The sequence below is a fragment of the Ananas comosus genome, linkage group 23, assembly GCF_001540865.1.
Source record: "Ananas comosus cultivar F153 linkage group 23, ASM154086v1, whole genome shotgun sequence".
Taxonomy (NCBI): Eukaryota; Viridiplantae; Streptophyta; class Magnoliopsida; order Poales; family Bromeliaceae; genus Ananas; species Ananas comosus.
Window position 1 is genome coordinate 5687200 of NC_033643.1, and position 72089 is coordinate 5759288.

The 72089-nt window shown below is 40.3% G+C and overlaps 2 protein-coding genes and 1 long non-coding RNA gene across 5 annotated transcripts; 1 reads left to right on the forward strand and 2 right to left on the reverse strand.

The window, feature by feature from the left end:
- Positions 5491-20414, reverse strand: LOC109727979. Of its 3 annotated transcripts, none has more exons than XM_020258225.1 (10): positions 20191-20411; positions 17350-17465; positions 14825-14997; positions 11452-11545; positions 8214-8324; positions 7691-7780; positions 7079-7164; positions 6889-6953; positions 6014-6128; positions 5491-5737 (listed from the first exon to the last, which is right to left on the reverse strand). In XM_020258225.1, exons 1-9 carry the CDS (start codon positions 20375-20377, stop codon positions 6019-6021), a joined length of 1032 nt encoding a protein of 343 aa, XP_020113814.1. In that variant the 5' UTR covers positions 20378-20411; the 3' UTR covers positions 5491-5737; positions 6014-6018. The 3 variants fall into 3 exon arrangements, with proteins under 3 accessions (XP_020113814.1, XP_020113812.1, XP_020113815.1); XM_020258223.1 differs by having other exon boundaries at positions 17350-17471; positions 20191-20410; XM_020258226.1 differs by lacking the exons at positions 5491-5737; positions 6014-6128 and having other exon boundaries at positions 6889-6969; positions 17350-17471; positions 20191-20414.
- LOC109728442 lies at positions 23169-23551 on the reverse strand. Its single transcript, XR_002220977.1, has 3 exons — positions 23510-23551; positions 23319-23400; positions 23169-23214 (listed from the first exon to the last, which is right to left on the reverse strand). It is a non-coding gene; the product is annotated as an uncharacterized LOC109728442 (long non-coding RNA).
- LOC109728274 (beta-glucuronosyltransferase GlcAT14B-like) lies at positions 50000-53265 on the forward strand (the record flags this gene model as incomplete). The annotated part of the gene is given in 4 exon segments (XM_020258643.1): positions 50000-50375; positions 51174-51249; positions 51344-51459; positions 52401-53265. Coding segments are annotated over 4 exon segments (1122 nt in total), but the record flags the coding sequence as incomplete, so codon positions are not given.

A 72089-nucleotide genomic window follows, 5' to 3' on the forward strand; every position in this document is an offset into this window, starting at 1 on the left:
CATTTGGATGTGGAGAAGAAGATCCGATTCCATCGGATTCTATGGATACACCTACATACAATCTTAACATGGAAGCTGAGAATTTTTATAACTTGCTTAAAGATGCAGATCAAGAGTTGTGGCCAGGGTGTGAAATTGTGAATTGACAAAACTTTCATTTCTTGTTCTTCTATTTTGTACGAAATATACAAACAAATGGAGCAACAAATCCTGTACCGGCTTGCTTGAGATTTTACAACTTTCAATACCTAATGGTAAAAGTTTAATGGGATTTTTTAGTTTTCTGAAAGACTACTAATGCCCAAACTTGCATGGGCTAGATTTTTTTCAACAGCACTCTAGAACAAAGAGAGGTCACTAAAGCATCACTCGTTTTTTTTTTCAAAATAAATTAATTACAAGATGTCTTATCTATAATACTAGCTCATAAGCAATTTTTTATAATTATTTAAAAAAATTAATAAATAGAAGAGAAATGATGAAATAATTTTTTACTAGGAACTATATTTTGTGTAGCATCTATTGCGGTGATTTGCAAACTTATATAATATAATCAATCTGTATGTGATAGTATGATCATTTGATTAGTAACTCACGGGCTCGGTTAAGTAGGATCGTGGGGTGTTGCCGTGTTGGCAGCGAAACACTTTGTTTTAAGTGTTTAAATAATAACAACGAGGTGTCAGGCGGCCTCCTGCGCCTGGGAACCGCATCTCCTTTTCTTTGTGATCGCCTATGCGGCACTAACATTAACATAACATATCGTCCCACTTTATTATTATTATTATATATATATATTATTATTGTTATTTGAAGATTGAAGATGCGAGCAACTAGCAACTTGACTTCCTTATTAACAATATAATTCATTCATGATTACAAGAGGAGCTCTTTACATAAATATACAATTAAAAATTATCATCTATAATTTTTTATTGGTCTGATCCCCTGGTAAAGCTTCCAATGGCCATTGTACTCAAGCCGTTGCATTTAGACCACATCAAATGCAAACCAGAATTCAGAACTACCTTCAGCCAGCAATGGGTGTAGTGTTAGTCTATTAGTTTCAATTTACTAAATCATACCCTTTAATTTTTTTAAAAAAATAATTATAATATAACAATAAAAATTATTTATTTATTTATTAAATAGTTTGTAACTATATAATAATAATTTAATTAAAATGTAAGGCTCTAACGGATTTAATAAATATTCTGTTGTTTTGTGATTCCACAGCGGCTCCTTTGGCAGGACAACTGAAAATAGCAAAAACAGTGAAGCCTTCTCTCCGTCATCTTCCTCCATCCACAGTTTTAAAGCTTGCTACAGCCACCGTCACCAATAAACCAGCGTTCAAGCCTCCCAGCTCCACCTCTCCCTCTCCCTCTACGTCTACCTCTGCTGAACAAGTATTTTATGTGAAAGATGAACAAAATTTCGGATGGTACATTGTAATAAAGTTCTTCATCTACCAGAGTTCAAGTCCTTCACGTCTCGCGCCACGAGCTCCTTATTCGCCCATGGCTGAAGGCCATCTAGGAAGAAGAATAGCCGATCCTCATCGGCCATGTTGGTGATCGCTAACATCAGCTTGGAGTATTCTTGGACATACTCCTTCAAAGTCCTCGAATGTTTGAGTCGTCGAAGTTGCCTCCGCGCAAGATATTTGACGTGCTCGGGGTAGAATTGCTCCTTGAGCTCGCGCACAAAGTCCTTCCATGTCTTCAGTTGGCATTGACCCTTCTCGGCCTCTGCAGAACGTCAACGCCACCACAACATCGCGTCGTCAGCAAGGTACATGGACGCAACCTGGACTTTCTCCTCCTTGTCGTCCAGCCGCAACGCCTTGATGTAGCGCTCCATGTGCCACAGAAAATTGTCTATTTCCTTCTCACCGTAGGTACCCCTAAAATTTTGAGGCTCAGGGATACGTACCTTCAAAGCGGACTCTCTTTGGGGTTCATGTCCACGCGCCACCGCTTCTTCAAGGATCATCACTCTCGTCTTGAGGTCCTCGACCTCGTCGACTCGAGCAACGAGCTCCTCGATCAGGTTCTTTCGCTCCTCGTCACAACGAGTCATGTTTCCCCGAAGCTTCTCGAGTTCGCTTCGAAAGGTTTCCATGGCAATAGCGACGCTTTCCTCCATACTGCGGACCTCGCCGTTAAAAGAGTTAAAGGTATCAGCCATTTTGGTGTACCTTTCACCCATTTTCGATATTACGTCCTCCAACAGCGCAAGGCGGTCCTCCAACGACGCAAAATCCCTCGTGATTCGTGTGTCTCGGCTCTTGCTCTGATTGGAGGGCTGCTTCAGAGGGTCACCCCCAACGTTGACAACTCCCGCATCGGATGACGACATGGTTCCTCCTCGAACCAGCTCTGATACCAACTGTCACGGCCTTAGTGTTTCTATTCACAAAGCCCGTGCGGCGCCCGTCTTCCTGCTCAAAGATGGGCAAGCCTTTGTCCCTGTTGCTAGCCTAGACCTTCGCATCCTACGACTAAATATGCAAAGGGAATGACAGAGAGAGAAAGACAGAGGTTTACTCAAAAAACTAAGTACTCCACTACTTAGAAAAAAAGAATTACAACCTACAAACACAATCTGTCATGTGTTTTGGCCTTAGCCAAACCCCACCATTTATAGGCTCCTAGATACATTGAATCTAGTCTATACTAACTCACCCATTAATGCATACAATAACTCACCCTCATAATGAGCCATAAGCCCAAGAGTCACCCTATTAACTCTTGGAAGTTTTGTGACCTTTGAGCTTCCATCATTGATGGGAGAAGTTACAAAACCCTTTATCTCCCCATAGTCGGCTGGGTTCGGGTCTCTTTAACGACCACTCCGCTAGTGAAGTTGGGCCAAGAACTTAGATTGCATAGCAATTTCGCTAAGTCCCTGACACGTGGCTCCCGTAGTCATGCACGTTTTGTATTGCTATGATGACACCTAAATAGGGCGTTTTACGGCAGTAGACGAGAGATATGGGGATGTATGGCATGGTTCCGGACACTTCGTGGGTTGAAACGGTATCTGGAATACCTATTCGAGTCTTTATGGCTAAACCATTGGGTTGGGAGTGCTCGACCATATTTGCTGCTGGCTGGAGCTCCTTTGTAGGTACATTCCGAGTGGAACTGATCCTTGGGAGAGATCTTGTAGTTGTTGTGCTGTCTCGATGCCGAAAACTGCAATTTCGAGATTTATCGGGACGAAATTCAGCCATTTCGGTGCACTGATTATGCATTTGGACTCCGAAACTCGTGAGGGATGTTCTGGAGGATCCTCACTGGTTATAAACAGCAATAGAAAGGTGAGATTTGTATAGCTGGTTCCATCACCGAAATCGTTGACTTTCGGAGCCGTCGTGGTGTAGTTACGCAACTGTTGTACGTTTTGTCAAGCACTTGGCGTGTGGCTGTTGGACACCTAATATTGTGTGTCTCAGGATAGTGAAAGGATTATTGTGACTCCCCATTGAGTCGGCTAGCCTTTGGGCTGATTGTGGCAGTTGACTATTTTGTCCAGATTCGGGTGACACCTAAAGGCATCGATTGAGTTGAGGACTCAGATACTTGGTTAATAAGGTGGGTGCTTTAATCCGAAGTTGATAAAGTTGTATCTCAGTCGATTTTCCACTATGATTCTATTGTTCCATCGTACATGTTGAGTAATACAACTTATCATGACACCGTACTATTACTTGCTCAGTTATTTTATATGTTGGTTGCTTTATTTATCTACTTATCATATTGCTTATGATTTATTGTGATTGTCTCTAGACTCTGGATGATATATGACATGTAGAATAGGACCGGTCATAGTTTTTTATCCAGATAACTATGATATAACTTGGTAAGTTGGTGACTACTCATAGACTGAGATTTGACTTTATTGGTCGGCTGATTTACTCCTATGTGATTTGACCTTGTAGATCTATTATTCTCTCTCATACGATTAGACTCATTGGTCGACGAATTTACTCCATTAGATTTGACCTTAGCGATCTGTTGACTTATCCTGTTCATAGTTGGAATATAGCACGTTTCGCCTTGATTCCTTTCATTTGTTACCTCTTCCTTGACTCGTGTAGTATAGCATGCTAGTCAGCTTTGAGATTATAATTATGCTTGTGAGTATGGACCTATTTGGTTTCGTTGACACGTTTCGAGAATATTTATTGTCTCCTTGTAGTATAGCATGCTAGTCAACTTTGAGATTGTAATTATGCTTGTGAGTATAGACCTATTTGGTTTCGTTGACACGCTTGGAGAATATTTCTTGGCTCCTCGTTGTCGCCTATGGGCGTTGATTAGACTGTTGAGTTCAGTTGTCGGAGCTTTGAGCATATGCATATGACTTTAGCTTTAGATGGCGCTATTGCTTTTAGACAGGGTTCACAACCTAAAGTGCTTCAGTTTGCCAACCTAGTGGGACATTGTTCATAGACATGATTCGTCACCTTGAGTACTTCACCGCCGGGATTAATGCACACCGCTCTTAGACAGGATTTGCAACCTTGAATGCAGCATGTTTTCCTCTAGAGTGGAATTTGTTTATGGGTCCTCCTGGCCTAGCTAATAGGCAAGCTTACGCTAGGTCTATACAGCAGGTCACAGTGATTGGGTATGATATTGGACGGTCTATGAGTCAAATCATTTGACGCATAGTGCTCTTATTTGAATCATGTATGACATTCAAGTTGGTTGATTTAATTACAGTAGAGACATCTCTCAGATATCTTATGCCATTTGCTTATTATCTTGCTACTGTGGTTGGTTGGTTGGTTATCTTCATTGCGTCTAAATGGTTGATTCTTCTTTACAGTAAAGGCATTACACGGTACTTAATTCACTTCATGATCTTTATCTACTTATATTTATGCTACCGTAATTGATAATTCTTATCTTAGTTGAACTCTTTACACTACTCCTTTATTGGCTAATGAGTGCAACTTGCCTTCGACAGCTGGTTGCGCCTATTGAAAAATATATTTATATGTTTCTCAAATTCCCCAATCTTTACTAGTGTTATTGGCGATGAAGATTGGGGCACTGCTTGAGGACGCGGTTAGTTAGCGCCCAGATATTATCTTTAGACATTGGTGGCTAGTTCAGAGTTTATTTTTCAGCTATTATCATCTTTATCATATCATGTTGACTTGTAGCCTTAATTGTGTTTAGAATTGGTATTCGGTTTTCCCTATTCTCTTGGTTTTGAATTTTGATTGAGGTTTTCGATCAATTGTAGTTGCTTTACTTTCAGTATTCTCTAGTTATTTTGATTGGTGTAGTTGTTTTGGTTGATACAGTTGTTGTAATTGTTGCGTTGATTCATACCTACTTAGATTGTTTGATGTGGTAGTTGTGGCTGTTGTTGTATTGCTTGCGCTCCTAGCCGTGCATGTATAAAGGAGAAACTCTATCCGTGTGGGACAAGAAAAATTCTATACGCGCGTGTGACGGATCTGTGCCCATCTCAAGTAAGATTTCAAAATATATATATTTCCATAACCAAAGGGGCCCCCGGGCGTGACAATTCCAACTGCTGGAAAATAATTTACAGGAACAGAGTATCAATTTGTCTTAAATAATTACATGAGATAAATGTGAGCCCCTCAATGCGCCAAAATGTTTGGACAAGTGAAAAGAGGACAGAATAGAGTTGAGATCCCACAGCAGCTCGTACTTCCAACAGGTCCACTAGTTGAATCACCAAGAGCAGCCTACCAGCAAACATCGCATTATTGGGACGAATCCAAAATGCATATAAGTTGATCGAACAGAACAACAAAGAGGCAGAAGCAGAAGCAGAAGCAGAATGAATCCTAACACACCGATTGATTGATTGATTGATTGAGCATGATTGATTGAGCATAGATTGATTGATTGATTTGCTCTGTTACTAAGTTTAAACAACAAGAATACAAGAAATCTCAGATCAACTTAAGTTGGCTAAGAAAGACAAGTGCTTGTAAAAAGAACAACTAAAGAAAAAGGACCTTGGTCAGTTTGTTAGCCCAAGGAACTCAGGGAAGCTTGGATATTTGGGCTCCCATCCGATCTCAGCACGAGTTTTTGAGTTATTTATCCTCTTGCCTAAAGGATCATTGGTTCCTGCAATTGTGAGAGACATAAAAATAAAATAATGTTAAAGAGCAGTTTTATCTTTGAAAAGGCAGCATGACACAAAAGGAAAGATGTTAGAATATATAAAACACCTTCCTAGAAATACGGCCTTGCACTTTGTGCCCTCAACAAAAGAAACCAAAATTTTACCCTCATTAATATAGTGATGTTCACGCTAAACCGCCTTTTCCAAATTAGGCTTTCCCTCAATAAAACCGATACTGCCAAGATACCTGCATCTATGCTCAAAAATGGAAGGGAGAGGTGGTGATGATGTAGGAGTAAAAGGTCAGGGCAGAGGAGGTGCCGGCACCGTAGCAAAAAGAGGTGGGGCCAGAGTAGGTGGTCGTGGTAGTGGAGGAAGAAAAATTGGGAAAAGAACAGGGCAATGGAGGGCACAGTGATGGCCACAACGGAGGATTACGTGGCGGCGGAGATGATGGAGGAAGAACACATGTTGCAGTGACAGTGTAGGACCCAAAGGCCAAGATGGAGACCGTGATAGAGGTGGTAAGGACGGAGAAAGAAGAGGAAGGAGAGACAAATCTGAAGAAGCAGGGTTGTTTTCATTATTGCTAATCCATTAGCAATGTAACCCCTAGAAAGATTTTCTGATAGATCGAGAGGGCAAGATGAAGGTTTTTGAATCCCAGCAGGCAAGTGCAAAAGGAACTATTTTCGGGGATTTTTTTGCCTTCCCAGAAAAAAAAAAAAAAAAAAAAAAAATGAAAAAGGTATCAAAGCTTGCCTGTAAAACCCTCGAACTTCTTGCTGAACTTTCCACTATTGTTCACGCAATCCATTAGTTCTTGCCTAGAAAGAGGAGAAGCTATTTGATAAAATTTTTGTAGGAAAGTAAATAAGGTTGAGGTTAGAATAATTCATTGGGTTTCGTGCGAAACATCAATGACAGAGTAAAAAGGATAGTGAAACAAGACCTGGATAAAGGATGATTATCACAACCAAGAAAGATACGTCCACGAAGCTTCTTCTGCATGATTGCTACCGAAAGGGAAGCTGCATCCTGTAAATCAAGTATTTCATATTAAACATCTAAAATCCTCGAGATAAGTTACCCCCCCCAAAAAAAAACAGCCCGAGTTCATTCCATATCGGGAGAAAAGAGAAAGGAGTTCGGATTTTAGAATAGTTCGGCATAATAAGTCTTTTCAATCTTAAACAGTAAACAAGAAGCACATGAATACTAGATTTTTCTTTGATCAAAGAAACAGTATATTATTCAATTAACCCGTACTGAAGGGCACAAGTTTAGCTAGCCAACAAGTTTCAGTTCTAAAATTTGCAAATAATGATTTTCTGCTTCGTTTCCAGCCGTGAACCTCGATGTGTAGTGAAGTACTATTATTGTGATTATCCAGCATTTAAAATATTATTATCTAGTCTACCCATATGAACGAACAGAACCTAAACCTAAGTTGTTTCTGCTGTGTACAGAACTTTATGACCAAGTTCAAGATAGCATTTGGCTTCAAAATCTTGTTTATATGTTAATAAGTTGGTGGTTAACCCAGGAGAAAATCTGGTTTTACCTCATAATGAATAAGATTCAGTATATGATCTGGACGCATATCAACAGTTCCTTTCTGCAACCAATAAGTGTGGGCACCTCTATCTTCTTTGTGTAAACAGTCAAGAAAACAGGGAAGCACTCGTATAACAATTTGAACAATAAGCAAAACAGATTAGCAATTCCTCAAAATCAAGGATTTAGGTGCCGAGGTGTGGGATCGTGCCAAGCACTTGTTGGCATAGTATGGCACAGTGCAGTGCCATCCCGATGTAAGCTGCTGACAAAATACCCTGTGTGCATGACAAACTTCAGTATGAAAAGTTTATTTTCTTTCACACTGATACTATTTTAACTCTTTTAATATATTTTCTATCAAATCTTTTATATTATAAGGACGTAATTACCTGCTAATTTTGAAAAAAAGAGGGTTTTAAGCCACGCCATCAGCACAGGGAAAGCATCATGTAGATACCTTGTCAGCATGGTATCGCACGGTGACACAGCCCATGCTAACGGGCACTTACACGTTTAAGGAAGGATATATAAAGCCCTGCTAGCCTCAACACGCAGCCTCCAACCTCCAGAACAACCTTTTCTGCTTTTAAAAGGACATCAGCCCGAGGACTTCTACCAATTGGCACGACTGGAGAATCCTACAAAGAACATTTTGACAGTTAAAAGAGACATGCATTGCTGCGTGTGTTGCATATATGTGCTAGGAGTTTAGGGGATAGTTTTAACTTGTTTGTAACTTAGTACGACATATTGTGATAAAGCGATAAAAAAACAAAGAGCTTGTTAAGATCTCTCCTCGTCCACATATAAAGGCTTTAATAACTAACTTACATGTAGCTTGCAAATCCAACTAACACATTGGGTAAACTCGAAATAACAGTAAGTCAGAAAATTAACTTCAGCACGTTCAGGAATAAGTCCAGTTGACTGTTTTAAGAAGTGACACCCCAAACTCTGTCCTATTTCATATTAGTCACTCTCATGATCCTTCCATATATTAGTCACTCCCATGATCCTTTATTAGAATAGAAATTATCGCCTGCACTCAATGCTTCCACAAGCCTTGCACTGGCCCATCCACTGGAGTTTCATCCCATTTTCAAATGTCCATGCTTTTGCCAACTAAGGCAAGGCCTATTCTTTGTGTACAAATTGGATGCTAGATCGAAGATAAGATAAGGGGTGGAGGACAAATGAGTGGATGCTCCATTAATGTGCAGACGCACCAGGAACAGGCAATGATTTTGCCTCTGAGAGGTGATGACAAGAGGGACTAACATGAAATAGTACAAAGTTTGAAATGTCTGATGAGCACTTTTAAAAGTTCAGGGACCAAATTTAAACTCTGCTAGTAGTCTAGAGAGTACTGCGATTTGTCTTTAAGAAGTCTTGAGACTACTCTCAAACACATCATATTGTGGTTAAACAAAACAATAAATGAGCAATAAGAAATATGAAAACATAAGAGAGATGAAAGTTTAGTTGTCAGAAATCACCATCAACATTGATAAAAAAGCAAGGGATGGCAAACACAACCACCTCATTTCTACAACTCCATGGGAAAGAGTCAGCATTAAGAATCTTGCAGTGTAAAAACACAAATTTGCAGAAGCATCAAGTAAAACTTTTGGGCCTGAATGTTAGATCAAGAGAAAGTAACAGAAGAATAACCTTGTTCGAGATCCAATAAGGTGTAAGCAGTTTGGGTTCAAATTAGTGCATCTCGCAAGAAATTGCTGTTTCATTAGACATCATGCCTCCACCTTTTGAGGTAAAAAGGAAAAAATAGCAACAGGAGAGATTTGATAGAAATGCTATGCTTTTGTACATAATTTCGTCTCTAAGCTATAAACGGGAAAAAAGAAGATAGCCACCCTTTTCTCATTGAACTCTCTTGAAGAGAGTAAGATTGTAGTTTGAACAGCTAACAACAAATATTTCTTAACATGGTTATGTTGAAATACTCTGAGCTAACATCATTCTAGTATTCTTCAAATGATAAAATGGTTCAGAGCTCAAAATGAATAAACTTAGGAATTCTATGACTGAACCAAGAGATAGCTTAGCTACATGATAGCTAAGAAAGGTAGTACAANAAAAAAAAAAAAAAAAAAAAAAGAGGTGAAAAACTGGAAAAGTAGTTTTCCATGCAAAACTTTTTTCTTGAAGATTTTTTTTTCATACTTTTCTGAGGAACCAAACAGCTCCTAAGATGAAATCATGAAATAAGCATGCACAATTTCTGCATAGGGAGTAAAGACCAAGCAATAATTTCTCAGAGCAACCGATGTAACAAGATGCTTACTCTTTCTTAGAACAACTAAAAGATCACCATATCGAATGATGCAGGGCAATCATAAGAGCAGAAGCAAGGATTAAAGTGTGCATCGACACGGGCCATATCCACCGTGCCGTATCGTGCTAGCAAGATATCGGCACAATATAGCCCCCGTGCCAATGATACAACTCAAAATCCTTTATTCTTAAAATTAGTAAGTAATTTTTCAATAAAATTCAAAAGATTTGATAAAAATACATAATAAATAATTGGCATATTTTGTTGCTAATGAAAATAAATATTTCATATCATTACGTGTCGACACACATATATTTTTTATGACCGGCACTCATCGGCACAGCCCGGCACGCACCGTGCCGTACCGCGCCAGCAAGTTTCTGGCGCGACCCTGTGCCACGGTACTTAAATTCTTGAGCAAAAGAACGATGTAACAAACAAGACTAGCCATACAATAATCACCTAATCAATTTAGTGCAAGTGCATATAAGATATGAGTTAAAAACTCATAATGAAGTTTCTTGCCATTTGCAAGTTCAAAAAAAGATCAGTGCCATGTAAGTTTTTGATAACAGTAGAGGACAAGTGACAACAATATTATACAACATAGGATTTTTTTATCTTAAAAAGAACCACAGAAGTACTCTCACTAGTTCACTAAAGGGAGCTTTAAAATATTTTAATCCGAAGAAAAAATTAATCACCGCCCACTTAAAGCAGAAGTATTTTGAGCAGCATATGCTTAAGAAATAAGAATATATGAATATAAAACTATTAAGTTTTTTGAGTGGAACCAATGATAAATCTTCAAAAAGAAAAAGGAATAACTTTCAATTAAGTAACAAAACAAATTTATCATTAAAGAAAGAACTTAATAGTTTTATATTCATATATTCTTATTTCTTAAGCATATGCTGCTCAAAATACTTCTGCTTTAAGTGGGCGGTGATTAATTTTTTCTTCGGATTAAAATATTTTAAAGCTCCCTTTAGTGAACTAGTGAGAGTACTTCTGTGGTTCTTTTTAAGATAAAAAAATCCTATGTTGTATAATATTGTTGTCACTTGTCCTCTACTGTTATCAAAAACTTACATGGCACTGATCTTTTTTTGAACTTGCAAATGGCAAGAAACTTCATTATGAGTTTTTAACTCATATCTTATATGCACTTGCACTAAATTGATTAGGTGATTATTGTATGGCTAGTCTTGTTTGTTACATCGTTCTTTTGCTCAAGAATTTAAGTACCGTGGCACAGGGTCGCGCCAGAAACTTGCTGGCGCGGTACGGCACGGTGCGTGCCGGGCTGTGCCGATGAGTGCCGGTCATAAAAAATATATGTGTGTCGACACGTAATGATATGAAATATTTATTTTCATTAGCAACAAAATATGCCAATTNGAATAACTTTCAATTAAGTAACAAAACAAATTTATCATTAAAGAAAGAACTTATGTACAGATTTATACCTCATCGCAGAAACCATTGTCATTGCAATCATAAACAGCAGTACTGGATGTAAACAAGAAGGAACCTTCACCACTCCAATTTGATGCTGCAAATCTGAACATGTTACAGAAAGTTAAGCATGTTAGCAGTGTCAAAGACATCACTACCTTACACATTATAAAAGACAACCAAATGCTTAAAATAACTTTAGGCAAGGATTTCTGTGCACAGCCTGTGCCACTGTGCCAGCGACACAGCATGGCATAGAGGCACACATTTGCGCAGGTTTTCATGAAAAATTAATCTTTTAGAGTGTTTCAATATCTGTAAGGGCCATTTTGGTTCACAATTTGTAATAATCCGGTAATCCTCCATATTTTCTATTGAAAATAGTCAAATTAGTACCATTCAACTCAAGTTGGGTAGTTGTAAAAGTTGTTAGTTAAATAGTGGAATCATTGTAGATTCCTAAGTGGTAGCCGGTAGGAATATTAGATTATCATGGGGTAGGACGCATTCTCATTTTCATGTTTGATGGAAATTAGTAGTAGTTCATTAACAAGAACATAGTAGTTCTTACGAACCTCCCAACCCAAGTGGCTTGGTAAGTTACTAAAAAACTTGCCATTCCAAATATAAAATATACAACATTCCTAGAATATTAAAAACCTTGAACCAAGCGGCCCCCAAACACTATAAATATATATAAACAACTCACACAAGTAAAAATTGAGTCATAATCATTTTAATCACAAAAAGAAAATTCGTTTTATATATATTATGAAAGTATATGCATGAAACCAAAACCAAAGTCATAATTGGATAAAGTTTTATAAGGAAACACTACCGTGGATAAAATCACTTGATCTAAAATGATAAAAGAAAATGGAGGAAATCATTTTATTTGGATTTTTGCAATAAACATTTGTCTTATAATGCAATGCAACTTATTAATTGCTCCAAAATGTTAGTAGATTTACAAGATCTACAAATTTTTATGTATGAAAAAAACTTTTTGTAAAAGTTTTTACCTCACAAAAGAAAAACTCAAAAAGATTCTAACCATTCTGTTGATACCATGTCGAGAAGACCCCGTGCCACGTGCTGGCACGGCCTCGGCACTGTACAACAAGGGGTAGCATGGGTAATAATTGCCTTGAGGAAATAAAAAGTAATATACCGTAGGTGTGCATTTGGGGGGGGGGGGCAAAAGGAGAAAAGGTGAGCCTAGACACGTTTAACTATTGGCCATTTTGAAATGGATGACTGCATCCTCCACACCCTTCCTTTTTTTTTTTGGATTGACAAACCCCATCCCTATAGTCTGTTTTGATTTTTTGAGTTTTTCTGTCAGCTGGCTTGGGCACTTCATCAAAGTTAATGGCTCCATAAATTGTTAGCCCCTCAATGTTAACTGATTCCACAATACTCATTGTCAATAGCATATAATTCCTCAATCATCTCATGGCATAAACTCAAAAACAATCAAAAGTCGCAGGCATCAATCAAACAAAAAGTAAATATTGGGGTCTACCTCAATTGGGTTATAGGGGTTATCTTTACATTTTTAACAAAAGAAAAGACAAAGAATGCCTAGAAGAAAGATTGGCATTGTTCACCAGGTGCAGAATTCCTAAATTCCTACGAAAGGAAATAATCATAGCATTAGTCATACCACTATTTCTTAACTAGTATCAATTGATTACCCAGCAACTGTCCAAAAATGTTTCCAAAACTTCAGGTCATCAAGCACCAAATTCATACTGTACTTTGAATGGGACATTAAAAACTAGCATGAAGCTGAAGAATACTCGGCCTAACTTATACTGCCACATCCTTAAAGAGATTTTGGCAGTAATCAGTTATTACTTTCTATATAAGAGAAAAAAGCATTATATATTTTTACACTACGGGCGCGTTTGGTTCGTGTTATGTAACATTACAGATTATTTCGACATATCCAGGTATCTTGGATTTCTGAATGAGATTACTACTGATGCTGTATTAGCGCGTTTGGTTTAATCAATAATATAATCCTGGATTGCAATGTATATAATATTACTATATTTGGTTCAGTTTATAAAATTCAGTAATCCTAACAACAAAGTGTAATCTATTCCAAAATTGTCCTTAGTCATATTTGGCAAAAAATGTTTACTATTTACAAATAATATTTTTTTTATTAAAATTTATTTTAAATAATTTAAAATTTGAATTTAAATTTTATTTTTAAATATTTTAATATTTTAATTTAAAATATAAATATAAACATAAAATTTAATATTTTAATTTTAAAATACAAATATAAAATTTATAAATTTAAATTTTAAAATTTAAAATTTAAAATTTAAAATTTAAAGTTTGAAATTTGAAAATTGAAATTTAAACTATAGATATAAATTTAAATTTTAAAATTTAGAATTTAAAATCCAAATTTTAAATTTAGAATTTAAAATCCAAATTTTAAATTTAGAATTTAAAATCCAAATTTTAAATTTAGAAGTTTAAATTTTAAATTTTAAATTTTGAAACTTGAAACTTGAAATTTAAAAATTAAAAATTAAAAAATTAAAATTTAAAATTTAAAATTTGAATATTAAAAATTAAATTTAAATTTTAAAATTTGACAATTTAAAAATTTAAATTAAAATTTTAAAAATAATGCATTGAAAGGGTTTGGGGGTTCGAAAGGGTAAACTTGTAATTTTACATAAATGCAAGATAATCCGCCATTAGTAATACGACATACCCACCCCCCGCTCGTTTATATTTTTGGTGTAATCCTGCACCATTTGTAATGCTACATTACTAACCAGGTTACATACCAGATGAATCAAACGTAGTAATCCTGGCAGGATTGTTAATCCTGCCAAGATAACTCGAACCAAACGCACCCTAACAATAAAATAAAATAGAAGAGAGAAATATTCTCCACACATAAGAACAGGCTATGGCAAGTGAAACATAAAGACCTAGATATACTATAGAACTGCAGAAAAGATGACAGAAGGTATTGGTTCTCATACTACTTGAGAAAAACCACATGCACATCATCCAAACAACAAATCATTGGGCAATAGATCCTTGGGCCTTAATTTGTAGAGACCCTCAACTTATGTGGTGTCTAATTGCAGAAAATTCTGTCAAAACTTGATGGTCTCTGTGATTTTTTGAGGAAAAATTTCTGCAACTTAATGGAATTTCTGTTACTGGACAGTTGTAAGAATATTGGTAACTTCTGTTATGGGAATCTCTAAGTTCTAATCAAAGTGAGAGAAATTTCTGACATCAAACAAAGCATTAGTTGAGGGCTTCAACTTCAGAAACTTAAATTCAATGACTGTTTCCAAGTGGCCTCGCCCTATTTATATCATAAGTGACCTAAATTTTTACCTAACATCGCCAGGGTAATCTTCAGTGCGAGATGGAGGAGCACAGAAAATAACGTAAGGAACTTTCTTCGCCATTGTTGATTGCCTTAAGGAGGGAATGATACCAAGTGCAGTCAGTTCATTGTGATGTTCTGTACTCATTGTCTGACCGTAAACGTTGCAACCTGGATGCTCCTGTCAGCAAATTGAAAGAAAACATTATCAATTCAATGAACCTTACCTTGCACAGGATTTCTATAGTAAGAGTGGAAATAATAAATCAAAAGAGAAAAGGCCATTAAATATCCAGATCAAGGTTTAAAGTGTCGCCCTGTGCCATACGGCACGGGGCGACACGTACCTGTGTAGTGGGAGGTCTCGGACCCCCCCGTCGTGCCGCGGCACACACCTGCGTATCGCGCGAGACAGCATGATACGCGGGTGGGTGCCACGACACTGTGTCGTGCTGGCACTATTTTTTTTTTTTTTTGGCTTTTTGCTTTTTTTTTTTTTTTTTTTTTTTTTTTTTTTTTTTTTTTTTTTTTTTTTTTTTTTTTTTTTTTTTTTTTTTTTTTTTTTTTTTTTTTTTTTTTTTTTTTTTTTTTTTTTTTTTTTTTTTTTTTTTTTTTTTTTTTTTTTTTTTTTTTTTTTTTTTTTTTTTTTTTTTTTTTTTTTTTTTTTTTTTTTTTTTTTTTTTTTTTTTTTTTTTTTTTTTTTTTTTTTTTTTTTTTTTTTTTTTTTTTTTTTTTTTTTTTTTTTTTTTTTTTTTTTTTTTTTTTTTTTTTTTTTTTTTTTTTTTTTTTTTTTTTTTTTTTTTTTTTTTTTTTTTTTTTTTTTTTTTTTTTTTTTTTTTTTTTTTTTTTTTTTTTTTTTTGTTTTTTTCTTTGGGGTACTTGAAGTATCCTGGATACCCCACACCCCTCAAAGACATTGCAAATCAAAAATCCACTTGTTAAGTAAGTTAAAAAAATTATAATCTATTTTTTTTTGCATATCAATATACGGGCAAATTTTTAATTTACATATCCGATCCATACGGCCCGAGCCCTTTGCTTCCACCACAGACATCCATTTTTTTTCACAAATTATTTTATCAAAATTTGTCACACTGACGAAAATTTTGGCAAATTTAGGTAACAAAATAGAATTCAATAAACAAATTTTGAGACATATCAAGCATAAAATTTTATTTTTGCGTTAGAAGATTAAAAATACTGATAAAATTAAAAGCTAAATTATATCAATTGAACTTAAATTTATTTAATTTATTTGTCATATAATTTATTGCTTAATTTTTTTTGATAGATCTAATAATTTTTTGAAAAAATTAATTAAAAAATAATTTTTTCAAATACTTTTTAAAATAAGTTTAATTTTTTTTTTGTATTTTATAAAAGAAAGACTGTAATATGGTCAAAAGAAAGAAAGATGTTTTCGCATTTTAAAAATTCTAACCTATAAAAATTTCGATTCTGCATTAGATATAGTTGTATTTTACATACAAAAAAGCTTACAAGTATATTAATTGATGAATATAATAAGCTATACATAGCAAATATTCATAATTTTTAATTAAATCTTTCAAAATAATATTATAAGAGCTTATTAGAACTAAAAAAACTGAAATAAATCCGTACCAAAGCGTGCCAGTAGGACGGCATGCGTATCCATCGGCATGCAAACGTACTATGTATCGGCACGGTATCGGCACGGAAGCATGCCGGTGCCATACCGTGCCAAGCAAACAGCGGCACGCCCCGTGCCACAGCACTTTAAACCTTGATCTAGATCAATGCACGAATCAGCTGTTGCAATTAACTAAAGAAAAGTTCACATCTAAAGCCACCTAGAGTTTACTCGTGTTAAATTATATGACACAATCATTTTAAGCTGGTAGAGAATGATATTTTCATTTTATTTTTATATTTAACACTCACCTTCACGTTTGGGCTTGAGAGCCCTATGACGTGGAATTAAATGAGAGGAAATCAATAATGCTAGGAGCTTGCCGTGACTTGAACTCAGAACCTCCTGCTCTAATACCATGTTAAATTATATGAAACAACTATTTGTCTCTAAAAGCTTAAGCTGGTAGAGAGTTAACAACTTGGGTTGAAAATATTCTCACAGAATAATATTCTGTCCCAGATAATGTCATCTCTATCACCACCTATGCATCTCCAACTAAAATTGACAGGTAATCTATTTGGCTCCAATATGTTGCAGTTTTATTTCCATAGTTCTATTACTATCATACTATATGATGAACTACTTCATTTTGTTATAAGTTTATTGTTCCGGCACTTGGAATGACATACATAACCCTAGATCTTCTACAAAACAGCGCAGAACATCAGCGTCTTCAGTCTTTAGGAATGAAGTGAAAGAAACAAGGAATTTCCTTAATGACATGACTAACATTACAATCTGTATTTACTTTAATTAAAACAGTCTACGCTGATCAAACACAAATAAAAGATGTTTAAATTTTAAGAAGGTTCAAGAAAGTAATTCTAAATCTTAATATTAGCCATAATTCCCAACAACCTGTTGCCACTTTTCAGCTACCATCCGACCAAGAACACCTGGGCCCACAATCAGCAGATCATTTTCTCCAACAATGTCAAAGCAAGATAACTTCATTCCTGACTCATAAGAAGTTTCTGCACCTATGAAGCAAACAGAGGCTTTCAAATTATATATACATCAAGCACCTCTATACTTCTACCCTAGAAATTTAGAAGGATATGCTTTTAAAAACTGCGCTAACAAGGGTATATGCAAAAATTATTTTTTTTTATAGAGGTTAACTTGTAACTGATGATGTTGTGGGGATATATATATGTAAAAGCCTCAAGATAGAAAAGGAACTTCTGAAACGCTTACGCAATACTAGTGCTTACACAAGAAAATCAAACATTATAATCACAACTTCATATCAGAGCAGTCTGTTATTAGATTTAATAACACTTGTTATTAGATTTAATCCCCTCTTCTATTTGATTTCATTGTTATTATCACGGCCTGCGTCGATGGGCAGTCTGTTATTAGATTTAATACCCTTTTGAATAAAATTAGTAATTTCAGCACGCAAAGCATAACCTCCAATCCCTTAATATAGTGTCAAACTGGTGCTATCAAAATAAATCTATAAATTTAGAACCAAAGATTTAAGGGCCATCGGCACAGGCCATGCCTACCATGCCGATAAAATATTGGCGCGATATAACCCCCCGTGCCCAAGGCACGGTTCAAAATCTCTCTTCTTTGAAATTAGGAAGTAATTATCTCAATAAAGTGTAAAAGGTTTGATAAAGATATACAATAAGCAACTAGAATATATTAGTGCCAAAGAAAATAAATATTTCATGTCATAGTGTGTCGCCACATATGTATTTTATGATCGACACACACCGGCAAGACATGGCATGCACCATGACCTTCCGTACCAACAAATTCTCAACACGACCCTATGCCACGGCACTTAAATCCTTGCTAGGAACAGAACAGGTCAAATAACATGGTTTTATTCTATTCCTTATCGGGCATTGGCACATTCGAGAGGAGAAAATCGATAAGAGTTGTATGTAGGGTAAAAGGAGAATCTAAACCACCAACACATTAATTGAAACGAAGAGGATGATCAGTTTATCATAAATCATGGTTTATTTCCACAGTTAGGCTCCTGACTAAACTAGCCATCAATGACTATCAACTAGGAAAAGATAACATGGACATTATACTTGGTTTTAGTAGTACTGTTAAGTTTGGTAGCTTCAGAGCGTATACGCACGAGATCCATTGCCTCTTCGTCAAGCAACAAATAGAATTTGCAAACTTTCATAAACGATGAAAAAAGGTTCTCCATTTGGTAAAAGGATCAACTATTCCACATTACACATAGGGCTCCTTTCAGCAGTTAATTAGCTAACTAACCTATCGATCTTTTTTCTGAAATGCACTAATCCATCAACCTTCAAAAAGGTATTAGATACATTGAAATAAGTGCTGCACTACCACAGATAAGAACCTGCGGATGAACAGGCGATAACAGTAGGGCTACTGGATAAACTACAATTATAATTTCATCAAGCATGAACTTATAAAACCTAATCACCAAAATCCAAGGAGGATTTTTGCAAATTTTGGATCCAAAGCTGTTGTCCTGAATCTAAAGGTCCTTCGCCAACATTGTGATAGATTTACACACAAAAGATCTCAACCGGAGGCATTTCGGTCCTCAAAAATATATTACGAGCCATAGTCGAAGTGGGCTGAAATTGCAAAATCAAATAATGTGTAGTGCTTTTGAAAATGGCAAAAGAAACAAGCATAATAGCATACCAATAAATTTGTACAATCAGTATTTCCTGAAAGTACTGCTGTTAAATTCTTAAATAACAAAAATGACATCCAAAAAGAGATTAAGAAACCACCATTTGTCTCCAAAAGCTTAAGTTACCAAATAACTAATTTGATATTTTATAGTCAACACTCCAAACGCTTAAGCTACCAAATAACACTATTTTAATATTTCATATTCAACACTCTCTCTCACGTGTAGGTTCAAGACTTTTACCAAATAACACTAGTTTAATATTTTATATTCAGCAATCCCCCTCGCGTCTAGGTTCAAGATTTTTTGACATGCCCAAAACGTGAACTTGGATTTGAATGGAAGGAAATTAAATTAATTGAATCTAGGAGCCTGGCAGAATTTGAATTCACGACCTTATACTCTGAGACTCTGATACCATGTAAAATAACGTGAAACAAATATTTTCGTCCAAAAACTTTAAAGTTGTCAGAAAACAAGGCTTTAATATATTATATTCAACAGTCCCCCGAACATCTGGGCTCGAAATGTGAATTTGAATTAAATGGAAGGGAATAAAATAAAGGCTAGGGTCTTGGTGGGATTTGAACTCGGAACATCTTACTCCCATAGCATGTGAGGAAACAATCATTTCTCTCCATAAGATTCCAGCAGTGATTCTATCAAATTTCACTACTCTAACTACTTGAGTGTAGATTTCATAATAAATAAATAATAACCAATAGCTCATGAAACCATTAATTTTAATTTTAATTCAAAATTCTTGATTCAGATAACTCAAATCAAAACAAATGAAAGGCTAAGGGGTGCTAATAAAAAAAAACAGGGAAAAATAGATCAGATTCCACTATTCATGAGATTCTGCTATTCATCGAATCTAAATCCTAAGCCCAATCGCAAGGCCAACCAGTTAAGCACGATCGACCAGAACACGCATTGACGCAACCAAACCCTAGGGTCGTGCGAAGAATAAGAGGAGGAGGAGGAAGAGGAGGAGGAGGAGGAGGAGGAAGAGGATGAGGAGAGGGCAATGGCGAAGGAGAGGAGCTCACCGACGGAGGCGGAGGCGGAGGAGGAGGAGGCCATGGATACGGAGCGAAGGATGGGGCGAGAGCGAAGGGGAACGGAGAAGAGCGTGGAGGAGGAGGAGGGGAGGGAAAGACGAAGAGGAAGAGGAAGAGGAAGAGGAGGAGGATGAGAGGAGAAGCGAATCGCAGCGGCGACAACCACGACTCCCATTGAAGAAGAAGAAAGATTAGAGTGGGAGAACAACAACGGGGCGGTTTTATTTTAGCAAATCGGGTGACAAGGAAGAATCCACGTATCTATATCTATGCATTACATTATCCATAAAAAAACCATTAATTAATTAGCAAAAGCACTATTTGGACCTCCAAGTCACTAGGTACCATTTAGTTCGGGAATAATGATTTTGGGGATAAATTTGTTTAATTCTGGAATAGTCTGCTATTCTAGAATAATCAGGGATAAAAATAAAATAGTATTTGGTTTGTAAAACGATTATTTCTGAAAATAACAGAAATTATGTTTGGTAAGTTTCTTGGAATAAATAAGAATAGTGACAAAAAGTGTTAGATTAATTTTATAAATACCAATTTTGCCCTTAGCTTTCATGTGCAAATATTTTGTAAGTTACCCAACCAATTAGATGCAACATTTAGCTAAACAAGAGAACATTTTATACACATGATTGCTAGATTAATTTTATTTTTAATTTAATGTCAGCACATTAGAAATTATGGTAGTAACATATGCTGAAGAGAAAATAATTAAATTTAAGAAGTTCAAGTCATTGTTAGATAAAACTAATATTGTTAAATTATACAAGAAGGCTGTTAATTACATCTAATTCAAAATTATAATAAAATACAATGCTGCTTAATTACTACTATACAAAACCAAACAACATGAAGCTATACAAGAAGGATGTTAATTACAAAATCCCAAAGGCAAGAAAAGATGAAGAAGAGACATTGTATTGAAAAATATCAACATCCAACTCATACAAAGCAATTCAGGAGTGCAAGTAACAATGCAAATAGTTAAAAACATCCAATTACGGGAAATTTAACAACAGAACAAAGTAGGTTCAAGGTGAAGACAAGATACACAACTAGATAAAGCAAATTACAAAGCATGTTCACACAAATTTATAAAAATTATATCATTTCCAATATAGCCTCCTATCTATTGTTCCACAGTTGCTCTGTGATCATAGTGTGAAGGGCGTCACCTCGCCGAGACTCATCTGGGCCAATAGGAGGTATCGAGTCATCATTTTGGTCGTCTGTGGGGAATTGGTCCATTTGCATGTTGAAATATTGTCACGCCCCGGGACCCAGCGGAAGCCCGCCCGGCGCGTGCCCAGACCCGCCATACGTCTAAAACGTATAAGGCGTCTAGGAACAACAATAATAAAAGCAATATTAAAGGACATCTAGGAATATCAGAGCATAATAAATGTCTAAATGCTACAACAAAGGATGAGGAAAAGCTGTAAATCCACTAAATAAGGCATAAAGTAAATACAATAGGAAATCCCAAATACAAGTGCTAAGAGTAGATACATAGGTGGTCTCTCTACAGGGTACAAAACTCTCACTCTCTCAACTACAAAAGAAAGAGTAAACCACCTAGGCAAGTAAGCTCCTCGCTAGCTAGCTACGCGATCCCCTTGCCGCGATCCCGTGCCTCCGCCGGTGCCGAAGGCTCTGAAAAGGAAACCATAAAAGGGGCGCTGAGATACTAATCAAAATAGTTCCAGTGTCGATTACTGACTCAGTGAATCACCGAGCAAGCCAAACACAAAAAAGAGGTTAGTGAATATAGATTAGAAAAGCGAAAGTAAGTAAAAATGTAACTTACATAAACATGATATCTCTACTATAGCCTAAATAGCATAATATGAATAAGACTATGGTGAAGTAAAAGTCTCAACATATCATAATTTCACAATGGCGAAATAATAAAGTTCTATTGTTTCCTATTACTAGTACAATGTCCAAATAATACTCTAATCATCCATCTTCGCACATGTCATAACGAATACTCAAGCCGAATCTGAAGAGACCCACCCGAAGGCTGTCTAATAGCCCTGAGACGCCACCGAAGGCTGTCTGGCGGGTTGCCGAGCCAATGGCCCGTGGTCGTCATGCACCCCACCTAGGATGGGCCTGCCCACGGCAATCCACTTCGCGCTAAATCCCGCAGCCGGCGAGTATGAATCCGGCTGATGGCCATCCCGATGGCCGGCTTAGTAGGGAGCGACCCTCACAAGCATAGTGCGGAATGAGCATGGCAATACAATACGATCCGTCCAAGTACCAAGTTCCTCCATGTCATAATAACAATGGGAATGTGTCAAGATAATCTCAATGCCTATCTAATGTCATCACTGTCTCTAACATGGAATATAAGCAGATATGTAGTGGCCTATCATATGTCTCTATAATGGCAGGTTTCATATTTACTAGTTTCAAGTGCCCCTTTATGACCTCTTCTGCTCTCTATGTCAAAAAACATGGCAACTATGTTCCCAAGTCACATATTCCGTCAGTAATCCTCAATATAAGATGAATTGTTTTCACTTGCAAATTAACACTTCTTCCGTAATGGCATGCATTCTACTCAATAGCTTCTACTATTATAGGAAATATTCATAATTAAAAGGCATGCATTTTAAGTGCTCTAAAATTCATATAATTCCCAATTTAGCATAGAAATCTAACTAAAACAAATAATTACAACAAGTAGAAAGAGCAATCGGGGCCATTCGCCCCAGTTTCCACTGAGCTCAAACCCACCGATGACAACGAAACTCCTCGTGCGCTCCCACGAGGGTGTCCTCTAGTCTCCTAGTATCCTAGAGGTATGAAAACATGAGTCATACGAGCCGAACGAACAACACCTAGCTCAAACATTAAGCTAATCAAGCATAGGTGTGAAAAACTCACCTCTAGTACAAAAATCTCCTCTAAAGCTCTAAAATGAAGCTAGGGCTCATCCAATCCAACCTAATGGAAGCCTCTAATCCACTCAATCTAGCTCCAAAAGCCCTAGATTCAAAATACCCAAAACAAACCCTAATATCACAATCTAGGGTTTAATCTCATGAAATTCAATAAAATTCAAATCTAGAGGGAGATAATATAATGCTTACCTCTTAGAAGCTTCAAATCAAGCTCTAAATCCTTTAAATCCCAAGATCTATCCTCCACTTAGCTCCAAATTCAAGCTTGAGGCTTCATCCATGGTGGAAATGGCACCAAAGGGCAAAAGAGAAGAAAATCCATCAAAAACCAAGCAAAATGGAGATCAAAATCAAATGGGACAAGGTGGGGCTTCACTCACCTTCCTCTCCTCTGGTTCCAGCACAAAAAAAGCCCTAAGGGGCGTGGGTGCTGTTATAAGAAGCCCACAATCGCGAAAAACCCCCTGCAGACCAAACTGCACGAAATCTGCCTCCTTGTACCGGTACACGGGCTCTTGTACCGGTACAAGGCCGACGAAATTGCAAACCCGAGGCTCGGGTCGCGCGGTCTGCGGCTCTGTACCGGTACAAGCCCGATGGCTGTACCGGTACAACCATCAATCCTTGTATCGGTACAAGGCCAGTCTTGTTCCGGTACAAGCTCTGCTGCAGGCTACCCGAGAGCTGTCCAATGAATCCAGTTTTTGGATTTTGGTACCAAACTTCAAACCAACATCCTCGGGGTGCGTGCCAGGGGTCGGAACACTATCAACGACCATCCAAAAACTGTAGAAAGGCTCCACACACAGATCAAACACTCGAATGTTGCAATTTGCTAAGATCCAGTGTATTACAAATATCTATCGGTCCCTTGGTGCCTCTTGATGAAATTGTGTATCACACAACAAGCAAGGGCAATGCAACACTGTACTTTGTAAGGAAAGGGTGTTGCTTGTCGTTACAAGCACCTTGCAGCTATTGAACCATCTCTTTAGGATCCCAAAGGCTTTCTCAACTACATTTCTCAATTGAACGTGATGATAATTATATAAATCTCAAAGTCCTCGATGCGTTCGTGCCTGTGCGTTTACATCGAATTGGCTCAAGTGGTATCGCTCACCTTGATAGGGAGCGAGGAAGCAGCCAGTGTTCGCATAGTCTGAATCAACTAAATAAAATTTTCCTAAACAAATATAAAGCTTTATTAGAATTACAATAATGAAACTTGTATCACACATTAAAAAGCAAAAGTTTAGTTACCTTCCGGTATCGTGAAACCGCCGCTCTTGCAACACCATCACAACACCCTCATATCAGCTGCAGAACCCTCCCACCCGGTGCATACAAATAAAAATTCATGGTCGAAAGAACATCATCATGTTGTGAGATGTAAAACCTTTTCGGCAACGATATCTTGGTTGCTTAGCCTTTCGTACAACCACCGGAATGTGTGTTCCATCTACTGCACCAATTGCATTTTGAAAAAAAAATTTTACATAAATACAATAGTTAGCATCAAATATGTCATTACCAAATAAACACAAATTAATTCAAATAATTAAAGTACCCAAATCTGAGGGTTAGTTACCTTGAATGGATGAAAAATCGGATTATTTTTTATTCTTGGGTGTACACCAACATTAGATGCCGGTGGTTGGATATACTTATGTCTAAGTTCCACCACACCTCGCAGTACATTATTAAAATGCCTCCTAATCGTTTCTCCTGAATGTTGAAAAGTTTCAGCTAAAACTCTGTTGGCTACGCCATGACCTATACCAAATAAAAATATACCAAGTTGCTCATCAACAGTTAAATGCCTAGTGCTTTGTATACACCCTCTCTCAACTAATTCATCTTAAAGTCTTATAAACATAGTGGTAGTCATCCTAAAATGTTGGTATTCTCTATCAGGATGTCCACTCAATTTGTCATGAATTAACTGATGGCCAGTGAACGGCCGTGTTCGACAAGGCTGCTTATAAATTGTGCTGCGGAATGAGAAGTCCCCTTCTTCGATAAGTAATGCATGGACTTCTTCCCAATAGTCCTCTTCCTCTTCTAAGAATGTCATGAGATCGGCAACAAGTGGTGAAGAAAAAGCTTGACGAAAGATCGCCATGACTGCAAATGAACAAAATAAAACATTCATAACACAATTATAATTATAGATTAATCTATAATGGCTTAGTTAGTAAGGTCGAAAGATATGCAAGGTGGCTGCATGGTCTTTAGCCATGCCCCCCAACCCTGCACATCTATTTGGTTAGGTATCATCATCACCGAAAGAAGAAAGTAGGATGCAAGAAAAGAAAAAAGGGCAAAGAAGTTGTGAAGTTGAAGCAAGAATCAAGTGCACAAGTTTATAAGTGACAGTATTGCAAATAGTCAAGTAAGCAAATTACTGCCTTACAGCTGAAATTCCATATATGAATCAAAGCTGAAACAAAGTATAAATGGTGATACTTTGTGTTGGCTCAGGTTTTAAGATCCACAAGCATGAATGGTGGATGCAATACCTTACGAATCGCAGCCCAATCCATTCAAGCCTGCTAATCTTTTATCATCATTGCCGAATTCGTTGCCGATATGACCACATGTAGATTCAGATCTGGGAGAAGAAAGAACTCACCTCGGGTAGCATTGAACTAACCACATTACTGCAGGTTGGAAGAAGAGATGCAGCAGTGAACAGTTGGAGATGTGAAATGGCATCCAGCAGAATGTGAGTAAAGGCAACAATGTTGCAATTACAAGTATAGATGGTCATATATTGTTGGCTCAGGTATTAAGGCCACAAGCATGAATGGTGGATGCAACACCTTACGAATCGCCGCCCAATCCATTCAAGCCTGCTAGTCTTTTGTCATCATTGTCGAATTCATTGTCGATATGACCCGCATGTATATTTAGATCTGGGAGAATAAAGAACTCACCTCGGGCAACATTGAACTAACCACATTACTGCAGGTTGGAAGAAGAGATGCAGCAGAGTTAAGTTGGAGAGGTGAAATATCATCCAGCCGAGGTGAAATATCATCCACAATGTTACAATTACAACTATAAATTGTGATATATTGTGTTGGCTCGGGTATTAAGGCCCATAAGCATCAATGGTAGCTGCAATACCTTAGTATTGCCCCCCAAACCATTCACACCTGCTACTCTGTTACACATCATTGCCGAACGGACCAACATGTAAACTGAGAGCCAACAAGAGAGAAGAAGAAAAGTTATACAATGAAGTAAACAAGCAGTGAACAATCAATGCAAAGAAAGCTATACAAAGCTGTAGATGAACTACACTAATTAGTTATACATGAACTTTACAATCTGAACAAACAAGTTTTATAATAAAGTAAACAGGCAGTGAAGAAGCAATGCAAAGAAAGCTATACAAAGCTGTAAATGAACTACACAAATTATTTATACATGAACTTTATAATCTGAACAAACAAGTTTTACAATAAAGTAAACAGACAGTGAAGAAGCAATGCAAAGAAAATTATACAAAGCTATAGATGAACTACACAAATTATTTATATATGAACTATACAATCTGAACAAACAAGTTTTACAATGAAGTAAACAGGCAGTGAAAAAGCAATGCAAAGAAAGCTATACAAAGCTGTAAATGAACTACACTAATTACTTATACATGAACTATACAATCTAATCAAACAAGTTTTACAATAAAGTAAACAAACAGTGAAGAAGCAATGCAAAGAAAGCTATACAAAGCTGTAGGTGAACTACACTAATTATTTATACATGAACTATACAATCTGATCAAACAAGTTATACAATGTAGTAAACAGGCAGTGAAAAAGCAATGCAAAGAAAGCTATACAAAGCTGTTGGTGTCAATCTAATCAAGCAAATAGTTGGTGTCAAACCAAACAAAATGAAGGTGTATATGAGGTAAAGGTCCCACCAAATTAACTCAACCTTCAACCAAACAAAGTGAAGTATGAAAACTTACTAAATTCATATGATATGAAATCAGTATAATCAAACCAAATAGTTGGTGTCAAACTAATGAAACTAAACAAACTCACTAAAATTTACCTAACCATGAACTAAGCAAACTAACAGTTAAGGCATACAACTTAAATCAGTACAAAATAAACCATGATCTAACTTATCCTAATCATGAGTTAGAGCAAACAAACAACTGAAATTGAAATACAACATATAAAGTAAAGCATATAGCTAATATAAAAGGGAGAAATCCACTAGTTTAGGCATGTAGGCATCTCGGCCCACTATGCACACAAAATAGCTAATGAGGTTTTGCTAACAAAAAGCATAAGTACTAAGCGTGAGGCTACCAAAATGTCGGTACTTCAGCAATATTTCTATGAGATTAATTTGGAGGGAAAGATGTAATATATCGAACTTCTATAGTTATGAAGTTTCGGTGGATGTTAGGAACCATTGGAATCATTCCGGCGAAGTTCGGGAGTATTCGGATGTTTTCGGTGCGCGTTGGGCGCGAAAACGGAACCCGAAAGGCTATATTGGACCATAGACTAAATCCGGCAAAAGCGTGGATGAAAAGATGGTTTAAACGCGCTCGAAAACATGTTTTGGGGGTCTCGATGCGATTTGAAACGAATCGGAGGCCTAACGAGCGAAAACGGAGAAAAAGCTAAAATTGCTGAAAATTTGTCTAAGTCCTAAAAATGCTGATTTTCTGGACCTACGGGGTCCGGTCCCTCTAGCCAAGGACCGGTCCCCAAGACCCGAAAATGCCCAGTTTAGTGCAGTGGCAGTTTTGTAATTAAGAATAAGTTGATTTATAAAGAGGCTTTGACCCCTTCTTCTTCCTCTCACAGCCCACACACACACACACCATTGGAGAGGTAGAGAGAGAAGCTCTCTCCTCTCTCTAGAATACTCTCTCCTCTCTCTAGATCCATCTCCCAAATTCGGAGGCTTGGAGGAGAAGGACCTTGTGAACGCGTGGGAGGCGACGGTTCGGGCCCTCGTGCGCCCGTTTGAGCGGGGTGCTTCCGTCTCGGCGTTCAAATTTTGGTAAGCTTTGGGATTTCTACTAAATCCTTCATGAAAGATATTCTAGTAGTCTCTAGAGTATTATTAGCATGTTACTCTATATATTTTTGGGGTATTTGGGATGTATTATGGCTAGGGCTTCAAATTGGGGGTTTTTAGTAAATGAGGGTTTTGATCTCATTTAACTCCACATTTCTCTAATTGAAGGTTAGAGGTGAGTCCCCAACAACTTTAAGTTGAGAATCGACGAGTGTTCGGTGATCGTTTGCGAGTACGAGCCGAACCGGATCACGTGTGCCGCAAGAGCCCGATTGCAAGTGACTACAAGCAATCAGAGAGCAATATTAGGTGGGTTGTGCTTCACCGAAGTGATTAGGTCACTTCCAAGCCAAAGTGAAGTATGAATGTTATTGATGCATGTATAGTTGGTAGGTTGTACTTGATAATATGAATGTGTAAATCATATTATGCTTGATGTTGTTACCTACCATGAGATGCTATATGAATGCATGATGTGGAGGCTAATCAAGAATGCATGAGATAGATGTTAGTGATGAACACATGAGATACATGCTAAGTGGATACATGAGCTAGATGCTAAATGAATGCCTAGAGTATATGCTAAGTGAATATATGAGTTAAATGCTAGATATATGTATAAGATGGTATCAAAGTATAAAAAGAACAATAAAAAAAATAATAGAAATGATTTAGCTTGACCTAGGAGACCCTAGAATAGTAAACCATGGAAGCTAAGGCTCGTGAGAGACGAGGACTTGTAACTTGTGGCGAAAGATTGATCGATTGGGTCAAGTTAGTAAACCTCTAAAACGGATGTTAGAGGGGGATTCAAGGTTCAGTTTATTCTCAGCTGAGGGTGTTCATATTGGATGCATACAACATGAAACCGAGTAATGAGAATAGATGCCCTTGCGTGACTTTCGCCTGATTTGAGTTGATGTTAATTGTTTCGTGCTCGACCTAAAAGGTTGAAAATTAATTGAGTTGTCATGTTTCAGGAAACGATGGCACCGCGTAAGCGATCTTCAGCTAGATCAACGTGGGATGGGACAGGTGATGTCCCTAAGCAATCTGAGGCGAGCGGAGACTTGGAACTTCACGAACAGTTGGCCATACTTGTGGGTGTGGTGAGGGAACGAGCCGATGTGGTGCAGCGACAGCAGGAGGCTACTATGCGCCAGGAGAAACGGATCAAGAGACTCCAGGAGACCGTGGAGCAGCTAGTGGCTGCGCCAGTTGCGGCTCGTCGAGGACGGCCGGGAGTTGCGGCGGAGATCTCTCCGTCGGGGTCGGGTGATCCGACTCCCGAAAGTGCATTAGTGGAGGCGGAGAGGGAGCGAGCTTTGGTGGCCCTTATGACTTTTAAGAAGTTCGATCCGCCTACCTTTGATGGAGAGAGTCTAGATCCGTAGGTCATGGAAATGTGGATCGACTCCATGGAGACTCTCTTTGAGGATCTGCATGTCTTGGGAAAGGTAACCCTAGCTATGCACTGTTTGAAGCAGTCGGCAAAGTGGTGATGAAAAGACAAGAATGTTGTAATATACCGAAACTTTAGTAGAGTACTCCGGACTTTAGCCAAATTGACTAAAGTGTCCGAAAGAAAAAGATGGACGAAGTCCATTTGGCATTCCAACAATGTTGGAAGGGTCAAAGTTGAGTTCTAAAAGAGTTAAGCAAGAGTTAGCATTGCTCGGCGCGAAGAAGTGCTGGAGCACTGCCAGGACATAAGTCTGGGCACTACGTACCGGTACCAGGTCAGGTGGTACCAGTACCAGGCCAGCAACCCGAGAGGAGTAGCTCTCGGGTTTGGCTGTTGCGCGACAGTGTACCGGTACCCGATGAGGGTGGTACCGGTACCAGACCAGCAACCCGAGAATAGTAGCTCTCGGGTTTGGCTGCTGGATAGGGGTGTACCGGTACCAATTGATGGTGGTACCGGTACCAGGTGGCCTTTGCAGCAGACTGAAGTCTGCTGCAAATCTGAGTTGATAGGGGGCCTTTTTGTAATTGTTACAACATATAAACACCCCAACACCTCTCCCCTCTCTCTCCTACAGTTATTGCACCTCTCTTCTTTCATTTCTCTCTTTCTTTCCCTAGAGATCACTCCAAGGAGCTAAGAGGGAGGATAGGAGAAGGGATTTTAAGGAGATTTCTTGAGTTTTGGAGGCATGGGAACTCTCCTACAAGGTGGACTTTGGAGAGCTTAGGGCAAAGGTAAGGATTTCATGTAAGATCTAGGTTAGGGCTTGGATTTTATGCCCTAAATCTTTGGATTTGAGTTTCTTACATGTGTGGAATCCTTCTAGAAGCCATGAAACACATGGAAATCAAGTTTCCTTCATGTGCTCTCATGGTGAATTTCTAGGGTTTGGTTTATATGCCCTAGAAATGGTTGAAAAGGCTTAGAAAAGGTTCTAAATAAGTTTCTAGAGGTTTAGTAAACTTGCTTTTGTTTGTTCTAGAGATCAAATCTAAGGATTGAGCAAATGTCATATTAGATGGGCATCCCAAAGAGAGGTTTTGCTCAAGTGGGGTTTTGATCTAATTTGATCATGTATAAACCTTATTAGGGGTCTAACGAATGCGTTGGTGCGCTCGTTCGACAATCGACGAGTGTAAGCAAAGATATTGACAAAACATTATTTTCGTACAGATTGCCGCAGCACGCGGAATAGGCGTCTAAAAATCCCAAGAATGAGCGTGTAGCATCCTTATAACTATCTAAGGTGGGTGGTGCTTTCCGAAATCGATGGATTTCTCTTATGTCTAAAGTGTCATTTGAGCATATGTGTTTATATATTGTTCATGCATAGTAGGTGATGTGAGTATATTTGATTGCATCTTTGAGTATAAGATGCATATAAAATGTTGTAAATTCTTGAGAACGTATGGAACCCTATGTATGCATGTGTAGTGACAAAGACTAAAAAGGTAAAAGGGTAAGATACATTAATGACATATGGATTGGGTGGCATTAGTAAATGTCAAGTATGCATGAGAACACTTAGTGTTATGTGTTGGCATTAGTAAACAAATGAATGCTAGGATTGGACTCTTAGTCGAGTGGCATCATGAAAAGTAAAGAATGCAAGTAAAGGATATAGTTGAATATTAGACATAGCAACTTAGAGTTAAGGGTCATATGAGCATTGCATCCTCATTGTGAGGATTGGTATTGAACTTGGAATCCTTAAAGTTAAGGATTGATTGTACTAACCCATTAGTTTTGGTCGAGGGCGTATGTCACGGCACAAAGATTTTCTCCGCGATTTCGCTTTGCAATCACCTGAACTCCAAAGCGGACATCTGACGGAGGTTTTGGCTTGGAACCTTCTGGAAGCTTCTACGTGGATCTCGAGGCTGATTGGCGCGGATGCCGAGGAGTCAAGAGTCCCTTGGGGTTTCTAGGTAGCCATTAATGTACTTAGAGTTTCTATGCATATTTATTATGACTCTTGGGAGACCGTAGCGTACTTATTGGCCTCCCCTTTTGGCTTGTAGTTTCATGCCACTTGGCATCTTATCATTTGCTTTATGGGCGGCGAGTGGCCTATATATAGTGTGGCCTCCACCCCTCTCATTTCAGAATCTACTATTGTATTCTCCAAGTTGAAGTAATAGAAGAGCTTTCTTCTTATCTCTCTCTTGTACTTAGTCTAGGGCGAGTGAGGTCCTAACTTAGCAAGTAGAGAGGCAGGCTTGCTCACTTCGCGAAGGAAGGCGAGCGCCGCACGGGCTTTTGCGAGCAAATTCGTTAAGTCCGTGACAGTTGGTATCAGAGCCGGTTCGAGTAGGAGCCATGTCGTCATCAGAGGCCGCTGCTGGCGACGTTGGGGGTGATGGCCCCAAGCAACCCTCCAAGCGGGGCAAGGGCAAGGACACGCGAATCACGAAGGATTCCGCGTCGGTCGAGGACCGCCTTGCGCTGTTGGAGGACATTCTATCGAAGGTGGGAGAAAGGTACACCGAGATGGCCGATACCTTTAACGCCTTCAATGAAGATGTTCGCAGTATGGAGGAGAGTGTCGCCACTGCCATGGCGACCTTTCGAGGCGAGCTTGAGAAGCTCCAAGACAACATCACCCGTCGTGACGACGAACGGAAGAACTTGATCGAGGAGCTAGTCACTCGAGTCGACGAGGTCGAGGACCTCAAGACGAGAGTGACTATCCTTGAGAAGGCGGTGGCTCGAGGCGGTGAGACGCAGAAGGAGTACACCCCAAAGGTCCGCGTCCCTGAACCCCAATGCTTCAAGGGAACGCGCGACGAGAAGGAGATAGACAACTTCCTTTGGCACATGGAGCGCTATCTCAAGGCGCTGCGGATCGAGGACGAGGAGGACAAGGTCCAGACCGCTTCCATGTACCTCACCGACGACGCGATGCTGTGGTGGCGTCGGCGTTCTGCAGAAGCCGAGAAGGGCCAATGCAAACTGGATACTTGGGAGGACTTCGTGCGCGAACTCAAGGCACAGTTCTACCCCGAGCACGTCGAATACTTGGCGCGGAGGCAACTTCGACGGCTCAAGCACACAGGATCCCTCAAGGAGTATGTCAAGGAGTACTCCAAACTGATGCTTGCCATCACCAGCATGGCCGAGGAGGATCGGCTGTTCTTCTTCCTCGACGGTCTCCAACCGTGGGCTAACAAGGAGCTCGTGGCGAGAGACGTCAAGGACGTGAGCTCCGCTATCGCTCAAGCGGAGAAGCTGCTGGAGTATGACAAGCCAGACTTCGCTCGTGGCAAACCACCTAAGGCGGGCAAGGCCAAGGGTGGGGGAGACCGCCGCGAGCAGCGTGATCACAAGGGCCAAGAGCGAAGAGGCCCTCCGCAGAAGAAGAAGATCTCTTGCTATGTCTGCGGGGGTGATCACTGGGCGAGAGATTGCCCAAAGAAGAAGACCGTCAACGCCATCCAAGCTGAGGAGAGCGAGGAACAAGCGGAGACGAAGATGGGCGCGCTACGACTCGTCAGCGCGATCCAGGGGCAGGCGAGCAGCAAACCGCTCAAGAAGGAGCTGCTGTTCGTGGACGTGACCCTCAACGGGAGGGCCACTCGAGCGCTCGTGGACACTGGGGCGACCCACAACTTCATCGCCGAGTCTGAGGCCAAACGGCTGGGCCTCACACTCGAGAAGGACACGAGCAAGATCAAGGCTGTCAACTCGGTGGCACAGCCTGTCGTGGGAGTAGCCAAAGGGGTGACGATCGCTGTAGGACCCTGGTCGGGTACAGCGAACTTCACCGCCGCGACCATCGACGACTTCAAAGTCATTCTCGGCATCGACTTTCTAGCTTCATCGAAAGCGGTCCCGATGCCGCATCTCGGGGCCTTGAGCATCATGGAGGAGGCAGCCCCGTGCATGGTCTTGGCTAGCCGCAGCGAGCCAGCGGCAACCCACACCCTCTCCGCTCTGCAACTGCGGAAGGGGGTAAAGCGCGGAGAGATCACTTATCTTGCGGCCATCCGCGAGGTGAGCGACGAGGACCTCGAGGAGGAGGACCATCCAGCGGTGATCGATGCAGTCCTGGGGGAGTTCAAGGACGTCATGCCCCAGGAGTTGCCCAAGAGACTTCCACCAAGGCGGGAGGTGGACCATGCGATCGAGCTCGAGCCAGGAGCAAAGCCACCAGCAAAGGCACCATACCGCATGGCCCCGCCAGAGCTCGAGGAGTTGCAGCGTCAACTGAAGGACCTCCTCGATGCGGGCTTCATCAGGCCGTCGAAGGCACCCTACGGAGCACCAGTCTTGTTCCAAAGGAAGAGCGACGGAAGCCTGCGGCTCTGTATTGACTACAGAGCGCTCAACAAGGTGACGGTAAAGAACAAGTACCCTATTCCTCTTGTTGCTGACTTGTTTGACCAGCTTGGCGGAGCGAAGTTCTTCACCAAATTGGACCTTCGCTCGGGGTACTACCAAGTCAGGATCGCGGAGGGCGATGAGGAGAAAACGGCATGTGTGACGAGGTATGGAGCCTACGAGTTCCTCGTCATGCCATTCGGCCTGACGAATGCGCCGGCGACCTTCTGCACCCTGATGAACAAGCTATTCCACCCCTACCTCGATCGCTTCGTGGTAGTGTACCTCGACGACATCGTCGTGTACAGCAACACTCTGGAGGAGCACGTCGAGCATCTGCGGACGATCTTCCAAGTGCTGCGGGAGAACCAACTCTATGTCAAAAGGGAGAAGTGCTCCTTTGCGAAGGAGGAGGTGCACTTCCTTGGCCACTGGATCGGCCGAGGACAACTCCACATGGACCAGCAGAAAGTGCGGGCGATCTGCGAGTGGGAAGCGCCCACGACGGTGTCCGAGCTGCGATCCTTTCTCGGACTCGTCAACTACTATCGCCGCTTCATCGCGGGCTACTCTGCTCGAGCGGCCCCTTTGACGGATCTGCTGAAGAAGACCCAGTCATGGGACTGGACCCCTCGATGCGCGGAGGCATTCGAGGACTTAAAACGGGCGGTGACGGAGGATCCGGTGTTGCGGCTTCCCGACTGCAGCCGTCCATTCGAGGTACATACTGACGCCTCGGACTTTGCCATTGGTGGTGTTCTCGTGCAGGACGGACACCCCATCGCCTATGAGAGCCGCAAGCTCAACGACACCGAGCGGCGGTACACGGTGCAGGAGAAGGAGATGACCGCTGTGGTGCACTGCCTCAGGACCTGGCGGCACTATCTCCTTGGAAGCAAGTTCGTGGTGCGGACGGACAATGTCGCGACGAGCTACTTCCTTACTCAGAAGAAGCTGTCACCCAAGCAGGCGAGGTGGCAGGACTTCCTGGCGGAGTTCGACATGGAGCTCTCGTACAAACCCGGGAAGGAGAACCAAGTGGCTGACGCACTCAGCCGCAAGGCGGAACTGGCAGCGGTGTGCCAGATCCAAGGCGCGATCAGGGAGCGAATCCGCGAAGGGACTTGCGAAGACCCTGTGGCCCAAGGACTCGTGCGACTCGTCAAGGAGGGCAAGGCGCAGCGGTTCTGGCTTAGCGATGGGCTGCTCCTGACCAAGGGGCGTCGCGTCTATGTGCCCAGGTGGGGCAATCTTCGTCGCGAGCTCATGAAGGAGTGTCATGACTCCAATTGGGCCGGACATCCAGGACAGAAGCGGACGATGGCGCTGCTCGAGGCCGCCTACTATTGGCCTCGCATGCACGACGACGTGGAGGCGTACGTGCGGACTTGCCTTGTGTGCCAGCAAGACAAGGTGGAGCGCCAGAAGCCTGGGGGCCTCCTCGAGCCCCTGCCTACACCGACGCGTCCGTGGGAGAGCATTTCCATGGACTTCATCTCCGCCTTGCCCAAGGTGGGGACGTTGGGGTCCATCCTCGTGGTGGTGGACCGATTCTCCAAGTACGGGACTTTCATCGCGGCACCAGCGGATTGCACGGCGGAAGAAGCGGCGCGGCTCTTCGTCAGCAATGTGGTGAAGCTTTGGGGCATCCCCGAAAGCATTGTGAGTGACCGAGACCCTAGGTTTACGGGCAAGTTCTGGACAGAGGTGTTCCGGATCTTGGGGTCGGAGTTGCTCTTTTCCACCAGTTTTCACCCACAGACGGACGGCCAGACGGAGCGGGTGAATGCCTTACTGGAGGAGTACCTGCGGCACTATGTCAGTGCCAACCAGAAGGATTGGGTGCATCATCTGGATGTGGCCCAGTTCTCCTACAACTTGCGGCGGAGCGAGTCAACCAACCTCAGCCCGTTCGAGCTGGCAACGGGGAGGCAACCACTCACTCCGCATTCTGCTGCTGCGGGCGAGCAGGGCCGCAGCCCAATGGCTCTCCAATTCACTTCTCATTTGCAGGAGAAGGGGGACATTGCGAGAGCCTATCTCGAGAAGGCGGCCCGCCGAATGAAAAAGTGGGCCGATGCAAAGCGGCGACCCTTGGAGTTTGCCGAGGGAGATCGAGTGTTGATCAAGCTGCAACCTCAACAGTTCAAGGCTTTTCGCAAAGTGCACCGTGGGCTTTTGCGAAAGTACGAGGGGCCTTTCACTGTCATCAAGCGAGCGGGCAAGGCAGCCTACAAACTGCAACTCCCCGCCAACCTGAAGATTCATCCTGTCTTTCATGCTAGTTGCCTGCGGCCCTACCATGAAGACGCTGAGGACCCGAGCCGGGGCGTGTCGCAGCGCGCTCCCGCCACTATGACCACTGCAATCGACAAGGAGGTCGAAGCCTTGCTGGACACTCGCACCATTCGGCGTCGCGGAGTCCCGAGGAGCGTCGAGTACCTTGTCAAGTGGAAGAATCTCCCGCATGGCGAGGCAAGCTGGGAGAAGGCTGACACTCTCTGGAAGTATCAGAAGCTGATCGATGACTTCCAACACCAGCGCGCGACGAGGGCGTCTGCGCAATAGGTGGGGGAGGTTGTCACGACACAAAGATTTTCTCCGCGATTTCGCTTTGCAATCACCCGAACTCCAAAGCGGACATCTGACGGAGGTTTTGGCTTGGAACCTTCTGGAAGCTTCTACGTGGATCTCGAGGCTGATTGGCGCGGATGCCGAGGAGTCAAGAGTCCCTTGGGGTTTCTAGGTAGCCATTAATGTACTTAGAGTTTCTATGCATATTTATTATGACTCTTGGGAGACCGTAGCGTACTTATTGGCCTCCCCTTTTGGCTTGTAGTTTCATGCCACTTGGCATCTTATCATTTGCTTTATGGGCGGCGAGTGGCCTATATATAGTGTGGCCTCCACCCCTCTCATTTCAGAATCTACTATTGTATTCTCCAAGTTGAAGTAATAGAAGAGCTTTCTTCTTATCTCTCTCTTGTACTTAGTCTAGGGCGAGTGAGGTCCTAACTTAGCAAGTAGAGAGGCAGGCTTGCTCACTTCGCGAAGGAAGGCGAGCGCCGCACGGGCTTTTGCGAGCAAATTCGTTAAGTCCGTGACAGGTAGCTCCCTCTCGGGCGATGAGCTCTGGAGTAGTCATCACTGGGTTGTAGCGAGTATCTTTCCAGAGGACGGTCCCGTCGGGTCGTAGCGAGTATCTCCCCGATAGTAGAGATTTGGGTTGGTGAGTTTGTTGAGGGCGAAACCTACGGGTTAGCCAAGAGATTGGGCAATGGAATTATGATTTTGCATTCATCATGAGCATTCTTTTGAGCATAGCATTGTATATATTGTTCAGGCATATTAGCTGCATTTGTTAGTTGGTTGCTATCTATCTATTCTTCTATTATGCTTGATTTAGACCTAGTGGGAAAGTCGGCGAGGTCGGCGGCCGAACCCACTGGAAACTTTGTTGTAGTTCTCACCCTACTATTTCCACAGAGCCGGGACAGAGCGAGCCGGCGGATGATCGCGGTAAGGGTATCGCGCTATAGCTAGAGACCACCCGAGTTGGTTTCACATTTTGGTTTAGTTGCACTACCCCTTTTATATCATTTTTTGTATTTTGATGATTATAGATATTTAAATAAAAGAACATGAATGATGTAAAAGAATTTATATGTGATGTATAAAAGAGATGATGCAAAGAATGTAAAGAAATTTTATTAGAGTTGAATGCATGTATGTGATTTAAACTTAATCATATTACTTGTATGTTGATCAAATAGTACTTTCACTTTGGCTATTGCTTGCCCTCGTACAAGCCATTATGAATGCTTCCGCATGTGCAAATTTTATACTCTATTTGTACTTGTTGTTGAGCCTTGGGCGGACAGGGGGGGCTTTGTCCGTTCAGTGTCTGTTCAGCGGGTCCGATCGGGTCAAATAGGACCGGGTTCGGGGCGTGACAAATGTAATAACTTGTAAGAACTTGATTGTATTTGGAAGTAAGAATCAAAGAATTAAAAATGTAATATGTGATGTAAATGTTAAACTGGGATGAATGCTTATAATAGCATAGATGTATTTATGTTTTTGATACTTTCCTTACGCAATCTTTGTTGTATGTTGTTCCTGGTTGGAAGCTCGCGCATTGTATGGATTGTGACGCCTTGGACGTACAGGGGAGACTCTGTCCGCGGTACAGGAGAAACCCTGTCCGTTCTGCGGTCTGTCGGTGTGCCCGAACCGACCAAATAGGCGAGTTCGGGGCGTGACAAAAGAACTCCCTGCCGGAGGAAAGGAAGGTATATGAGCAAGATCGGGAGAAGCTGATAGAGGAAACATGGTTGTACGACTTGAAAAAGATGGTCTAGGAGGGAAACTTGCACTTGCTGCTGGGAAGGATGATGGTCCAGGAGCAAAATATGATGCTGCTGTTGGAAGAAGGGTGCAGTTGGTAGGAAAGATGGCGCAACAGATCGTAGACCAGTGAAAAGCTGATGCATGGCAATTTGACGATCTATCCACATATATAACAGATCGCCATTCAATGCCATGAAAATTGGCCTATTGCGCCTATCTTTTAGAGCTTCACAAACAACAAGTACACCATCAGGAGACAATTGAGCGACATTGCTCAGCCTTTCCATACACTCCTCTATAGAGTGAATTTTGGGTCTTGCTTGTAACTCACGTTGTTTTATAGTTAGTGCAATTTTCGTTCTTTTCTTTCCCAATTCAACAAGCTCATAAATTGCTTCCGTTCGACCATCATCCTTACGTCTACGGGTTGAAGATAGTGTAAGGATTGGTGGGTGAGACCTATAGCCTCTTCATTGATGAAGTGTGGCCAGAAGCACTACCAGTATATTGGCTACTGACTTTATTTAAAGTTGGTATTGGAGACGTTAAATTTGCATCATTAGCATCATCTAAATTCTATGCTAGATTCTCCATGTTGAGCGCAACCGGAGATGATAAAGAGGTGCTATGAACATCCTCATCCATGTTGGAAGTAAACTCATGCTTCCCGGTTGTAATTGCCTTTCCCGACAAAAACTCAATAGATTGATACATGCAGGAAAAGCCTTGTCCCTACACTTAGCATATGCTGAATTTTTCTACAAATGTGAAAATCATTGATGATAAGTTAATAAACTCTATGTAAAAAAAAAAAAAAAACAACTTATATAAAAATATGAGCAAAAAAAAAAACTTACCGCTATGATAGTATCCCAATCAGCAGGGTCACCAGTAGTGGGAATGTTTTGGGTGTAGTCCCACCCCCATCCACTTTTGTTCGCTAGAGTTTGATACATCAAATATTGGCACTTCAAGACTTTCAACCGATTTTGCAAATTGATTTTGTTAAAGCTCAATTTTGTCCTCTCATTGAAATCGTGAACCATTCGAGTCCATGCTAATGGGGTAAAGCTCCCATTAACAAAATTACCAAGAGCATGCTCCTTAGTTATTAAGTTCAACATTACTGAGTCCATTTTTTATGTCCAGTTCGAGGATCTTACTGGAGTTTTCGATGGTTCCTGAGGTGCCCCATTTAAACTTTGACCATCAGCAGAGGGAGCATCAAAGCCTTTGTTTTTCAACGGCTTTTTAAGAGGGCCCATCTGGGATGAACAAGTATAGAAATCATATTTGTATTACAACAAATATATAATATTGGTTTAGCACAATATTTGAGTGATATGTTATTTTGTCAAAATGCTCAGGGGAGAAGGTTACATATGATTTCATGACGGATGCAATAGTTTTTAAAAAACCATGCCGCCCATGCCATGAATATATATATCGTCTTTCCCTACATCATTACTATTATATTTTTAAAATCGTGCCTCAAACTGAGGTGCATTAGATCAAGATATAGCTAGCCGCTTTCAATTCATTATATGATCTCTTTGCAATCTTACATTGAGTTATGTTCAGGTGAAAGTAATTTTAGCTTCAAAGTTTCTTCAAATCGAAAGATCAAAATTGTATAAAAAAATATAAAAACTGTATGATGCAGTCATAAAGTATGATCAGCAATACATGGGTGCTGTCATAAATTATGGCAATAGAAAAATAAATAATCAATCATAAATAAGGATGCAAAGTTTTTGTATATCAAATTAATCTTTAAAGTGATAATCATACAAAATTCAAAAACTGTGGGTTTGTAAAATACCTTCAAATTGTTTAAAAAAATGAGATTTAACAGCATGCGAGCAAAAGTGAAAGACAGATCAACAATAGGCCAGAAAATTGGGGTAAAATCTATAAAACCTCACCTCGACGAGATTAATAGAACGTAGAAATAATCAAGAGTGAACTTCTACACCAGCACAGATATAGTATAGTAGCAAAGATTAGGTTCCAAGCAAGATGCAAAAAAAAAACCAGTACCTTTGAATCCCACTCAAATTTATAGACGAAAGGGGGCACGAATAGTCCATGCCTTCTACCTGCAAGGCTAGTGGTCGCACTAAATGGGCGACTTGACAAACAGGGCATACATCTAGCAGAACGCACCTCGATTTCTTGCCTCAGAAGCCCACAAAAGAGTTTGAGCGAAGCAAAAACCCATTTATGCCAGTCAAATTCGAGGGTTTGAGAGAGGGGTTAGCAATGAAAATGGATCTCGACTGGGATCTTCCTCAGAGACTGCGAGAGGAGTATGGAAGAAGAAAGTAATAGGAAAGAGGAGTTACCGATGAACGCAGATCTGATACGAGACCTTGCTCACTGATTATGCCCACTGCGAAATGATAAGAGAGGCATAGAGCGACGGATTTTGCTCGCCCAACACGAGGGGGAAGAAGATCGGCAGAGTAATGAGCGAAGGGAGAAGTAGGTGAAGAGCATTAACAAAGAAGAAAGCAAAGGGGCCTCGCCTTTTTTCCAACCCTTGCCCCTGGGATAAACCAGCGGAAATGCCTTATTCCGCTGGTCCCATGGGATAGCTCTTAACGGGTTATCCTTGGATAACCCATTAAGAGCGGGATAAATTATCCCACCAAAAAAAGGCTCTATTTGGATGGTTTGGCAGGATAAAATAGTCTAAACCCACTTTATCCTGCCAACCAAACAGGGCCCTAGAGTATAGAGTTTAAGAAACCAACAAATTTCAACTATAAGGTTAACATGGCAACAAAATAAAAGAAACTTAACAAAAAGAAAAGTAAACTAAAGAAATTTAGCAACAACCTTATGGTTTAACTCTAAATTTCCTCTTCCCAAACCTTTCTTATCTAATAAGCCCTATATTCATCCTTCAATGGAAGTCAAGCCTCACGATTTTTTTTCTTTCTTTGGAACACTCTTAAAGCTTTAAACATCTCGTCTACGGTCTATGAATCAAGTAACGCATAAAACATCTCCATACATTTATCAACTGAATATTTATCATCATGATAACCTTTTGTTTGAGGTTCTGCTACGGTGATAATGGCTTTAACAATTTTTATCATCACCCATTTCCTTTATAATTAGATAATCTCCTATTTTATCAACATTTTCACTTTTTTGTTTTCTTTTTCTACAACTTGACGTAGTCTTGGCTTCTCCTTGAGTTTGTGTTTGTGATTGTGAGGGTGGAGGCACCTGAACTAGGTGGGGTATATCACTTGGCGAAGGTATTTGAGCTGACAAATTGACCTTTTGAGTCTCTTCAACATGTTTATCAAAATCCTCTCCGACACCTGGAATTGTGGCTAATGGAGACTCCGGTTGTGATGACAGATCAATCTAGGGTGATGACAGATCAATCTAGGAGGCCGACGATGAACCTCTAGAGAGATTATTATGATACTCACATCCACGAGCATGTTTACTTTCTACGTATGTGCCTTCAATATATAAAGATGAAGTACATATGAATACTAATTCTATAAAAGAAAAAAATAAACAAAAATATATCTATACCATACCTTCATAAATATCATAGAGTGCTTCATATCATGGAAAGGGCTTGTTGTGCCATTTCCGAAGTTCTTTGTTAGTCTTCAAAAAATAAAAAAAAAATTTGCTAGAATTGAAAATATATATATATATATATATATATATATATATATATATATATATATATATATATATATATATATATATATATAAAATCAATGTTTACTATGTGATACTCACATTAATCAACGGCTCCCAAACCTCTGATGGAGCAAAAACCATTTATTTGTCTCCGTCCCAACCAAAGCCACTCAACTCTACTAAGCTTTTCACAACTATAAATTACTTCTTCAATTGTTGTGCTCTTTATCTTTCACTTGTTCTACTGTACAATTGGCATTTTCAAAATAATCTCCAATCTAAAGGCCTTATGCATAAGGAATACAGATACCAAACACTCCATATAATCCACAATTCTTAAGGACTTAAATATGAGGTATAGTATAACATGACTCGTTTAATGCAGGGTCTACTCGAAACACAATTCAAGCTACGATTACTCCTTTTCGCATGCCAATATGTCGAATTGACGAGTATATTAACAATTTGAGAAAGATAAGTAACTCATTACATGAGGAACGAATTCATATATTCAAGCTCAAGTTAAGCTAGAGTGCCGAGTTCACACAATTTGGACATGTAATGCCAGAATTAACAATTTAGTATACTTGAATTAAATGATTTTTGTTACATAATAGCTGCAACTACCTACAAATATGCAAGTGTTTCAATCATTTGAACAAGAATCCATTTACAGGTTGTTCTATGGAAATGCAAGAAGAAGCAATACCTATAAATATTAAGTAAATTAAAAATTTGCATGTTAAGCAAATAGTTTGATATTTTTTAATTAATTCAAGCTTGTTTGGCCAAGCTTCATGTTACAGATATTAGCTTTCTAGGATGGAAGCTACTGGAAACCAAAAAAAAAAAAAAAATGAAGATTCCTTTAAAATGAAACCTATTGAAAAAAAAAAAAAAATCTAATCATTCTTTTTTTACCTGTTGGAGAAGGAAAATAGGGTCGTGCTTCTCCAACCATCGCAAGGCAAGGAGCGAGAGAAGATCGAGGAAAAAAAATGGCGGCCGAGGTTAGTGTCACGGCGACGGCCGAGGTTAGTGCCGTGGCGGCAGCCGAGGTGACCATGATTGCAGTGGCAGTAGCGGCGGCGCCCGAGATGAGTGCGGCAGTGGTGGTGGCCGAGATGAGTGCCGCGGTGGCGGCTGAGGTGAGAGCGGCGGCAGCGATGGGAGGAAGCTCTAGTTGGGAGTTGTAGAGAGGGCAACGAGAGGGAGAGAGATGAGAGGAAGTCAGGCGAGTTGGGTAGGCGGCCCAAAAAATAGCATAAGTTTTTTAGAGAAAATAGTAGATTTTACTTTTACCTTACTTTTAAGAATATAGTTTAACTATAACCTATTTTGTTAGTGTGTTTTTGAATCATCCAAACACCTCTTAGAAAATTTTTCCTACACCCATAACATAGATATACTAAACTCCAAAAAAATGAGCATCCAAACAGACCCTAAATATGTCATCACATTCCTTATCAACCGAACGTATAAATTTCTTGAATAAATCAAAAGGATATACCGAATAAGATATTCATAGATTCAAAACAGATTAGAGACTAGATTTGAGATTTGAGATTTGAGAGTAGGCAAACAATAAATATCAAAAACATCATATTTGAGATCTGTAAAACATAACTGCAAAAAAGAAGCATACATTTCAAAGTTGCTCTTAAATTGTGGAGACTGGCAAAGATAGGGGTATCATGTAACTCCTACGAATCAATATAGTATCATATTAAAAGAACACAAATTTCAACTAAGAAAAGGTTAATACTAAAATAAATAAATAGATCTAACAATTGCTTTTTCAATGTTTTCGTCACAATCAAAATAATAATAAAAGCATAACCATATATGCGACAGTTCGTCAATCACTTGGAGCATCGTTTACCCTACTATATATTTTTTTTGTAGGGCAAAAAATGGAGAAGCATTTACATATATATCTAAGCCAAAAAAAAAAGGAAATATTCCAACAAAATCATTTATCTACATATATTTTTTTGTATGAGTAAGGGTACAAATGTAAGAAATTAAGCTTTGAAAATGTCTATATGATACAAATGTACATATATAATTTTGCAAAAATAGATATGAAAATATGGGCTGGGGCTACTATACTCATATGAGTATAGAGCCCTTTGTACTCATAACTTTTCGACCGTTTGGATGAAAAATGTGTGGTTAGGATGTACGGTTAGGTTGATAGTGGGCCCCCTAGGGTTGAGTGGGTGGTTGGTTGAATAGTATAATCTAACGGGTGAAAATGATTAAAAGGTAGATCAAACGGCCAAAAATTTATGAGTACAAGAGGCTCTATACTCATAAGAGTATAGTAGCTGGGCTCTGAAAATATGTCCACAAAAAAAAAAAAAATAGAGAATTATCTCTAATGAATGACAATAAGGGCAATATCGATATCATCATCAGTGCAGAAGTTATCTTGTCATATGCAGGATACCTTTGTTTCAATGCGAGACCTCAGATAGTCCTATATATAAGATATAATAGAGCTAAAAATTTTTAACCCGGCTTAAGCATTTTAGATGATGGCTAGGCCCAAGAGGTTAAAAGAGTTAAGCGTGCTGGGACGAGAGTAGTTCTAGGATGGGTGACCCTCTGGGAAGTTGGGGCATCATAGTTGGTATCAGAGCCAATTACTAGCCAAATGTATGAGATGAGTTTCGACAGAGTCAGGGTCAGAATAACAAGGCTAGCAAGGCGAGTCTCACATCGCCTGATACTTATGAGTCTGAACCTGACAAAGACGTTAGGACTTAAAGAGGGGAAGAATGTGAGACCCAAGATAGTCCTATATATAAGATATAATAAGGCTAAAAACTCTTAATCCGACTTAAATATTTTGAGTGGTGGCTAGGCTTAAGAGGTTAAGAGAGTTAAGCATGCTAGGACGAAAGTAGTCCTACGATGTGTGACCCTCAAGAAAGTTGCGGCATCATAGTGGGTATCAGAGTCAATTACCAGCCGTTGTGAGACGAGTCTCGGCTGAGCCAGGGTCGGAATGACAAGGCTAGCGAGATGAGTCTCACATTGCATGGTACTTGTGAGTTTGAGTCTGACGAGGACGTCAGGACTTAAAGTGGAGGGGGGGGGGAAATGTGAGACGCTAGATAGTCCTATATATAAGATATAATAGGGCTAAAGACTCTTAATCCGGCTTAAAGTGGTGGCTTGCATTAAGCGGTTAAGAGAGTTAAGCGTGTTAGGATGAGAATAGTTATAGGATGGGTGACCCCCTAGGAAGTTGAGGCGTTACACATAACTGTGACATTAAAACTAAAACAAGAAGCATGTATTCTTTCTTGTGTCATAGAAGCTGACCAGATTGGACCACCAAGATTGAATTACTGTACATAGTGAGTGCACAGTTAGGTGACGTTTCGTTGGAGTATAAGGGAATAACCCCTATCCCACCCTTTGTGGGGGAATAGGGGTGGGAACAGTTATTTCCACCCCTATTTAATTTCTAAAAAAATTTAAATTTAAAATTTAAAATTTAATTTTTAAATTTTAAAAATTTATAATTTGTAATCTTAAAATTAAAATTTTATAATTTTAAATTCTGAATTGGCTAAATTATATAAAACCCTCTTGTCAAAACCTGATTTTTCACTTTTCCCTCTGTCATTTAAAAACCTACACTTTGCCCCCTTGTTAAATGAAAAATGTTCACAGGGGGGTACGGTGTGTAAAATGATCATTTTGCCCCTCACCATTTTCGTCTCCTCCCTCATCTTCCTCAACAGCAGCCTCAATCGGCCGCGGTTTACGCCTCAATCGGCTGTGGTTTCTCTCCATTTTCTTCTCCACCTGCTCCCCTCTTCTCCTGCACCCTTGCCGCCCCTTAATTTCGGCGACAGCAGGGTGGAAATCGAGGTCGGGATGGATGGAGAGGTGGGTAATGGCAACGAAGGCGAAGGCGAGGTGGCAGAGGAGGGCGAAGGGGTGTTTGTGGGCGTGGACGAGGATGTGGGCGAGGGCGAGGCAGTGAAGGAGGGCGAGGCGGCGAGGCGGCGAAGTAAGGAAAAGGGCGGAGGGGCATTTTTGGTATAAAAAAATATTTTATAACGGAATCCTAACAGATCACTAACGGTAGGGGGCAAAGTGCACATTTTTTATTTTACAATGAGGCAAAGTGTAGGTTTTTAAATGATAGGGGGCGGAAAGTGAAAAATCGTGTTTTGACAAGGGGGTTTTCTGTAATTTAGCCTTCTAAATTTTAAATTTTAAATTGATATTTTAAAATTTTTAAATATAAAATTTGATATTTTAGATTTTTAATTTTAGATTTAATCTTAAATTTAAAATATAAAATATGCAAATTAGAACTTTGAATTTTTGAATTTGAGATTAAAAAATTTAAATTTAATTTTAAATTTTTGAAATTTAAAAGTTATATATTTAAATTTAAAAATTTAAATATAAAATTTTAAAATTTAAATTCAAATATAATATAAGGGATAATATTATTATTTTTTATTTATAACTACGCATTATTTTTCTTATTCCATCTTATCTATCTATCCGAATATTATTTTTCTTATTCTAAAAAATAACTTAATTTTTATCCTAACACAAAATTAGTTTATTTTAAATTTATATTTAAATTTATACTTATTTTTTAAATAGATAGTTGTTACTTGTATCGGAAGCACACAAAAGAGTAAGCCTATGCTATTTGATTGGTTAACAGAGACAATTTTAAACCCATCATTTCACGTCCGACCAAAAGTAATTATTATTATTATTATTTTTTGAGAAAAAAATTGTCTATCCGCTTCATTCATTAAACGAAATGATCTAAACTTATAAGATAGAAGCAACCAAGACTTCCGAGGAAAAAGAAAAGAAAAAGCAAAGATAAAAAAAAAAAGTAAAACGATCGAAAAATAAACAAACGAAAATAGAATGGTGTAAAATGAGTAGTAGACTATGCTTTATTATTATTATTTTTTTAACCGAAGGGTAGCATGCTATCTACTTTATTTATTAAGTAAATAAATTTAAAACGAAAATAGGATGGTGTGAAATGAGTAGCACACTATGCTTTATTATTATTATTATTATTTTGACAGAAGGGTAGCACGCTACCTGCTTTATTTATTAAGTAAGTAAATAAATTTAACTACATAAAGTGAGACAGTTAATTAGGACGTCAAGAAGGCCGAGAGTCAGCAAAAAATAAAAAAACCAAAAAAAAAGATGATTAATTATGATGATATTGATATTGATAACTATGGCCTAAAAATGAATATATGATGATTAATTATAACCAGGAATATATTTAGCGGCTCTTCAGAAATTTTTTTTTAATTTTTTTTTCTTTTTTTTCTCCCGCTGGCCAAATAGCAAGTAAGTAATAAGAGCATTAAATCTCGTATATATACATAGGTACGTAGGTTCAATGACTAATAATTTTGTCATAAAGGATTTCTTGTTNGTAAACTGCTGCTTTAAAATGAAAATTATACTCTTTGAACGAAAATTATACTTTTTTGGGTAATATTTACACTGTTTCTATTCTTATTGCACTTTTTCAGATGTAAACTGTATTCATTAAAATGAAAATTATACTCTTTAAACGAAAGTTGCACTGTTTTTCTCTTGTTGCACCATTTCTCCTCTTGTTATACTATTTTTTATCTTAAACTGCACCATTTTAAGAGATATTTATATTGTTTATCCTCTTGTTGCACTGTTTCTCCTCTTGTTGCACCATTTATGTGTAAACAAGAGAAGAAATAGTATAACAAGAGGAGAAACTGCACTGTTTTAAGAGATATATCTATTGTTTCTTCTCTTGTTGCACTGTTTCTCCTCTTGTTGCACCATTTCTGTGTAAACAATAGGAGAAATAGTACAACAAGAGGAGAAACAGTGCAATAAGAGAAGAAACTGCACCCTTTTAAGAGATATTTATACTGTTTCTTCTCTTGTTGCACCATTTTTGTGTTAACAAGAGGAGAAATAGTGCAACAAGAGAAGAAACAGTGCAACAAGAGGAGAAACAGTATAAATATCGATGCAATTTAAGGTAAAAAAATAGTATAATAAGAGAAAAATAGTGCAACTTTCATTTAAACAGTGTAATTTTCATCTTAATGATTACAGTTTACATCTGAAAGAGTGCAATAAGAATAGAAACAGTGTAAACATCTCCCAAATAGCGTAATTTTCGTTCAAAGAGTATAATTTTTATCTTAAAGCAGCAGGTTTATATCTTAAATAGTGCAGCTTATAATTTTTTTTGTAATTAACGATACAATTTCATCTTCATCATTCTTTTTATATAATTTTTTATCTTTATTTTTTTCTATTTTTTTTTATAATTTTTTTTTGTCACCTTCTCTGCCAACAGCTAAAGCGCCGGTGACGACGCCGCTAAGGACCCCTCGCTCCGAGGCTGTAGCGCCGCAGTGGCTTCTACGGTGTCGACGTCGGCGCCGGCGAAGATAAATCGTCGTCGGAGGCGGCAGAAAATGAGGAAGAGGGAGAGATGAGAAGGGCGGGGAAGGGCGAGAGAGGCGTGTCGTCGGAGACGGTAGAGAAGAGTCGGAGAAGAAAAGAAAAGAAAAAAATAAAAAAAAAGAGTCGCGGCGCGGCCTTGGCAGGGTTGGAGGCGAGGAAGGTGGGGGATGCATGGACGAGGGCGAGGCAAGGGCGAGGGCGAGAGCATGAGGGTGAGAGGCGAGACGGACCGTTTCTGCCTCCGCTCCGCCTCTGCTCTGCCGGCGAGAAAAAAAAAAAAACTAGAGAAACGAAAAAGAGAGAGAAAGAGGAAAGAGAAAAAGTAAAAAGGGTATTTTAGTCAATTTGCTGAAAAAGTGGACCGAATCTGCAAAAATAAAAAAAATGGCCCGATTTTACAAAAATCCAAAATAAATGAATTTTTTATGCAAATTGGCCATTTTAAAATTTAGAAAATGATCCCGTCAAAATTTTATTTGAAAAAATAACCTTCCTTCCGCCACGTGGGCACACGTCGGAATTTTACTATAAAGACGGTGAATGATTCACCGCCTTCATTATGAAGGCGATGAATATATATATATGAAAGCGGTGAATTATTTACCGCCTTTAGTACAAAACACTTTAAATTTATCGAAATTTATCTAAATCCTAGAGTGAAAAATAGATAAGACGGTGAATGTGAATCATTCACCACTTTCATTATATATATGTGAAGGTGGGCGGTGAATTATTTATCATTTTTATAGCAAAATTCTGACGTGGCAAAAGAAAGATTAATTTTTCAAATAAAATTTTGATAAAATTATTTTGCCAATTTCGAATTTTTGGAAGTTCATTTTATTTTATAAAAAAAGCCCACAGACAAACCCCACTTCGCCCCCGCTCTCCTGCTTCCTCCAAACACGCTCTCTCTCTCTCTCTCTCTCTCTCTCTCCCCTCCTCTTCGTGCGCTCCTCTCTCATCGCAGTTCTGTCGGGTCGGGATCGGGTCGGGTGAGTCAAATATCCAATCGCTGGATCTCCGATCACTATTCCTGCTCCACTCTTCTCCATTCCGATCTCTTCTTCTACTGTTTCTTGTTTAATTTTTTTTTAAATTTTTTTGAGCAATTTCAATTTATTACAGCTAGATCTAATCAGTGAGAAGGGAAGGGAGATGGCGTGAACTGCAGCAAGCACAGAACGGCATCGATGCGGCGCCTTCAGTCGGATGAGATGGTTTCTCTTCTCATCGCGACAACCGAATTGTCGGAAGAAAGCTGTATAAAATTTCTGCTATGAGGAAAAATCTGGGCGGCGGCAGCATCCATCTGGGGCCGTCGGCGAGGGCTTTCAGCGACAGAAGGTGGCTTCTCCCCTTCTTCACCCTCTTCCTCGCCACGATCTTCGGCCTTTTCTCGCCGCCGCAGGGCGCCGGCGACTCCCTCCTGCTGGATCTGGATGTAGCTTCTCTTGCCAACTTCGATGACGCCGACGGGTACTTTGCGGCGTCGGAGGCCAGGAGGAGCGCGCTGCCGCTGCCGCTGCCGCTGCCGCTCGTGGACGAGGAAGCGCCGCGAATTGCTTACCTTATCACCGGCACCAAGGGCGACAGTCAGCGGATGAAGAGAGCCTTGCAGGCCGTATATCATCCGCGGAATCAGTACATTCTGCACCTGGATCTGGAGGCCCCGCCCAGGGAGCGGATAGAGCTGGCCGTGTACGTCAGGGGTGATCCCACGTTCGCCCGCGTCGAAAACGTCCGCGTGATCGCCAAGGCCAACTTGGTTACCTACAAAGGGCCCACAATGATCGCCTGCACCCTCCACGCCGTCGCCCTTCTCTTGAGGGAGAGCTTGAACTGGGACTGGTTCGTAAATCTCAGCGCCTCCGACTATCCTCTCATGACTCAAGATGGTCAGTATCCGTGCGAAATATCGCGCCCGATTCTTTCTCTCATTATCTCTTCATGCTCTCTGCCTAGTGATTTACTTAATTACTGATTTAAGACGCGCCAGGTGCCACCGATAACACGGCTTAAAACTCTGTATTCTTTAATAAATTATCAAGTAATTTTCTCAATAAAGCGCGTGAAAGATTTGATGATAAAGATACGTAATAATAAGCAATTAGAGTATTTCTGCTGCTAATAGCAGCAAATAAATATTTCATGCCGTTACACGACCACGACGGCGACGGCGACGGCGGCACGCATGTGATTAAACCGAAATATTTAGTCAGGACAACTCCTAACTAGTGATTTTTTATTATCTAGAAAATTGTGGTAAGATGATCTTCAACGAAAGCAAAATCATGCGGCGGAGGACAATGCAATTTTGGCGAGCAAATGTACTCGACATCTTTCATACAACAGTAACTAATAAGTGAATTCACAAGCTCTGTGTGTGTGTTTCATTTTTTTTTTTTTTTTTTTTTTTTTTTTTTTTTCTTTCCCCTTCTGTAAGATGCCTTTTGGCATCCAGCTGAGTCGCATCGCAAGCTAGCCAACGAACGACAGGAGCAGCGAAGTCCACCCGACATGATATTTTACAAGACTGAACTCTTCGTTCATCTGTTATACTAATATTGGTCATATTTTGCATAACTAAATAGCACATGAGTAATGTATTCGAGCATTCATTGCAAAAGTAGGCCTTCCTCATCGAGCTACAAAATTTTGCTGTGACTTATAGTATGATGACTATTTCTGTACAGATATACTTCACGTGTTCTCATCTTTGCCGAGAAATCTCAATTTTATAGAACACATGCAGATTGCAGGGTGGAAAGTGTAAGACGAACTATTCAGCATTTTATTTCTTTCGCTTGTAGTGATCGATCATACTTTGCTACTTCTAATTGTGAGTTTATTTTGAATGATGCAGGGGCCAAAGGGCTAAACCAATCATTGTCGATCCAGGCATTTATTTGTCCAAAAAATTCGACATCGTTGTGACTACCGAACGTCGGGAACTGCCGACATCTTTCAAGTTATACACCGGTAAGCTATTTGAACCCGCTAATGCTATGAAACTTCTGCCCATCCTATTTTGTGTGGTGTAACAGAACTTCCGATTATTCTGCTATGTTTAAAGTTCTCAAAGCTATACGTCCTTTTACACTTAATAATTGAAAATGATGATGGATAGGAACACCAAAAGACATTCCCTTAGAAAAGCTATGGATAGTCGTAGTGCCGGAATTTTTGGAAACATGCGGGCTGAGACTGTGGAGTTAAGTGAATAGCATAATACATGCTTAGATTAATGCTAAATTCAAGCCTCGTGAAGCTTGCTTGACTCGAGTATGGATTATTATTGTGTCATGGTATTCCCCCATGCCAAAGCGTATTCTGTTGTGAAACTTCATACGGCGAATGGTGCTGCTGGACCGCAACCGCATGTCAGCACAGAAAAATCCGTTCAAAACTTTCGAAATGTGGTGTTTAATATAACTACTTTTGCTTTATTGATTGATTCGCTCTAAGCAGTGGATTTCAAATATTCACCCGCTATTTGTCACTAATTCCATCAGATATCCTTTAGCATGGATAATGAATTGGAAGGTTGTCTACTGGGGAAATCATTCTTGCCGAAAATCAACCGTTAAAAAATTATATCAAATGAAACTCTCCAAAGAAAGAGAAGATAAAGTAGTTTACAGGGGAATCTAAAGCACCTTTTAAAAGAAAAAAAAAAAAGAAGAAGAAAGATATCAAAAAAGGTGACTTTTCGCAGAAAGATAATCAAAAAGTGTATTAGCAGTAGTGCAAAAGTTCTTGCTCAAGATATAATCGTTCTACGCTACGCCATAGGGAGGTATAGTTTTGGCATCGCGTTAGACACGGGAATTATATTAAATATTGATCCATGTAGTAAGGAATGTCCCTGCTGTTGAGCACTTGTATGCACTTCCTCATCTCTTGTATATCTTGTAATTCAGGTTCGGCTTGGGTGATGCTGGCCCGATCCTTCCTCGAGTACTGCATATGGGGATGGGAAAATCTCCCTCGGACCATCCTAATGTACTACGTCAACTTCATCTCCTCGCCTGAGGGGTACTTCCACACTGTGATCTGCAACTCCGAAGAGTTTCGAAACACGACAATCGGCCACGACCTGCACTACATTGCCTGGGACAACCCGCCCAAGCAGCATCCCCTCTCCCTCTCCGCCAAAGACTTCAATAAGATGGTCAAGAGCGGGGCGCCCTTTGCCAGGAAGTTCGCAAAGGATGACAAAGTGCTGGATAAGATCGATCGCGAGCTCTTAGGTCGGTCGGACGGCCAGTTCACCCCGGGAGCTTGGTGCGTTGGCAGATCGGACGGCGGGGCAGATCCATGCTCCGCCAGGGGCAATGATTCTGCGTTCCGACCGGGTCCCGGAGCTGAGAGATTGGAGGAGTTGATGAAGAAGCTACTGTCTCAGGATTTCCGAAATGGAAGCTGTTCGTCGCTGGCTTACGATCAGCCGACGAGACGGTGGATTATTCCCTGACGGCATCATGCTCGCCCTCTGACACTCCAACTGCATTGTTGTGGAGCGAGAGCAAGTGCAAGTGCATAACACATGACTATTTATACGCTAATTGATGATATACATACAGACTTATATGAATGGCATTGCCGCGTAATTCAAGGGTTCGCAGGTTTCATCTTTTCCTTTGTGATTTCGAGTTGCCAATTGCTGAGGAGTGAGAACTAGCGAGTTGATCATCATCTGAAGGCTTATATTAGTCTGACTCGAGAGTGTTATTTAGTTTTGGTAAAAATGTAGGATTCTGTCAATTTTTTATTTTATTTTTTAAATCAAGTAATCTTAGCTAAATAAATTGAAAATCTTATCATATTAATTGATACTCCTATCAAATTTAATACTTTAAACTATTCCGTAGCGAGATACAGCTAATGCAAAGATGAGTTTAATGAATGAGGAGTTTAACAAAACTTTAAATATTAATTATCTGTGAAAACTCGATGGAGTGTTACAAAATACATACTTGACATAGAGGTTTCTTGATAACGGCAGAAGCTATGAGTTTGACAACAAAAAAAAAAAAAAAGAAGAAAAAATCTACCAACTCTGGCTATATTATGAAACCAAAATGGGCTTCTTGGAAGAGTTCTTATTAGTTACAAGGACTAAAAACTACAAATCGAGTTTGTCAATTCAATAATCTATAAACCTATATGAAGTCGCAATACCTTTTGCCGCGTGGCATGTTGCCTTTCATTCTCATAGCCCAACTTTAAATCAAATCACCTTCTTCTCTTCTCAATGCTCAATCCTTCACTTTCCCACTCCTCTAATTACATGCAATATGCTACATTTAATTACATACACTATATTAATATTCTATCAATGAATGTACTTTATAACTTTAATCCACTTTCCTTCTTCATTAATCTCCCACACCCCCTCTTTTGTAACTCTTTTGTATGTACCATAAAAAAACTTTTTGCCACGTGACATATTAACCTTCATTCTCGTAACCCAACTTTAAATCAAACCACCTTCTCTTCTCCTCAACGCCCAACCCTTCACCCTCCCACTCCTCTAATTATATGCAAGGTGCAATATTTAATTACATGCACCATATTAATATTCTATCACTGAATGAGTTCTACCTATAATTTTATTTTTTTAATAGTTGAATTTAGTCATGCAAATTGGTTGTGCTTAACATGGTATAACTTCCTATATATCTGTCACGCCTCGAGCCCGATCCTTTTGGCCGGTTCGAGAGCGTCAAACAGACGTCGAACGGACAGAGTCTCCCCTGTCCGCCCAAGGCTCAACAATAGGTACAGATAGAGTATAAAATTTGTATAAGCGGAAGTATACACAATGGCTTGCACGAGGACAAGTAATAGCCAAAGTGAAAGTAATAAACTACACTTAGAAAATCATTTACATTTTTGCATCATTTCTTCTCTTTTACATCACATGATCTCAAAATGTAAGTTTTTGCATTGAAATATAAAATATCTTTTACATCATTCCTGTTCTTTTTCTTTAACATCTATAGTCATCAAAATACAAAAAAGTGATGTATAAAGGTATGCAACTACAAAATGAAAACCCACTCGGGAGGTCTCTATCTAGGGCGCGATGCCCTTACCGCGGTCGTCCGCCGGCTCACTCGGTCCCGTCTCTGTGGAAATAGTGGGGTGAGAACTACAACAAAGTTCCCAGTGGGTTCGGCAACCGATCATGCCGACTTTCCCACTAGGTCTAAATCAGGCATAATAGAAGAATAGATAGATAGTAACCAAGCTAAAACAAATGCAGCTAATATGCCTGAACAATAAATAATGCTATGCTCAATAGAATACTCATGATGAATGCAAGGTCACTACTTAGAACCCAATCTCTTTGCTAGCCCGTAGGTTTCGCCCACAATAGACTCACCAAGTCAAATCCCAAAGATCGGGAAGACTACTACGCCCGACGGGATCGTCCTCTGGGGAGACTACTACGACCCAGTGATGACAACTCCGGAGCACATCGCCCGAGGGGGAGCTACCACCCTCGAGCAAGGACTTACAGGTGAGTATGATCTAATCCTTAACTATAAGGATGTCGAGTTCAATCCATTCCTTAACTATAAGGAAGCCATGCACTATGACCCTTAACTCTAAGGTTGAAATTGTCATAATGTCACTATCACACTTTTACTTGCATTCTTTACTTTCACTAGTGTCATATACACTACTATGTTCTTATACACATGCCACACTTATTTTCTAAGTGTTTTCCAACTCTAGCATTCCCGACTCATCAATGTCACTTTTTACTTCTATGTAAAGATGTCACATTTGTTTACTAAGTCTACTAAGTTCTTGTCACTTGTCATGCATGAATAGGGTTTATAAAATTCTCACATTCTTGCTAGTAACTCACATGCATTTGTACTCACAACATGCAATAAATTGCTCACATATAACCCTACTATGTAATTTTATGCTCAATACACATATATTCAAATATGACACTTTAAACATAAAAGGAATTCCGAGGTCATCGGAATGCACCACCCACCTTATATGGTTACAAAGGTGCTACGGTAAATTTCTTGAAATTTTTTGAAGCTCTACTTTTTCGCCTGCGGCAAAACGAAGCCAAATTAGACTTTTTCTCAATAACTTTATCTAGAATTTTTCGTAACGTCAAACGGAGTTGCCCCACGCGTCGGGAATACCCCTAATTAGGTTTTCAAGAGGTCAATTTATCTCGAAAAAAACCGGAGGCAAAAGCCCCAAAATCCATACCCTAACAATGCCATAATGGAATTTCTCCTAGTTTGATCTCATTTCTAAGCAAAAGCAAGCTTTGAATTAACTAGGAAGCATTCTAATACCATTTCTAAGCCATTCGAACCATTCCTAGGGCATCTTCTATGATCCCTAGTTGTCCACCCTGAGAGGACCTTGAGAAAACCATAATTTTCATGGATTTCAAGGTTCGTTCGACGTTTCTAGGGTTATTAGAGGATCAAAACTCCAAAACTTAAAGTAAGAATCCTAACCCTAGAGGAATTCATGCATAAACTCACCTTAGCCACAAGCTATCTCCAAGTCCTTCTTGTAGGAGAGCTTCTAAAGCCTTCAAATCCACCAAGATCTCCTCTCCAAGCTTCTTCTCCACCTTCTCCTTGCCCTAGAGCAAGATCTCTAGAGAGAGAAAGAGAGAAATGAGAGAGGGAGAGAGTGGAGTGGCTGCTGCTGTAAAGGGGAGGGTTTGGGTTTATTTATAGTGTGCAACAATTGCAACAAAGTCCCCCGAAAAGTCTTATTTGTAGCAGACCAATTTGATGCTGCCAGACCAAAGTGTACCGGTACACGGGATTTTGTACCGGTATATTTTCTGCGCAGAGGCAACCCGAGAGCAAGGTTCTCGATTTCGTAGCATTTGTATCAATACACTTTCAAAGTGTACCGGTACACTTTCAGTTTTTCTCTCAAACCCGAGAGCACACTCTGCACGGGCTGCAGGGCTATACCGGTGACAACTCGGTGGTTGTTCCGATACACTTTGCCCAGAATGCTGATTTTGCGCCGTTTTCGATTTTATTTCGCGCCGATCGATGCTAAAACCTTTCTAACACCTCTTAAACTCATTTTTAGCCCTTCCAACCTTGTTGGAATGCTAAATGGAACTTGTCTAACTATTTCTTTCGCATTGTTCACTTTTAAATCGTGCCGAGCAATGCTAAAAGTTGCTTAACACTTTAGGGACTCGATTTTGACCCTTCCAACATTGTTGGAATGTCAACCGGACTTTATCCATCCATTTCTCTCAGCTCTTTAACCAATTTGGCTAAAGTTCGATAATCGCTATCGAAGTTTCAATATGTTACAATATCAATAAGCTATAAATATAGATTTTATTAAAATTTTTAAATTTTGCTTCTATTATATACCCGCTGCATCGCGCGGATCTCTACACTAGTAGTAAATAAAGGTTACTAAAGCACAAGAAATTTGTTTGACAGCCAAAAAGGATCTTGAAAACTCTAGCTATATAAAGAGACCAAATTGGACCTCTTGGTAGAGCTGTCACCTGGACTTTTGGTAAAAATCTCTCTATTCTTGTAGCAGAAATTATGAGACCCTAGGTAGTCTATATATAAGATATAATAGGCTAAAACTCTTAATCCGGCTTAAACATTTTGGGTGGTGGCTAGGCCTAAAAGGTTAAAAGAGTTAAGCGTGGTAGGACGACCCAAAAGGTTAAAAGGTTAAAAGAGCTAAGCGTGGTAGGATGGCCCAAAAGGTTAAAAGGTTAAAAGAGTTAAGCATGGTAGGATGGAAGTAATCCTAGATGGGCGACCTCCTGAGAAGTTGGGGCGTCACATAAATAAATCTTGTAAATAGTTTGATTTGAAACCTCTAACATAACTTTTTTCCAAAAACGCATGCAAAAATCAACAACAAAATATATAGATATTTTAAAAAATGTTTAGATGGCCAGTAAGATTGGCCCTCCATGAGGCTCTGACGATCACTTCTAGCGATACAACAACCACGAGCTATCCCATCGGCACATCTCTAAGGTAGCGCAGAGTGAGCCAGGTAGGCTCTTATTAGAGATCCAGCAAGAAGAGTAAGAATGTAAAAGAAATTAAAGTCCAAAGAAGTATATTGAAACTCAGAATATATAGAAACTCTCTCCATATAAACTGGGGTGGCCAATCTGCATTGCCGCCATAAGGTGGCCAATAGGCACTGCCGCTACTGGCAGCTAATAAGGTGGCATAGGTCCAACAACTACGTTGACCATTCACATTCTTAGGCACTATTACATGTCTTGAGTTTTTCATGTTGGACTAACCTCATACGTAAATAATTTATGCACGGACTCCCCTTGGGCCGCCCAGGAGGCCTATAAGCCAAAATAAAGTTTTAAATCACACTTTCAAGATAAATACCGACATGACTTAATTATATCAACTGGCAATTCCAAGTAGCATCAGACTCTGTCCTGTACCCCTGTATTATATTTTGAGCTTGGGTCTGGGTCTAGAGATGTAGACTCTATCGAACCCAAAACTGATTTAATAGTTGATTAAAATTCATTTTCAAGTTAAAACTATTGATTGGACACTGCCTTTATTTCCCCTTTTATATGGAAACACCATTTTGGAATGGGGGAATAGTAGTTCCCCTTTTGGCATGAAGGTGGAACAGTTATTCCACTCTTTTTTCTGGAACAAACTTGTTCCCAAGTGAGAACAAGCTTAATTAAAGTCTAAATCTAATTTTAATTATCGTATTAAATCATTAATTAATCTAATTAATATATTTAAGTCATTATCTATTGCTTAAATAGTAAAGTAACTAATTAATTTATTATTTACAATTAATTAGCTAATTAACTAATTAATTACTTATGATGTTTATGCAATATTTAATATTTTTGTTGATTAACTAATCATTTTGACTAATCTAATTATTGTATTAACTAATTATCTAACTATTAAATAATTAACTACTTAATTTATTAATTTATTAATTTGTTAAATTACTTATCTCTAATTAAATTATTAATTAATAGTACTCATTGCTAATTATTTTATTAATTAATATTTAGGGTTATCTGCCAATATTTATTATTAATTAATTAATTAATTAAGTTAAATTATTGTTAAATTAATATTTTATATTAATTAATTAGATAAAATATTATTATTTTAAAACTATAAATACTCTTATTCTCACTATTCCAATCTACCTATTCAAAAGCTATTATTCCCGGGAACAATCTAATTTTCATCCAAATGCAAAATTGTTCTTTGTTCCTGCTTATCTCACAATTTAACATATGAAATGCTGCACTTTTTACATAAAATTCCATTTCATCGATTTCTCTTTGATTTGATTTTATCTCCAAATATCACTTTATTGTGCACAATCACCCGAAAGTCCTTCTCAGGTTTATAGCATTGTTAAACCTTGAAAGTGATGATTTTGTTTCATTAGACAAACTGTCCAATTATATAGTAGACCACAATCTTTAGGAAAATTATAATTTAAATTCTCAGTTTCTACACATAGCTATAAGCATCACTTTTCCCGACTTCTACCTATCGCGATGCGCCGACAAATTATGAGTAGGATTTGCTTAACTAAGTTAATAATTCAATTAAATTGTGACTTCTACCTCTCTCATTGATTACCATGAGTGTTGATCATGTTCTTGACATTCTTGTATGCATCAAACACTTAACAAGCTTAAAATTAAATAAAGTTTGTTTTGGATTTTTGTGAACATAGTAGTAAATCATGTCAATTTAAACCTTTTGCATAGCATGAAAAAGCATGGTGTCAGCATGATGCAAGGTAAACCGGTGTTGTGTGTGAAATTCGGTATCATGTTGTGATTTGTTAGTGTTAGGTAAACACCCCAATTGGGTGTCTGTGCTATGACATGATTATTGCCCGATAAACATCAGCGGTTCCTTTTGATCAATCGATATGGTTATATGTACAATTCACTATTTGACGCTTCTGAACGCCACGTGTCGTGTTCCAGTTAGCTCTCTGCCCTACCATTTCTCTCTCTCTCTTCTACGCTTGTTACCGAGGCGCCTATGCCCTTTCCCCTCCCTCTACCCTACGCCTTCTCGAAGCGCCCCCCATCCCCATCCCCTCTCTCTCTTCCCTACGCCACCCTCCTCTCTCTCTCTCCCCCTCTCCCTCTTCCCCCTTTCTCTGCACATTACCCTACCTGAAGCACCCTTCCGCTTTCTCTCTCTACCATACCCTACGCCTTCCCCGAAGCGCCCTCTATGCCCTACTTGCTCTCTCTCTCTTCCCTACGCCACCCTCCTCTCTCTACCCTTTCTCTCATTCTCTTCCCTATACTCTGCGTCGTACCCCACCCGAAGCACCCTTAGACTTTCTCTCTCTACCCTCTCCCTCCGCCCTCTCTCTCGCTTACCCGAAGCGACTCTCTCTGCAATCTACAGCCTCTCTCTCTCTCTCTCTCTCTCTCTCTCTCTCTCTCTTTTTCTCTCTCCGGCCTCTTCCAGTGTATCCATTCGTGATCTCCCTGTTCCCGAACAAATCTTTCAGATTGCTCCATGTTGGGCGATTGTATCTGCGAGATTTTCTCCCCTCGCAGAATAGATTTCCTCAGTTTCCCCGCTCCCGATCCGACGGTGGTAATTCAATTAACCCTAATCATGCCTACTGAGGTAATATATCCCTACCCCTAACCCCTTTCCTTGTCTTTGCTGCCGCCTTAATTCGATTTGATGGTGATGTTATGCAGAAATGGAGATGATGAACATATATGTTTTACTGTGTTATTATTCGATAGTTTTTTGTGTGTTATATTTGATGGTTTCGGTTCTCTTCCAAATATCGTATCTGTTAGATCTTCTCCGATTAATTTGCAAGATCTTCAAATTTCATAAAAAAATAGGAAATGCATATGGTTTTTATAATGTTATAATGTGACCTGCAAGATTTTTTCCTAGATTTGTTAGATCTTTGCATTTAATAGCCGCATTCAATTCATCTCTCTGCTAGCAAGATCTCCAGTATTTTATTTTTTATTACCTGAGGGTTTCTATTAGTCATCTTGCCTTCTTCATGGCCTCTATGCTCTTTCTATAGTTGTTGTATGGTAAGAGGCATTATAAATAGTGTTGACTGTTTCACACAGTACGACATTAAATTCCTGGCTGCTCTATACAGTACAGCATTAAATCCCTTCCAACTGAAGAGTAAATTCTCAACTCGTTAATGCAATAACATAGAACTATTTAGTAAATTGTATAGAAATTTTCAGGAGGCTCTAATTGTTGTTGTATATACTATTGATTAGATACCTATAAAAGTACCTACCCTTTTTGCTACCTTCCCCAAAGGGCAAAGGTATGGCCTCCTTTGGTGCTGGTCTGACCGTTATAAGGCTTTTGACTATTGCCTCTCTCTATTTTGGGGGTTGTGGTTTTATAGTTTGGTTACTTTTTGGATTCATTTGGCTGTTTGGTAGTGGTGTTCTTTCTAATTTGAGATTTTAAATGTATGTTATAATTTTTCTTTTTAATGGGCTTCGTACGCCTCCCTCCTGCTCCTGTCCCTTTTATTTCAATATGCCTTCAGGGCAGTGACGAAGGGCTTCAAAAGAATAAAAGAATTAAAATAGGAACTCCAGTTTGGTTATGGATAAAGGTGATGTTTGGATGGCCTGCTCATAGACAGCCGCTCGATATTGTAGGTTACTTACTCTGGTTGGGTTTTCGTGGAAAAATTGGCTACAATCTCTTCTATGTTTCTTAGCCCACATGACGCGCTTCTGTCACTGCTCCTCCTTCATGATGAAGATTGCCTAGAGTAGTTTTAATCTGAACCCAGTTTCGGACTTGTGTTCTACTGTTTTCCTTTTTTGTTCTTATATTTGAAGTTGTTTCTAAATTTTCTATCATTTTTTCGTGCCTTCCTGTTTTTTGTTGGATATTTCATGTGTTTGGTGCGTTTGTTGTTCACTCTTCTCTATTTGTTTTTTGATTTGTCATTTTTTTTCTTAGTTTGTGTCCCATATTTTAAATTTTTTTGGGTTCCCTTTTTTTAAAATACATATTTCATGTGCTTGGTGCTTATGCTACTCCTACCTTTTATTTGTCTTCTGATTTTTCAATTTTTAAAAACATATTTTATAGTATGTTTTGAATATTCACTATTTTTTTTTCTAGATTTAAAAAAAATTCTTTCTTCTTTTATTTTTGTTTTGAGACAGTGATGATAGGTGGGAGTAAAAAAATAATCAAAAGGCCTGAAAAATATTTTATTTTTGGACGGCCTACACGTAGGCAACCACTCATTGGTGCTTCTTGCTGCTAGTGGGGTTTTTCCTTTTTGGTTTGGATCAGTGATGCTCGGTAACAATAAAAAAAAAAAATCGACGCTGAACATGAGAATGTTTGGACAACCTGTGTGTAGGCAACCACTTATTATTACTTCTTGCAGCCGGTGCGGGGTTTTCACAGCCATGGTTAGGACGCTTCATGATTTATGATTTTATGTTGGCCGCTCTTGGCAACAAACTACTCCTACACTGCCCTATACTCGCGCATTACATTGCATGCCCTATTCATCATTGGGAGATGAACGGTCAATCTTTCCCTTAGTTTGCTCTTTTTTCCCGCACGTGATTTGTTTTTTCTTTGTTTTTTTTTTTCTCTTACTTGGTGTCTTTTTTTTCTTTTGTTTCCCACACGTGATTTTTTTTTCTTCTGTTTCTTCTTCTTTTATACATGAGTTTTCACTCTTTGTCCACTTGCTACTCCTCTCCCTATGTCTATCCCTCTTGCGGCTATAGGTATGACACCTATCCAAATCTCCTACACTTGCTTGCTGCGGGAAGTGTTCGAGTAGCTTCAGATGGATCTGCATCAATGTGTTCTGACGTCTGACACCGACAGAAGTTTCTTAGCATATATAGATCTTCCAATATCTCGGAGCAAAACTATAATTGAAAGTGTTCAGTGTTGGGGTAGCGTAGCAGCGACCTCAGTAGGGGCTGAACAAGAAACTGCACGGTCAGCTATTAAGAAGTTGGTCGCTAAATTAGATCTGCAGGTTAAAGACATAAACTACGATGACAGTGTATTTTATAAGAATTTATATGACCATCTAACTGTAGATCACGCGGTGCTACTTGCCTAGTATAATAAATTGGTTCAAGATTATAATTTCTTAAAGGAGTGTTTTGTCTCTATCGTAGAACAAAAAAATAAATTTATAACTGAGCGGTTCAGGATCTCGCTATTTCATCAGTGTAATCAATTTATTAAAAATTTATATACACTTTTTCATATAAAATATTTTTTATTCTGTTCTAATTTTTATATAAAATCTTATTGTCAGTTGCTCACAACCTGGTGTTGACAACCCTGAAGTCCAACCTGCGAAAAGACGCCGGCTGCTGTAATGTATAGAAAAAAATACTCTATTGATATTTAATATAATTTACGTTTAATTATTTTAATTTTTTTTAGGTTTCATGAGCCTACACAATTAGATGAAGAGAAAGATCAAGAGAAGAATGAAGATGAAGAGAAGAATGATGAATCATTTTCCGCTACTACTCCTTGACATTTATAATTATTTACTTATTTGATAAAACTATTAGCATAAGATAATAACACTTTCTACCGTCTTTCTTTTTTTTTTTTTTTTACTTATGCCTATAATTTCATTATATATTAGAGGACTTAAATATCTGAAATATTACTGACCTACCGCAAAGCAAGGGCCCTTCACTAGTATATACAATTTGTGCTAAACTGCAACCTGAGGACTCGAGGCAAATGATGTATACATGTGATTATATGAATAAGGGGAACAATCCATTATTTTTCATCGATGGTTTTTTACATGAGGTGATGCAGTTGTCGGAAGTTATTGTGAGTGGTAATCTATACTCTAGACGGATGTAGAGTATATTGATTTTGGGAGTAAAGATAAAGTACTGTACTTTTGACAAATATTGGGTGTAGTTATAATTAGGATTGTACGACACTACACACGAGTGGATTGTCCGGAAATGATGATTTTACTTTGAACGGATGTCGTTTATAATGAGACCTACGTGTCATGCTCTAGACGGATGCTAAGTACGGATAAGGCTTTGGTAGATATGAGATCTAACTAGGGTTTGATTTCTTGTAGCCCTAATTGGAGAGAATACCGACGTGTTGGGAAACTCGGATCGAGATTCCGTCGAGTCTACGCCAAGAAATTGAGGAAAAACCCCGTTTCGGCTTCGTTTGCCGTGGTCGAGGGGAATAGGCGATTGTAAATCACTAGACTTGAATCGTAGCGTTCTGGCATCCCTACGAGGTGGGTGGTGCTATCCGAAATCATCAAATCTCCTTTTATGTCTAAATGTCACTATCCCGCCCCGAGACTGCCATTTTGGTCGATTCGGGCACGCCAACTGTAAGAAAGTGGGTTCTCGTCATATTAAATCACGTTTGGTCAAATGACCAAAGCGTGGCGAGAGGGATGCTTGGACATGGTCCATGTGACATTCCAACAATGTTGGAAGGATTAAAGTTGAACTCCAAGTGAGTTAGAAAGGTTTTAGCATTGCTCGGTGCAAATTGGAGTCGAAACAATGCAAAACTGCATTCTGGAGCATTGTTAACCGGTGAAGCATTGAAAGAGTATCGGTACCAGGCTGGCACTCGAGAGAAGCAGCTCGCGGGTTTGCCTCTATCAAGCTGGTTAACCGGTGACTAAATCATGTAGTACCGGTACCCCACGTCCACCCGAGAACATTAACTCTCAGGTTTGGGCAGTTGAACAGGGGCATACCGGTGACTCCCACCCGCGTACTGGTACGCAGTGCCCCGAACAGTAGGGGTGGTCTGCTGCAAATAAAATAGAATAAAGGGCTTTATTGCATTTGTTGCAGCCTATAAAAAGACCACCACCCCCCCTCTCTTGTTCACAGCAATGAACCCTCTCCCCTTTCTCATTTTTCTCCTTCTCTGTCACGCCCCGGGACCCGGCATAGGCCCGCCCGGTGCGTGCCCAGACCCGCCATATGCCTGCACATATAAGGCTTCTACAACAATAGAGGTGTAAAAGCGAGAAGAGATAAAACCACTAGAGATATCAGAGCAACTAATAGCTAAATACTAAAGACAAGTAAAGAAAAGGAAAGCAATCCACTAAAGGTAAACATAAAGTAATACAAATCATCTCAAAGAACTACAAAATGGGATGGTCTCTATACATGGGTACAACTCTCAACCTCTTCCAAACTAAAACAAAAGAGAGGTAGACCACCTATCGATCGTCGCTCGCCAACCAGCTAACTCGAGGCGATACCCTTTCCGCGGTTCCTAGCCTCGCCCGGAGTGGAAGGCTCTGAAAAGAAACATGAACAGAGGGCGTGAGAACTATAATTTATATTTCCAGTAGGCAATTACTGACCTCAGTACAATGCACCACTAGGCCCAAAATAAAGTAAGCATAAAAGAGGAAACAAAAGTAAACTGCTGAATTGAAAGCATGTATGAAATGCTATACTACTAAGCCACAAGTAAACATGATGTGTATCAATGCTATCATGATTGAATATACTAATGTAAGATGAACATGTTCTTCACGGCAACCAAGTATACTATGATGCAACGAGTAAAACTATCAAGTATACTGCATGTCCCAATGTCTCAAAGCCACTCTATAAGCATGTCAAGTAACCCAGCTACTACGATCTATCTAGTAGTGATTCACATTTTAGGATTTGGTGTCAAAGTTCAATCTTGTTCTAGGACCTACACGAGTGTAGTCCAGCTTGTGCCGCCTAAGTGCCGGTGGTAGCGCCAGCATTCCCACTCTGGAAATGAGTTTATCCCTTCCGACCCCGTAGGTTCCTCGATACCGCACGAGTCGCGTAGGCCAATTTCGGAGTACCGGCTTGTAGGGAGTGACCCTCACAAGCATGTGCGAATGAGCACAAATGGCAAGCAAGCAAAGTCAATAGCTCAAGTACCCAATCGTCATGTCTCTACCATGGCATTAGCCACTAGCCACCCAACGGTCCAGTTCTATGTCTCGAGCGAAGTTCCAACATAGACTGTGCTTAGTGCCTCTTTATGACACTTAAACATTTCTATAACCCAAGTACATTTCACATTCTAGGCCACTTTATGGCTCTAATACGAGGTTCATTCATAGCCCGAGCTCAATAACCCTTTATGACATTAGCTAAATCGTTCACAAATAGTACCAGTCCCAAACCTCTTTATGGCTTAAGGTAATCGCTCATGTCTCATTAGATAAATGATCAAGGGTGTGATGCAATTTCCGTTTTCGCTAAGGGAACAAGGTTCGAAGTCTCAAGTAGAATGCCAAGACTCATGCACAAGTCCCACATACAAGCTCTCTACTACATAGAGGTCCGAAAATTCATTATACATAACATAGGCATGTTAAGCATTTTAAAATTTATAATAAATACATCTAGCATGAAAATGCATGATTTTCTATTTTACAATACATAAATCACCAATAATGGAAATTTTCCATATTTTTGGCTAGGTCAAACCCACCGAAACTTGCGCAACCCTTCGTTTGCTCCAATGGGGGTGTCCACTAGCCTCCTAGCACCCTAGAAGCGTCAAAAAGTGAGCCACACGAAGCTAACGAACAACCACAAGAGTAAACATTAACCATCTAGGCAAAAGAGGCCAAAATCTCACCTATAGTGTAGAAATCCCCCTACAAAGCTCAAATGGGAGCTAAATCCCTTCCGAAGCAACCTAAACCAAGGTTCTAATCCAATTAGATTAGCTCTAAAAGCTTCAAATCAAAAAGCCTCAAATAAACCATAGGTTTTCCATTCTAGGGTTTCATCTCCCAAAAACCACCAAATCTAGGTCTAGAGAGGAGAAGGGAGCAACTAACCTCTTAAGAAGCTCCAAATCAAGCCCCAAGAGTGATGATCACCTCTCCAACAAGCCCCAAGTCCAAGCCTTCAAGCATCATCAAGGTGGGAAGAGAGGGAGAGGGAGATGTCCAAAGGCCTCCAAGCTTGATCCTCTTCCTCTTCCTCTTCTTCTTCTTCTTCTTCTTAAGAGAGAAAGAGAGAAAGAGAGAAAGAAATAAGAGGGAGTGAGGGAAATGAGAGAGAGAGAGAGAGAGAGCCCTGCCCCCTCTACATACACTAAGAGATGTAACAATTGCAGCAAAACCCCTCCACTTCACCTGTCTCACACAGTCCAGACTGGGCTGATTTCCAGCAGAGGGACCGGTCTCTCCCACCAGGGACCGGTCCCTCAGGACCCTCCCGCAGTCTGCGCGTTCGGGAACCGGTCTCCCTGGCTAGGGGACCGGTTGCCTCGGCCGACTGCCGCAACCCGCGCTACGGGGGACCGGTCTCTCCTACCAGGGACCGGTCCCCGAGAGTTAAACTCTCAGGAATTAGCCAAAACTCAGAATTCGAACTTTTAGGTCGGAATACAGTCTACGACCCTCCACCAAACATGGAAGAGCTCGGAGCACATATCAAACACTCGAACCTTGCAATTTGCGAAAGTCCAGTGTGTTACATTCACCCCTCCTAGAAAGGAGTTTCATCCGCGAAACTCAAAAACGAAGTACCTCAAGCTTCTATCTGAAAAAGATGGGGATAGTGCTCCTGCAGTGCGCTCTCCAACTCCCATGTGGCTTCGCGCTCCTCGTGGTTGCTCCAAAGAACCTTCACATAGGGGATCTCGCGGTTCCGCAGTCTCTTCACCTCCCGAGCCAAAATCCTCAAAGGCTGCTCCTCAAATCTCAAATCCTCCCTCAGCTCCAATGGTATAGCATCCAAAACATGAGCTGGATCGTGGATGTATTTCTAAAGGACCGATACATGAAATACATTGTGTACACCCGATAGGTTCAGTGGTAGAGCAAGTCGATACGCTACCGAGCCTACACGCTCCAAAACCTCATACGGTCCAATAAATCGGGGGCTCAACTTATCCCGGATTCCAAATCTTCTAATCCCTCGGGTCAGCGAGACTTTCAGGAACACATGATCTCCAATCTGAAACTCTAAGTCTCGGCGACGCTTATCAGCATAACTTTTTTGCCTACTCTGGGCTGTCAACAGTCGCTCCCGAGCAACACGAACCTTGTCCTCTGCTTCCTGGAGCACATCGGGGCCTGAAGTCAATCTCTCGCCAACTTCACTCCAGTGCAGTGGCGATCTACACTTCTGTCCATAGAGTGCCTCGAAAGGTGCTATCTTGATGCTTGCTTGATAACTATTGTTATAAGCAAACTCCGCCATCGGTAGATGTTGCGACCATCCTCCTCGGAAGTCTATCACGCAGGCTCGAAACATATCCTCGAGAGTCTGTATGGTGCGCTCTGACTGCCCGTCACTCTGAGGGTAGAAAGCTGTACTGAAATCCAAGCGCGTACCAAAGGCATCCTGTAAGCTCCTCCAAAAGTGAGATACAAATCGGGGATCTCGATCCGATACTATAGAAGTAGGTACCCCGTACAGTTGCACAATCTCATTCAAGTATACCTGTGCGAGTCTCTCTCCAATCCAGATAGTGTGGATAGGTATGAATGTGCCGATTTCGTCAACCTATCCACGATCACCCAAATAGCGTCATGCCCAGCCTGTGAGCGGGGCAATCCCATCACGAAGTCTATAGTAATCTTTTCCCACTTCTACACTCGAATCGGTAGGCTCTGCAATTTTTCCGCGGGAACTCGATGCTCAGCCTTCACTGTTGGCAAGTTAGACATCTAGCAACAAACTCACCAACGTCCTTTTTCATCCCGGGCCACGAATAAAGCAACTTCAAGTCCTTGTACATCTTGGTGCCTCCCGGATGAATAGAATAGGGTGCTCGGTGTGCTTCTTGAAGAATTTCCTCTCTAAGTGCCAATTCCGCCGGTACACAAACCCGCTCGCGGAAACGCATCAACCCAACACCGTCCACGGTGAAGTCACTGGTGCAACCATCAACCATTTTAGCTCTAATCCTTTGCAACTCCACGTCGTGAGCTTGCTTTGCCTTGATCCTTTCCAAAAGTGTAGGTTGCACCGCCAGAGTCATCAGTCTCAAAGGTGTATCAGGAGCCACCACCTCCAACTCCAACCGCTTCATCTGCTCGATCAACGGCGGTTGAGTAACAACAAGCATCGCTAAGTTTTCCATCGATTTCCTACTTAGCGCATCCGCCACCACGTTAGCCTTACCCGGGTGGTATAGAATCATCAAATCATAATTCTTGAGGAGTTCCAATCATCTGCGCTGCCTCAAGTTCAACTTTTTCTGAGTGAATAAGTACTTTAGGCTCTTGTGATCCGTATATACCTCGCACTGCTCGCCGTAAAGATAATGGCGCCATAGCTTCAATGCAAAGACTACGGCCGCGAGCTCCAAATCGTGGGTAGGATAATTCCTTTCATACTCCTTTAACTGGCGAGAAGTATACGCGATCACTTTTCCATCCTGAATCAAAACACAGCCCAATCCATTAAAGGAAGTATCGCTATAAATCACATACCCTGCTCCAGCAATCGGCAAGGTTAGGATCGGGGCGGTCGTCAATCTCTGCTTCAGCTCTTGAAGGCTCCTTTCACAAGCATCATTCCAAATGAACTTGGTGCCTTTATGCGTGAGCCTCGTGAGGGGGGTAGATAACTTGGCAAATCCCTCAACAAACCTCCGGTAGTAGCCGACCAAACCGATAAAACTACGTATCTCGGTAACGCTCGTCGGCCTTGGCCAATCCTTGATAGCCTCAATTTTTCTCGGATCCACGGCTATACCTGATCCAGAAATCAAATGGCCCAAAAATGCCACCTCTCTAAGCCAAAATTCACACTTCTTCAACTTGGCGATGAGCTTCTTTTCCCGAAGCACTTGAAATATTAGTCTCAAGTGTTCCTCATGATCCACCACACTTCGGGAATAGACCAAAATGTCGTCGATAAACACCACGACGAACCTGTCTAAATAAGGCTTAAATACACGGTTCATTAAATCCATAAAAGCTGCCGGGGCATTAGTAAGCCGAAACGGAATAACAGTAAACTCGTAATGTCCATACCGCGTTCTAAAAGCCGTCTTCGATACATCCTCGGGCACAATCTTCAACTGGTGGTACCCCGACTGCAAGTCGATCTTGGAGTACACACTCGATCCCTGAAGGTGATCAAATAGGTCGTCAATCCTCGGCAGCGGGTACTTCTTTTTAATCGTGACTTTATTAAGTTCATGATAGTCCACACACAAGCGAATGATTCGTCCTTCTTCTTAACAAACAGGACCGGTGCTCCCCAAGGTGACACACTCGGTGGCACAAAACCTTATCCAGAAGGTCTTGCAACTGTGCCCTCAGCTCTTTCAGTTCCGCCGGTGGCATCCTATAGGGCGCCTTTGAGATCGGAGTAGTCCCGGGAACGAGATCCACAACAAACTCAATCTCCCTATCGGGTTGCATGCCTGGTTGCTCCGCTGGAAACACATCTCCAAACTCCCGTACCACGGGGATGTCCTCAATCCTAGGGGTATCAGCCTCACCCCGCAACACAATAGTAGCCAAATAGGCCACGCAGCCTCTGCTAATCAACTATCTAGCTCGAGAGGAGCTAATCGTCATCGCAAACAGCGAACTCTGGCATCCTCGGTAGACAACCTACGCCTGCCCTGGCTCTCTAAACGTCACTGTTCGATTCTTACATTCAATAGTGGCGAAGTACTTGATTAACCAATCCATGCCCAAGACCATATCAAACTCTCCAAGTCTGTGTAACGCTAACAAATCCGCGGGCATGATCCAATCTCCGACCCGAACCGGGCAACTGGGGCAAATCTCTCTAATGTCCAAGGAGTGGTCGGGTATGACAACACGTCCCGGATGCAACAAAGAAACAAGTGGGATGCCATGCAACTCGGAAAACAGCCGGTCAATAAATGAATGCGATGCACCAGTATCAAATAATGCACGTACTCGAATACCATAAAGTAAAATGATACCTGCAACCACATTCTCGGTCGCTGCTGCCTCCTCCGTCTGGACCGCATACATGTGCCCGCTTGGGGCCTGTTGTCACGCCCCGACACCTGCCTATTTGGTCGGATTCGGGCACGCCGACAGACCGCCGAATGGACAGAGTTTTTCCTGTACATCCTAGGCGTCGCAATCAATACAATTTACGATATTCCAACCAGGAACAGAAATCAAGCATAGATTGCATAAGGAAGTATCAAAAACATAAACAACTAAGTTATTACAAGCATTCACCAGCTTACATTTTTACATCACAGTTTCTTTTACATTCAACTTCCAAGTTACAATCTAGTTATTGCAAATTTATTACAAGTTTGATACATTTTTGTTCTTTCCTTTCCCTATACCCCTAGGCTATGCCGATACGGGGTACTGCTATCTCTGGTCTCTGGGGTAGGGCGCTACCTACGGAGCTACGCCCTTTTCTCGCGCCGCCGCACCGTTCACGTGCGAACCTGTAACATCTCAAAACAACGTGGGGTCAGAACCAACTCTATGGTTCCCAGTGGGTACGGCCACCCAAGGGAAGAGCTCGACCAACAGGTCCATAGGAGGCAAACACACGTTAGTCCAATGAGCAGATAGATATATATATCTTAAATATGCAACTAACACTACCATGCTTTGCCTCACAACTGTAACAATGCCATGCTATATGTAATATGAATATTTATGCAACAACTAGTAGATCTATTGATTCTACATTCAATCTTGCTAACTTTAGTTCATATCATCCAACTCTAAGGTTTCTACTACCTTAGGTTCACAACTCAAGTCCCATTTGCTTCTAAGGCCTCTATTACCTTAGGTTTATCACATTTACCACTAGCTCTCAAGGTTCTATCTACTTTATTCCAGCTAGCCACCCAACTCGGCCTCGAGTCAATCAACTGCGGATAATCCGCGCTCTGCCCGGCTCGAGGTGAAGGAACTCTCACATGCACCTCAGCCTGCAATCCAAGAACCACATCGCCCAACGGTCCGGCCGAAGGTCCGTGCACCGTGGTCAGGGATCCCCCGGTGGGAGAGGAATATGTCGCATACACATGCAGCTGAGATCCCCGATAGGGAGAGGAACATGCCACATACACCCTAGCGCTCTTCGTTCTTGCGCAGTCATAATCCTCGAAGTTTTTTCGGTGGGAGAGGAACATGCCACATGCACCCGCGGCCAAGAATTATCGAGCTCACAAGTCTCGGAATTCCGGAATCCACTTTACATAGCTCAAGGGTTGGTCTCAAACCCTATAGTATCGACCTAACCAAGTCGAATGCACTTTCCACCCTAGGTCCAACTGACTCTAGGTTTAATACCTCAACCACATAACCTAGGTTCACTTTAACTCTAGATCCAGTTCACAACCTATGTTCACGATACTAGGTTAATGCCACACATGATTTACCCTAGGTTCAACAACACTAGGTTAATGCCCAACCGATGTTTATTAACACTAGGTTCATATGTCACTCTTATCCAACCTATGTCCATGACACTAGGTTCAATGCAACCTATGTTTACTAACACTAGGTTCAATGTCATTTTTGTCCGACCTATGTTTATTAACATTAGGTTAATGCCACTC

What these genes read in the sequence shown, in the direction of transcription:
- LOC109727979 (XM_020258223.1), bottom strand. Translation starts at nt 20,377, where the DNA reads ATGGGAGTCGTGGTTGTCGCCGCTGCGATTCGCTTCTCCTCTCATCCT. An exon ending in CTCCGCCTCCGCCTCCGTCG is followed by an intron (nt 17,472 to 20,190) that starts GTGAGCTCCTCT and finishes TTTGCTTCATAG; the next exon opens with GTGCAGAAACTTCTTATGAG. An exon ending in GAAGTTCGAGGGTTTTACAG is followed by an intron (nt 6,129 to 6,888) that starts GCAAGCTTTGAT and finishes TCACAATTGCAG; the next exon opens with GAACCAATGATCCTTTAGGC.